Genomic DNA, 69,613 nt, shown 5'->3' with positions numbered 1-69,613 from the left:
CCCTTGGGTCTATCAGGGCAGCACAAGTTTGAGATGGGGACAAATTCGGTGTGGGCTCCATCCTTCGATATAAGGATTTTTTGAAGTCAGGGCCAGGGGCCCCTGGGCACATCCTTTTTCCATTTTCCCTGGGAAAGAAAACTCAGCAGTCCAGGTTCCTGATGTCACTTTGTAGGGCTCCCTTGGGTCTATGAGGGCAGCACAAGTTTGAGGTGGGGACAACTTCGGTGTGGGGTCCATCCTTCGATATAAGGATTTTTTGCAGTCAGGGCTAGGGGCCCCTGGGCACATCCTTTGGCCATTTTCCCTGGGAAAGAAAACTCAGCAGTCCAGGTTCCTGATGTCAGTTTGTAGGGCTCCCTTGGGTCTATCAGGGCAGCACAAGTTTGAGGTGGGGACAACTTCGGTGTGGGCTCCATCCTTCGATATAAGGATTTTTTGCAGTGAGGCCCCAGCCCAGGGCGCGGGGCCCCTGGGCACATCCTTTGGCCATTTTCCGTGGGTAAGAAAACTCAGCAGTCCAGGTTCCTGATGTCAGTTTGTAGGGCTCCCTTGGGTCTATCAGGGCAGCACAAGTTTGAGGTGGGGACAACTTCGGTGTGGGCTCCATCCTTCGATATAAGGATATTTTGCAGTCAGGGCCAGGGGCCCCTGGGCACATCCTTTTTCCATTTTCCATGGGAAAGAAAACTCAGCAGTCCAGGTTCCTGATGTCAGTTTGTAGGGCTCCCTTGGGTCTATCAGGGCAGCACAAGTTTGAGGTGGGGACAACTTCGGTGTGGGATCCATCCTTCGATATAAGGATTTTTTGTAGTGAGCCCCAGGCCAGGTCCAGGGGCCCCTGGGCACATCCTTTTTCCATTTTCCCTGGGAAAGAAAACTCAGCAGTCCAGGTTCCTGATGTCAGTTTGTAGGGCTCCCTTGGGTCTATCAGGGCAGCACAAGTTTGAGGTGGGGACAACTTCGGTGTGGGGTCCACCCTTCGATATAAGGATTCTTTGCAGTCAGGGCCAGGGGCCCCTGGGCATATCCTTTTTCCATTTTCCCTGGGAAAGAAAACTCAGCAGTCCAGGTTCCTGATGTCTGTTTGTAGGGCTGCCTTGGGTGTATCAGGGCAGCACAAGTTTGAGGTGGGGACAACTTCGGTGTGGGCTCCATCCTTCGATATAAGGATTTTTTGCAGTCAGGGCTAGGGGCCCCTGGGCACATCCTTTGGCCATTTTCCCTGGGAAAGAAAACTCAGCAGTCCAGGTTCCTGATGTCAGTTTGTAGGGCTCCCTTGGGTCTATCAGGGCAGCACAAGTTTGAGGTGGGGACAACTTCGGTGTGGGGTCCATCCTTCGATATAAGGATTTTTTACAGTCAAGGCCAGGGGCCCCTGGGCACATCCTTTTTCCATTTTCCCTGGGAAAGAAAACTCAGCAGTCCAGGTTCCTGATGTCAGTTTGTAGGGCTCCCTTGGGTCTATCAGGGCAGCACAAATTTGAGGAGGGGACAACTTCGGTGTGGGGTCGACCCTTCGATATAAGGATTTTTTGTAGTGAGGCCACAGCCCAGGGCCAGGGGCCCCTGGGCACATCCTTTTTCCATTTTCCCTGGGAAAGAAAACTCAGCAGTCCAGGTTCCTGATGTCAGTTTGTCGGGCTCCCTTGGGTCTATCAGGGCAGCACAAGTTTGAGGTGGGGACAACTTCGGTGTGGGGTCCATCCTTCGATATAAGGATTTTTTGCATTCAGGGCCAGGGGCCCCTGGGAACATCCTTTTTCCATTTTCCCTGGGAAAGAAAACTCAGCAGTCCAGGTTCCTGATGTCACTTTGTAGGGCTCCCTTGGGTCTATGAGGGCAGCACAAGTTTGAGGTGGGGACAACTTCGGTGTGGGGTCCATCCTTCGATATAAGGATATTTTGCAGTCAGGGCCAGGGGCCCCTGGGCACATCCTTTTTCCATTTTCCCTGGGAAAGAAAACTCAGCAGTCCAGGTTCCTGATGTCAGTTTGTAGGGCTCCCTTGGGTCTATCAGGGCAGCACAAGTTTGAGGTGGGGACAACTTCGGTGTGGGATCCATCCTTCGATATAAGGATTTTTTGTAGTGAGCCCCAGGCCAGGTCCAGGGGCCCCTGGGCACATCCTTTTTCCATTTTCCCTGGGAAAGAAAACTCAGCAGTCCAGGTTCCTGATGTCAGTTTGTAGGGCTCCCTTGGGTCTATGAGGGCAGCACAAGTTTGAGGTGGGGACAACTTCGGTGTGGGGTCCATCCTTCGATATAAGGATTCTTTGCAGTGTGGCCCCAGCCCATGGCCAGGGGCCCCTGGGCACATCTTTTTTCCATTTTCCCTGGGAAAGAAAACTCAGCAGTCCAGGTTCCTGATGTCAGTTTGTAGGGCTCCCTTGGGTCTATCAGGGCAGCACAAGTTTGAGGTGGGGACAATTTCAGTGTGGGCTCCATCCTTCGATATAAGGATTTTTTGCAGTCAGGGCCAGGGGCCCCTGGGCACATCCGTTGGCCATTTTCCCTGTGAAAGAAAACTCAGCAGTCCAGGTTGCTGATGTCAGTTTGTAGGGCTCCCTTGGGTCTATCAGGGCAGCACAAGTTTGAGGTGGGGACAACTTCGGTGTGGGCTCCATCCTTCGATATAAGGATTTTTTGCAGAGAGGCCCCACCCCAGGGCCAGGGGTCCCTGGGCACATCCTTTTTCCATTTTCCCTGGGAAAGAAAACTCAGCAGTCCAGGTTCCTGATGTCAGTTTGTAGGGCTCCCTTGGGTCTATCAGGGCAGCACAAGTTTGAGGTGGGGACAACTTCGGTGTGGGGTCCACCCTTCGATATAAGGATTTTTTGCAGTCAGGGCCAGGGGCCCCTGGGCATATCCTTTTTCCATTTTCCCTGGGAAAGAAAACTCAGCAGTCCAGGTTCCTGATGTCTGTTTGTAGGGCTGCCTTGGGTGTATCAGGGCAGCACAAGTTTGAGGTGGGGACAAATTCGGTGTGGGCTCCATCCTTCGATATAAGGATTTTTTGCAGTCAGGGCTAGGGGCCCCTGGGCATATCCTTTGGCCATTTTCCCTGGGAAAGAAAACTCAGCAGTCCAGGTTCCTGATGTCAGTTTGTAGGGCTCCCTTGGGTCTATCAGGGCAGCACAAGTTTGAGATGGGGACAGCTTCGGTGTGGGCTCCATCCTTCGATATAAGGATTTTTTGTAGTGAGGTCTCTGCCCAGGGCCAGGGGCCCCTGGGCACAGCCTTTTTCCATTTTCCCTGGAAAAGAAAACTCAGCAGTCCAGGTTGCTGATGTCAGTTTGTAGGGCTCCCTTGGGTCTATCAGGGCAGCACAAGATTGAGGTGGGGACAACTTCGGTGTGGGATCCATCCTTCGATATAAGGATTTCTTGTAGTGAGGCCCCAGCCCAGGGCCAGGGGCCCCTGGGCACATCCTTTTTCCATTTTCCCTGGGAAAGAAAACTCAGCAGTCCAGGTTCCTGATGTCAGTTTGTAGGGCTCCCTTGGGTCTATCAAGGCAGCACAAGTTTGAGGTGGGGACAACTTCGGTGTGGGGTCCATCCTTCGATATAAGGATTTTTTACAGTCAGGGCCTGGGGCCCCTGGGCACATCCTTTTTCCATTTTCCCTGGGAAAGAAAACTCAGCAGTCCAGGTTCCTGATGTCAGTTTGTAGGGCTCCCTTGGGTCTATCAGGGCAGCACAAGTTTGAGATGGGGACAGCTTCGGTGTGGGCTCCATCCTTCGATATAAGGATTTTTTGTAGTGAGGTCTCTGCCCAGGGCCAGGGGCTCCTGGGCACAGCCTTTTTCCATTTTCCCTGGAAAAGAAAACTCAGCAGTCCAGGTTCCTGATGTCAGTTTGTAGGGCTCCCTTGGGTCTATCAGGGCAGCACAAGTTTGAGGTGGGGACAACTTTGGTGTGGGCTCCATCCTTCGATATAAGGAATTTTTGCAGTGAGGCCCCAGCCCAAGGCCGGGGGCCCCTGGGCACATCCTTTGGCCATTTTCCCTGGGAAAGAAAACTCAGCAGTCCAGGTTCCTGATGTCAGTTTGTAGGGCTCCCTTGGGTCTATCAGGGCAGCACAAGTTTGAGGTGGGGACAACTTCGGTGTGGGGTTCATCTTTCGATATAAGGATTTTTTACAGTCAGGGCCAGGGGCCCCTGGGCACATCCTTTTTCCATTTTCCCTGGGAAAGAAAACTCAGCAGTCCAGGTTCCTGATGTCACTTTGTAGGGCTCCCTTGGGTCTATCAGGGCAGCACAAATTTGAGGAGGGCACAACTTCGGTGTGGGGTCCACCCTTCGATATAAGGATTTTTTGTAGTGAGGCCACAGCCCAGGGCCAGGGTCCCCTGGGCACATCCTTTTTCCATTTTCCCTGGGAAAGAAAACTCAGCAGTCCAGGTTCATGATGTCAGTTTGTAGGGCTCCCTTGGGTCTATCAGGGCAGCACAAGTTTGAGATGGGGACAAATTCGGTGTGGGCTCCATCCTTCGATATAAGGATTTTTTGAAGTCAGGGCCAGGGGCCCCTGGGCACATCCTTTTTCCATTTTCCCTGGGAAAGAAAACTCAGCAGTCCAGGTTCCTGATGTCAGTTTGTAGGGCTCCCTTGGGTCTATCAGGGCAGCACAAGTTTGAGGTGGGGACAACTTCGGTGTGGGCTCCATCCTTCGATATAAGGAATTTTTGCAGTGAGGCCCGAGCCCAGGGCCGGGGGCCCCTGGGCACATCCTTTGGCCATTTTCCCTGGGAAAGAAAACTCAGCAGTCCAGGTTCCTGATGTCAGTTTGTAGGGCTCCCTTGGGTCTATCAGGGCAGCACAAGTTTGAGGTGGGGACAACTTCGGTGTGGGGTCCATCCTTCGATATAAGGATTCTTTGCAGTGAGGCCACAGCCCAGGGCCAGGGTCCCCTGGGCACAACCTTTTTCCATTTTCCCTGGGAAAGAAAACTCAGCAGTCCAGGTTCATGATGTCAGTTTGTCGGGCTCCCTTGGGTCTATCAGGGCAGCACAAGTTTGAGATGGGGACAAATTCGGTGTGGGCTCCATCCTTCGATATAAGGATTTTTTGAAGTCAGGGCCAGGGGCCCCTGGGCACATCCTTTTTCCATTTTCCCTGGGAAAGAAAACTCAGCAGTCCAGGTTCCTGATGTCACTTTGTAGGGCTCCCTTGGGTCTATGAGGGCAGCACAAGTTTGAGGTGGGGACAACTTCGGTGTGGGGTCCATCCTTCGATATAAGGATTTTTTGCAGTCAGGGCTAGGGGCCCCTGGGCACATCCTTTGGCCATTTTCCCTGGGAAAGAAAACTCAGCAGTCCAGGTTCCTGATGTCAGTTTGTAGGGCTCCCTTGGGTCTATCAGGGCAGCACAAGTTTGAGGTGGGGACAACTTCGGTGTGGGCTCCATCCTTCGATATAAGGATTTTTTGCAGTGAGGCCCCAGCCCAGGGCGCGGGGCCCCTGGGCACATCCTTTGGCCATTTTCCGTGGGAAAGAAAACTCAGCAGTCCAGGTTCCTGATGTCAGTTTGTAGGGCTCCCTTGGGTCTATCAGGGCAGCACAAGTTTGAGGTGGGGACAACTTCGGTGTGGGGTCCATCCTTCGATATAAGGATATTTTGCAGTCAGGGCTAGGGGCCCCTGGGCACATCCTTTTTCCATTTTCCCTGGGAAAGAAAACTCAGCAGTCCAGGTTCCTGATGTCAGTTTGTAGGGCTCCCTTGGGTCTATCAGGGCAGCACAAGTTTGAGGTGGGGACAACTTCGATGTGGGATCCATCCTTCGATATAAGGATTTTTTGTAGTGAGCCCCAGGCCAGGTCCAGGGGCCCCTGGGCACATCCTTTTTCCATTTTCCCTGGGAAAGAAAACTCAGCAGTCCAGGTTCCTGATGTCAGTTTGTAGGGCTCCCTTGGGTCTATCAGGGCAGCACAAGTTTGAGGTGGGGACAACTTCGGTGTGGGCTCCATCCTTCGATATAAGGAATTTTTGCAGTGAGGCCCGAGCCCAGGGCCGGGGGCCCCTGGGCACATCCTTTGGCCATTTTCCCTGGGAAAGAAAACTCAGCAGTCCAGGTTCCTGATGTCAGTTTGTAGGGCTCCCTTGGGTCTATCAGGGCAGCACAAGTTTGAGGTGGGGACAAATTCGGTGTGGGGTCCATCCTTCGATATAAGGATTCTTTGCAGTGTGGCCCCAGCCCATGTCCAGGGGCCCCTGGGCACATCTTTTTTCCATTTTCCCTGGGAAAGAAAACTCAGCAGTCCAGGTTCCTGATGTCAGTTTGTAGGGCTCCCTTGGGTCTATCAGGGCAGCACAAGTTTGAGGTGGGGACAAATTCAGTGTGGGCTCCATCCTTCGATATAAGGATTTTTTGCAGTCAGGGCCAGGGGCCCCTGGGCACATCCTTTGGCCATTTTCCCTGTGAAAGAAAACTCAGCAGTCCAGGTTGCTGATGTCAGTTTGTAGGGCTCCCTTGGGTCTATCAGGGCAGCACAAGTTTGAGGTGGGGACAACTTCGGTGTGGGCTCCATCCTTCGATATAAGGATTTTTTGCCGTGAGGCCCCACCCCAGCGCCAGGGGCCCCTGGGCACATCCTTTTTCCATTTTCCCTGGGAAAGAAAACTCAGCAGTCCAGGTTCCTGATGTCAGTTTGTAGGGCTCCCTTGGGTCTATCAGGGCAGCACAAGTTTGAGGTGGGGAACACTTTGGTGTGGGGTCCATCCTTCGATATAAGTATTCTTTGCAGTCAGGGCCAGGGGCCCCTGGGCACATCCTTTTTCCATTTTCCCTGGGAAAGAAAACTCAGCAGTCCAGGTTCCTGATGTCAGTTTGTAGGGCTCCCTTGGGTCTATCAGGGCAGCACAAGTTTGAGGTGGGGACAACTTCGGTGTGGGGTCCACCCTTCGATATAAGGATTTTTTGCAGTCAGGGTCAGGGGCCCCTGGGCATATCTTTTTCCATTTTCCCTGGGAAAGAAAACTCAGCAGTCCAGGTTCCTGATGTCAGTTTGTAGGGCTCCCTTGGGTCTATCAGGGCAGCACAAGTTTGAGGTGGGGACAACTTTGGTGTGGGGTCCATCCTTCGATATAAGTATTCTTTGCAGTCAGGGCCAGGGGCCCCTGGGCACAATCTTTTTCCATTTTCCCTGGGAAAGAAAACTCAGCAGTCCAGGTTCCTGATGTCAGTTTGTAGGGCTCCCTTGGGTCTATCAGGGCAGCACAAGTTTGAGGTGGGGACAACTTCGGTGTGGGGTCCACCCTTCGATATAAGGATTTTTTGCAGTCAGGGCCAGGGGCCCCTGGGCATATCCTTTTTCCATTTTCCCTGGGAAAGAAAACTCAGCAGTCCAGGTTCCTGATGTCTGTTTGTAGGGCTCCCTTGGGTCTATCAGGGCAGCACAAGTTTGAGATGGGGACAGCTTCGGTGTGGGCTCCATCCTTCGATATAAGGATTTTTTGTAGTGAGGTCTCCGCCCAGGGCCAGGGGCCCCTGGGCACAGCCTTTTTCCATTTTCCCTGGAAAAGAAAACTCAGCAGTCCAGGTTGCTGATGTCAGTTTGTAGGGCTCCCTTGGGTCTATCAGGGCAGCACAAGATTGAGGTGGGGACAACTTCGGTGTGGGATCCATCCTTCGATATAAGGATTTCTTGTAGTGAGGCCCCAGCCCAGGGCCAGGGGCCCCTGGGCACATCCTTTTTCCATTTTCCCTGGGAAAGAAAACTCAGCAGTCCAGGTTCCTGATGTCAGTTTGTAGGGCTCCCTTGGGTCTATCAAGGCAGCACAAGTTTGAGGTGGGGACAACTTCGGTGTGGGGTCCATCCTTCGATATAAGGATTTTTTACAGTCAGGGCCAGGGGCCCCTGGGCACATCCTTTTTCCATTTTCCCTGGGAAAGAAAACTCAGCAGTCCAGGTTCCTGATGTCAGTTTGTAGGGCTCCCTTGGGTCTATCAGGGCAGCACAAGTTTGAGGTGGGGACAACTTCGGTGTGGGCTCCATCCTTCGATATAAGGAATTTTTGCAGTGAGGCCCGAGCCCAGGGCCGGGGGCCCCTGGGCACATCCTTTGGCCATTTTCCCTGGGAAAGAAAACTCAGCAGTCCAGGTTCCTGATGTCAGTTTGTAGGGCTCCCTTGGGTCTATCAGGGCAGCACAAGTTTGAGGTGGGGACAACTTCGGTGTGGGGTCCATCCTTCGATATAAGGATTCTTTGCAGTGAGGCCACAGCCCAGGGCCAGGGTCCCCTGGGCACATCCTTTTTCCATTTTCCCTGGGAAAGAAAACTCAGCAGTCCAGGTTCATGATGTCAGTTTGTCGGGCTCCCTTGGGTCTATCAGGGCAGCACAAGTTTGAGATGGGGACAAATTCGGTGTGGGCTCCATCCTTCGATATAAGGATTTTTTGAAGTCAGGGCCAGGGGCCCCTGGGCACATCCTTTTTCCATTTTCCCTGGGAAAGAAAACTCAGCAGTCCAGGTTCCTGATGTCACTTTGTAGGGCTCCCTTGGGTCTATGAGGGCAGCACAAGTTTGAGGTGGGGACAACTTCGGTGTGGGGTCCATCCTTCGATATAAGGATTTTTTGCAGTCAGGGCTAGGGGCCCCTGGGCACATCCTTTGGCCATTTTCCCTGGGAAAGAAAACTCAGCAGTCCAGGTTCCTGATGTCAGTTTGTAGGGCTCCCTTGGGTCTATCAGGGCAGCACAAGTTTGAGGTGGGGACAACTTCGGTGTGGGCTCCATCCTTCGATATAAGGTTTTTTTGCAGTGAGGCCCCAGCCCAGGGCGCGGGGCCCCTGGGCACATCCTTTGGCCATTTTCCCTGGGAAAGAAAACTCAGCAGTCCAGGTTCCTGATGTCAGTTTGTAGGGCTCCCTTGGGTCTATCAGGGCAGCACAAGTTTGAGGTGGGGACAACTTCGGTGTGGGGTCCATCCTTCGATATAAGGATATTTTGCAGTCAGGGCTAGGGGCCCCTGGGCACATCCTTTTTCCATTTTCCCTGGGAAAGAAAACTCAGCAGTCCAGGTTCCTGATGTCAGTTTGTAGGGCTCCCTTGGGTCTATCAGGGCAGCACAAGTTTGAGGTGGGGACAACTTCGATGTGGGATCCATCCTTCGATATAAGGATTTTTTGTAGTGAGCCCCAGGCCAGGTCCAGGGGCCCCTGGGCACATCCTTTTTCCATTTTCCCTGGGAAAGAAAACTCAGCAGTCCAGGTTCCTGATGTCAGTTTGTAGGGCTCCCTTGGGTCTATCAGGGCAGCACAAGTTTGAGGTGGGGACAACTTCGGTGTGGGCTCCATCCTTCGATATAAGGAATTTTTGCAGTGAGGCCCGAGCCCAGGGCCGGGGGCCCCTGGGCACATCCTTTGGCCATTTTCCCTGGGAAAGAAAACTCAGCAGTCCAGGTTCCTGATGTCAGTTTGTAGGGCTCCCTTGGGTCTATCAGGGCAGCACAAGTTTGAGGTGGGGACAAATTCGGTGTGGGGTCCATCCTTCGATATAAGGATTCTTTGCAGTGTGGCCCCAGCCCATGTCCAGGGGCCCCTGGGCACATCTTTTTTCCATTTTCCCTGGGAAAGAAAACTCAGCAGTCCAGGTTCCTGATGTCAGTTTGTAGGGCTCCCTTGGGTCTATCAGGGCAGCACAAGTTTGAGGTGGGGACAAATTCAGTGTGGGCTCCATCCTTCGATATAAGGATTTTTTGCAGTCAGGGCCAGGGGCCCCTGGGCACATCCTTTGGCCATTTTCCCTGTGAAAGAAAACTCAGCAGTCCAGGTTGCTGATGTCAGTTTGTAGGGCTCCCTTGGGTCTATCAGGGCAGCACAAGTTTGAGGTGGGGACAACTTCGGTGTGGGCTCCATCCTTCGATATAAGGATTTTTTGCCGTGAGGCCCCACCCCAGCGCCAGGGGCCCCTGGGCACATCCTTTTTCCATTTTCCCTGGGAAAGAAAACTCAGCAGTCCAGGTTCCTGATGTCAGTTTGTAGGGCTCCCTTGGGTCTATCAGGGCAGCACAAGTTTGAGGTGGGGAACACTTTGGTGTGGGGTCCATCCTTCGATATAAGTATTCTTTGCAGTCAGGGCCAGGGGCCCCTGGGCACATCCTTTTTCCATTTTCCCTGGGAAAGAAAACTCAGCAGTCCAGGTTCCTGATGTCAGTTTGTAGGGCTCCCTTGGGTCTATCAGGGCAGCACAAGTTTGAGGTGGGGACAACTTCGGTGTGGGGTCCACCCTTCGATATAAGGATTTTTTGCAGTCAGGGTCAGGGGCCCCTGGGCATATCTTTTTCCATTTTCCCTGGGAAAGAAAACTCAGCAGTCCAGGTTCCTGATGTCAGTTTGTAGGGCTCCCTTGGGTCTATCAGGGCAGCACAAGTTTGAGGTGGGGACAACTTTGGTGTGGGGTCCATCCTTCGATATAAGTATTCTTTGCAGTCAGGGCCAGGGGCCCCTGGGCACAATCTTTTTCCATTTTCCCTGGGAAAGAAAACTCAGCAGTCCAGGTTCCTGATGTCAGTTTGTAGGGCTCCCTTGGGTCTATCAGGGCAGCACAAGTTTGAGGTGGGGACAACTTCGGTGTGGGGTCCACCCTTCGATATAAGGATTTTTTGCAGTCAGGGCCAGGGGCCCCTGGGCATATCCTTTTTCCATTTTCCCTGGGAAAGAAAACTCAGCAGTCCAGGTTCCTGATGTCAGTTTGTAGGGCTCCCTTGGGTCTATCAGGGCAGCACAAGTTTGAGATGGGGACAGCTTCGGTTTGGGCTCCATCCTTCGATATAAGGATTTTTTGTAGTGAGGTCTCTGCCCAGGGCCAGGGGCCCCTGGGCACAGCCTTTTTCCATTTTCCCTGGAAAAGAAAACTCAGCAGTCCAGGTTGCTGATGTCAGTTTGTAGGGCTCCCTTGGGTCTATCAGGGCAGCACAAGATTGAGGTGGGGACAACTTCGGTGTGGGATCCATCCTTCGATATAAGGATTTCTTGTAGTGAGGCCCCAGCCCAGGGCCAGGGGCCCCTGGGCACATCCTTTGGCCATTTTCCGTGGGAAAGAAAACTCAGCAGTCCAGGTTCCTGATGTCAGTTTGTAGGGCTCCCTTGGGTCTATCAGGGCAGCACAAGTTTGAGGTGGGGACAACTTCGGTGTGGGGTCCATCCTTCGATATAAGGATATTTTGCAGTCAGGGCTAGGGGCCCCTGGGCACATCCTTTTTCCATTTTCCCTGGGAAAGAAAACTCAGCAGTCCAGGTTCCTGATGTCAGTTTGTAGGGCTCCCTTGGGTCTATCAGGGCAGCACAAGTTTGAGGTGGGGACAACTTCGATGTGGGATCCATCCTTCGATATAAGGATTTTTTGTAGTGAGCCCCAGGCCAGGTCCAGGGGCCCCTGGGCACATCCTTTTTCCATTTTCCCTGGGAAAGAAAACTCAGCAGTCCAGGTTCCTGATGTCAGTTTGTAGGGCTCCCTTGGGTCTATCAGGGCAGCACAAGTTTGAGGTGGGGACAACTTCGGTGTGGGCTCCATCCTTCGATATAAGGAATTTTTGCAGTGAGGCCCGAGCCCAGGGCCGGGGGCCCCTGGGCACATCCTTTGGCCATTTTCCCTGGGAAAGAAAACTCAGCAGTCCAGGTTCCTGATGTCAGTTTGTAGGGCTCCCTTGGGTCTATCAGGGCAGCACAAGTTTGAGGTGGGGACAAATTCGGTGTGGGGTCCATCCTTCGATATAAGGATTCTTTGCAGTGTGGCCCCAGCCCATGTCCAGGGGCCCCTGGGCACATCTTTTTTCCATTTTCCCTGGGAAAGAAAACTCAGCAGTCCAGGTTCCTGATGTCAGTTTGTAGGGCTCCCTTGGGTCTATCAGGGCAGCACAAGTTTGAGGTGGGGACAAATTCAGTGTGGGCTCCATCCTTCGATATAAGGATTTTTTGCAGTCAGGGCCAGGGGCCCCTGGGCACATCCTTTGGCCATTTTCCCTGTGAAAGAAAACTCAGCAGTCCAGGTTGCTGATGTCAGTTTGTAGGGCTCCCTTGGGTCTATCAGGGCAGCACAAGTTTGAGGTGGGGACAACTTCGGTGTGGGCTCCATCCTTCGATATAAGGATTTTTTGCCGTGAGGCCCCACCCCAGCGCCAGGGGCCCCTGGGCACATCCTTTTTCCATTTTCCCTGGGAAAGAAAACTCAGCAGTCCAGGTTCCTGATGTCAGTTTGTAGGGCTCCCTTGGGTCTATCAGGGCAGCACAAGTTTGAGGTGGGGAACACTTTGGTGTGGGGTCCATCCTTCGATATAAGTATTCTTTGCAGTCAGGGCCAGGGGCCCCTGGGCACATCCTTTTTCCATTTTCCCTGGGAAAGAAAACTCAGCAGTCCAGGTTCCTGATGTCAGTTTGTAGGGCTCCCTTGGGTCTATCAGGGCAGCACAAGTTTGAGGTGGGGACAACTTCGGTGTGGGGTCCACCCTTCGATATAAGGATTTTTTGCAGTCAGGGTCAGGGGCCCCTGGGCATATCTTTTTCCATTTTCCCTGGGAAAGAAAACTCAGCAGTCCAGGTTCCTGATGTCAGTTTGTAGGGCTCCCTTGGGTCTATCAGGGCAGCACAAGTTTGAGGTGGGGACAACTTTGGTGTGGGGTCCATCCTTCGATATAAGTATTCTTTGCAGTCAGGGCCAGGGGCCCCTGGGCACAATCTTTTTCCATTTTCCCTGGGAAAGAAAACTCAGCAGTCCAGGTTCCTGATGTCAGTTTGTAGGGCTCCCTTGGGTCTATCAGGGCAGCACAAGTTTGAGGTGGGGACAACTTCGGTGTGGGGTCCACCCTTCGATATAAGGATTTTTTGCAGTCAGGGCCAGGGGCCCCTGGGCATATCCTTTTTCCATTTTCCCTGGGAAAGAAAACTCAGCAGTCCAGGTTCCTGATGTCAGTTTGTAGGGCTCCCTTGGGTCTATCAGGGCAGCACAAGTTTGAGATGGGGACAGCTTCGGTTTGGGCTCCATCCTTCGATATAAGGATTTTTTGTAGTGAGGTCTCTGCCCAGGGCCAGGGGCCCCTGGGCACAGCCTTTTTCCATTTTCCCTGGAAAAGAAAACTCAGCAGTCCAGGTTGCTGATGTCAGTTTGTAGGGCTCCCTTGGGTCTATCAGGGCAGCACAAGATTGAGGTGGGGACAACTTCGGTGTGGGATCCATCCTTCGATATAAGGATTTCTTGTAGTGAGGCCCCAGCCCAGGGCCAGGGGCCCCTGGGCACATCCTTTTTCCATTTTCCCTGGGAAAGAAAACTCAGCAGTCCAGGTTCCTGATGTCAGTTTGTAGGGCTCCCTTGGGTCTATCAAGGCAGCACAAGTTTGAGGTGGGGACAACTTCGGTGTGGGGTCCATCCTTCGATATAAGGATTTTTTACAGTCAGGGCCTGGGGCCCCTGGGCACATCCTTTTTCCATTTTCCCTGGGAAAGAAAACTCAGCAGTCCAGGTTCCTGATGTCAGTTTGTAGGGCTCCCTTGGGTCTATCAGGGCAGCACAAGTTTGAGATGGGGACAGCTTCGGTGTGGGCTCCATCCTTCGATATAAGGATTTTTTGTAGTGAGGTCTCTGCCCAGGGCCAGGGGCTCCTGGGCACAGCCTTTTTCCATTTTCCCTGGAAAAGAAAACTCAGCAGTCCAGGTTCCTGATGTCAGTTTGTAGGGCTCCCTTGGGTCTATCAGGGCAGCACAAGTTTGAGGTGGGGACAACTTTGGTGTGGGCTCCATCCTTCGATATAAGGAATTTTTGCAGTGAGGCCCCAGCCCAAGGCCGGGGGCCCCTGGGCACATCCTTTGGCCATTTTCCCTGGGAAAGAAAACTCAGCAGTCCAGGTTCCTGATGTCAGTTTGTAGGGCTCCCTTGGGTCTATCAGGGCAGCACAAGTTTGAGGTGGGGACAACTTCGGTGTGGGGTTCATCTTTCGATATAAGGATTTTTTGCAGTCAGGGCCAGGGGCCCCTGGGCACATCCTTTTTCCATTTTCCCTGGGAAAGAAAACTCAGCAGTCCAGGTTCCTGATGTCACTTTGTAGGGCTCCCTTGGGTCTATCAGGGCAGCACAAATTTGAGGAGGGCACAACTTCGGTGTGGGGTCCACCCTTCGATATAAGGATTTTTTGTAGTGAGGCCACAGCCCAGGGCCAGGGTCCCCTGGGCACATCCTTTTTCCATTTTCCCTGGGAAAGAAAACTCAGCAGTCCAGGTTCATGATGTCAGTTTGTAGGGCTCCCTTGGGTCTATCAGGGCAGCACAAGTTTGAGATGGGGACAAATTCGGTGTGGGCTCCATCCTTCGATATAAGGATTTTTTGAAGTCAGGGCCAGGGGCCCCTGGGCACATCCTTTTTCCATTTTCCCTGGGAAAGAAAACTCAGCAGTCCAGGTTCCTGATGTCACTTTGTAGGGCTCCCTTGGGTCTATGAGGGCAGCACAAGTTTGAGGTGGGGACAACTTCGGTGTGGGGTCCATCCTTCGATATAAGGATTTTTTGCAGTCAGGGCTAGGGGCCCCTGGGCACATCCTTTGGCCATTTTCCCTGGGAAAGAAAACTCAGCAGTCCAGGTTCCTGATGTCAGTTTGTAGGGCTCCCTTGGGTCTATCAGGGCAGCACAAGTTTGAGGTGGGGACAACTTCGGTGTGGGCTCCATCCTTCGATATAAGGATTTTTTGCAGTGAGGCCCCAGCCCAGGGCGCGGGGCCCCTGGGCACATCCTTTGGCCATTTTCCGTGGGAAAGAAAACTCAGCAGTCCAGGTTCCTGATGTCAGTTTGTAGGGCTCCCTTGGGTCTATCAGGGCAGCACAAGTTTGAGGTGGGGACAACTTCGGTGTGGGGTCCATCCTTCGATATAAGGATATTTTGCAGTCAGGGCTAGGGGCCCCTGGGCACATCCTTTTTCCATTTTCCCTGGGAAAGAAAACTCAGCAGTCCAGGTTCCTGATGTCAGTTTGTAGGGCTCCCTTGGGTCTATCAGGGCAGCACAAGTTTGAGGTGGGGACAACTTCGATGTGGGATCCATCCTTCGATATAAGGATTTTTTGTAGTGAGCCCCAGGCCAGGTCCAGGGGCCCCTGGGCACATCCTTTTTCCATTTTCCCTGGGAAAGAAAACTCAGCAGTCCAGGTTCCTGATGTCAGTTTGTAGGGCTCCCTTGGGTCTATCAGGGCAGCACAAGTTTGAGGTGGGGACAACTTCGGTGTGGGCTCCATCCTTCGATATAAGGAATTTTTGCAGTGAGGCCCGAGCCCAGGGCCGGGGGCCCCTGGGCACATCCTTTGGCCATTTTCCCTGGGAAAGAAAACTCAGCAGTCCAGGTTCCTGATGTCAGTTTGTAGGGCTCCCTTGGGTCTATCAGGGCAGCACAAGTTTGAGGTGGGGACAAATTCGGTGTGGGGTCCATCCTTCGATATAAGGATTCTTTGCAGTGTGGCCCCAGCCCATGTCCAGGGGCCCCTGGGCACATCTTTTTTCCATTTTCCCTGGGAAAGAAAACTCAGCAGTCCAGGTTCCTGATGTCAGTTTGTAGGGCTCCCTTGGGTCTATCAGGGCAGCACAAGTTTGAGGTGGGGACAAATTCAGTGTGGGCTCCATCCTTCGATATAAGGATTTTTTGCAGTCAGGGCCAGGGGCCCCTGGGCACATCCTTTGGCCATTTTCCCTGTGAAAGAAAACTCAGCAGTCCAGGTTGCTGATGTCAGTTTGTAGGGCTCCCTTGGGTCTATCAGGGCAGCACAAGTTTGAGGTGGGGACAACTTCGGTGTGGGCTCCATCCTTCGATATAAGGATTTTTTGCCGTGAGGCCCCACCCCAGCGCCAGGGGCCCCTGGGCACATCCTTTTTCCATTTTCCCTGGGAAAGAAAACTCAGCAGTCCAGGTTCCTGATGTCAGTTTGTAGGGCTCCCTTGGGTCTATCAGGGCAGCACAAGTTTGAGGTGGGGAACACTTTGGTGTGGGGTCCATCCTTCGATATAAGTATTCTTTGCAGTCAGGGCCAGGGGCCCCTGGGCACATCCTTTTTCCATTTTCCCTGGGAAAGAAAACTCAGCAGTCCAGGTTCCTGATGTCAGTTTGTAGGGCTCCCTTGGGTCTATCAGGGCAGCACAAGTTTGAGGTGGGGACAACTTCGGTGTGGGGTCCACCCTTCGATATAAGGATTTTTTGCAGTCAGGGTCAGGGGCCCCTGGGCATATCTTTTTCCATTTTCCCTGGGAAAGAAAACTCAGCAGTCCAGGTTCCTGATGTCAGTTTGTAGGGCTCCCTTGGGTCTATCAGGGCAGCACAAGTTTGAGGTGGGGACAACTTTGGTGTGGGGTCCATCCTTCGATATAAGTATTCTTTGCAGTCAGGGCCAGGGGCCCCTGGGCACAATCTTTTTCCATTTTCCCTGGGAAAGAAAACTCAGCAGTCCAGGTTCCTGATGTCAGTTTGTAGGGCTCCCTTGGGTCTATCAGGGCAGCACAAGTTTGAGGTGGGGACAACTTCGGTGTGGGGTCCACCCTTCGATATAAGGATTTTTTGCAGTCAGGGCCAGGGGCCCCTGGGCATATCCTTTTTCCATTTTCCCTGGGAAAGAAAACTCAGCAGTCCAGGTTCCTGATGTCTGTTTGTAGGGCTCCCTTGGGTCTATCAGGGCAGCACAAGTTTGAGATGGGGACAGCTTCGGTGTGGGCTCCATCCTTCGATATAAGGATTTTTTGTAGTGAGGTCTCCGCCCAGGGCCAGGGGCCCCTGGGCACAGCCTTTTTCCATTTTCCCTGGAAAAGAAAACTCAGCAGTCCAGGTTGCTGATGTCAGTTTGTAGGGCTCCCTTGGGTCTATCAGGGCAGCACAAGATTGAGGTGGGGACAACTTCGGTGTGGGATCCATCCTTCGATATAAGGATTTCTTGTAGTGAGGCCCCAGCCCAGGGCCAGGGGCCCCTGGGCACATCCTTTTTCCATTTTCCCTGGGAAAGAAAACTCAGCAGTCCAGGTTCCTGATGTCAGTTTGTAGGGCTCCCTTGGGTCTATCAAGGCAGCACAAGTTTGAGGTGGGGACAACTTCGGTGTGGGGTCCATCCTTCGATATAAGGATTTTTTACAGTCAGGGCCAGGGGCCCCTGGGCACATCCTTTTTCCATTTTCCCTGGGAAAGAAAACTCAGCAGTCCAGGTTCCTGATGTCAGTTTGTAGGGCTCCCTTGGGTCTATCAGGGCAGCACAAGTTTGAGGTGGGGACAACTTCGGTGTGGGCTCCATCCTTCGATATAAGGAATTTTTGCAGTGAGGCCCGAGCCCAGGGCCGGGGGCCCCTGGGCACATCCTTTGGCCATTTTCCCTGGGAAAGAAAACTCAGCAGTCCAGGTTCCTGATGTCAGTTTGTAGGGCTCCCTTGGGTCTATCAGGGCAGCACAAGTTTGAGGTGGGGACAACTTCGGTGTGGGGTCCATCCTTCGATATAAGGATTCTTTGCAGTGAGGCCACAGCCCAGGGCCAGGGTCCCCTGGGCACATCCTTTTTCCATTTTCCCTGGGAAAGAAAACTCAGCAGTCCAGGTTCATGATGTCAGTTTGTCGGGCTCCCTTGGGTCTATCAGGGCAGCACAAGTTTGAGATGGGGACAAATTCGGTGTGGGCTCCATCCTTCGATATAAGGATTTTTTGAAGTCAGGGCCAGGGGCCCCTGGGCACATCCTTTTTCCATTTTCCCTGGGAAAGAAAACTCAGCAGTCCAGGTTCCTGATGTCACTTTGTAGGGCTCCCTTGGGTCTATGAGGGCAGCACAAGTTTGAGGTGGGGACAACTTCGGTGTGGGGTCCATCCTTCGATATAAGGATTTTTTGCAGTCAGGGCTAGGGGCCCCTGGGCACATCCTTTGGCCATTTTCCCTGGGAAAGAAAACTCAGCAGTCCAGGTTCCTGATGTCAGTTTGTAGGGCTCCCTTGGGTCTATCAGGGCAGCACAAGTTTGAGGTGGGGACAACTTCGGTGTGGGCTCCATCCTTCGATATAAGGTTTTTTTGCAGTGAGGCCCCAGCCCAGGGCGCGGGGCCCCTGGGCACATCCTTTGGCCATTTTCCCTGGGAAAGAAAACTCAGCAGTCCAGGTTCCTGATGTCAGTTTGTAGGGCTCCCTTGGGTCTATCAGGGCAGCACAAGTTTGAGGTGGGGACAACTTCGGTGTGGGGTCCATCCTTCGATATAAGGATATTTTGCAGTCAGGGCTAGGGGCCCCTGGGCACATCCTTTTTCCATTTTCCCTGGGAAAGAAAACTCAGCAGTCCAGGTTCCTGATGTCAGTTTGTAGGGCTCCCTTGGGTCTATCAGGGCAGCACAAGTTTGAGGTGGGGACAACTTCGGTGTGGGCTCCATCCTTCGATATAAGGAATTTTTGCAGTGAGGCCCGAGCCCAGGGCCGGGGGCCCCTGGGCACATCCTTTGGCCATTTTCCCTGGGAAAGAAAACTCAGCAGTCCAGGTTCCTGATGTCAGTTTGTAGGGCTCCCTTGGGTCTATCAGGGCAGCACAAGTTTGAGGTGGGGACAAATTCGGTGTGGGGTCCATCCTTCGATATAAGGATTCTTTGCAGTGTGGCCCCAGCCCATGTCCAGGGGCCCCTGGGCACATCTTTTTTCCATTTTCCCTGGGAAAGAAAACTCAGCAGTCCAGGTTCCTGATGTCAGTTTGTAGGGCTCCCTTGGGTCTATCAGGGCAGCACAAGTTTGAGGTGGGGACAAATTCAGTGTGGGCTCCATCCTTCGATATAAGGATTTTTTGCAGTCAGGGCCAGGGGCCCCTGGGCACATCCTTTGGCCATTTTCCCTGTGAAAGAAAACTCAGCAGTCCAGGTTGCTGATGTCAGTTTGTAGGGCTCCCTTGGGTCTATCAGGGCAGCACAAGATTGAGGTGGGGACAACTTCGGTGTGGGCTCCATCCTTCGATATAAGGATTTTTTGCCGTGAGGCCCCACCCCAGCGCCAGGGGCCCCTGGGCACATCCTTTTTCCATTTTCCCTGGGAAAGAAAACTCAGCAGTCCAGGTTCCTGATGTCAGTTTGTAGGGCTCCCTTGGGTCTATCAGGGCAGCACAAGTTTGAGGTGGGGAACACTTTGGTGTGGGGTCCATCCTTCGATATAAGTATTCTTTGCAGTCAGGGCCAGGGGCCCCTGGGCACATCCTTTTTCCATTTTCCCTGGGAAAGAAAACTCAGCAGTCCAGGTTCCTGATGTCAGTTTGTAGGGCTCCCTTGGGTCTATCAGGGCAGCACAAGTTTGAGGTGGGGACAACTTCGGTGTGGGGTCCACCCTTCGATATAAGGATTTTTTGCAGTCAGGGTCAGGGGCCCCTGGGCATATCTTTTTCCATTTTCCCTGGGAAAGAAAACTCAGCAGTCCAGGTTCCTGATGTCAGTTTGTAGGGCTCCCTTGGGTCTATCAGGGCAGCACAAGTTTGAGGTGGGGACAACTTTGGTGTGGGGTCCATCCTTCGATATAAGTATTCTTTGCAGTCAGGGCCAGGGGCCCCTGGGCACAATCTTTTTCCATTTTCCCTGGGAAAGAAAACTCAGCAGTCCAGGTTCCTGATGTCAGTTTGTAGGGCTCCCTTGGGTCTATCAGGGCAGCACAAGTTTGAGGTGGGGACAACTTCGGTGTGGGGTCCACCCTTCGATATAAGGATTTTTTGCAGTCAGGGCCAGGGGCCCCTGGGCATATCCTTTTTCCATTTTCCCTGGGAAAGAAAACTCAGCAGTCCAGGTTCCTGATGTCTGTTTGTAGGGCTCCCTTGGGTCTATCAGGGCAGCACAAGTTTGAGATGGGGACAGCTTCGGTGTGGGCTCCATCCTTCGATATAAGGATTTTTTGTAGTGAGGTCTCTGCCCAGGGCCAGGGGCCCCTGGGCACAGCCTTTTTCCATTTTCCCTGGAAAAGAAAACTCAGCAGTCCAGGTTGCTGATGTCAGTTTGTAGGGCTCCCTTGGGTCTATCAGGGCAGCACAAGATTGAGGTGGGGACAACTTCGGTGTGGGATCCATCCTTCGATATAAGGATTTCTTGTAGTGAGGCCCCAGCCCAGGGCCAGGGGCCCCTGGGCACATCCTTTTTCCATTTTCCCTGGGAAAGAAAACTCAGCAGTCCAGGTTCCTGATGTCAGTTTGTAGGGCTCCCTTGGGTCTATCAGGGCAGCACAAGTTTGAGGTGGGGACAACTTCGGTGTGGGGTCCATCCTTCGATATAAGGATTTTTTACAGTCAGGGCCAGGGGCCCCTGGGCACATCCTTTTTCCATTTTCCCTGGGAAAGAAAACTCAGCAGTCCAGGTTCCTGATGTCAGTTTGTAGGGCTCCCTTGGGTCTATCAGGGCAGCACAAGTTTGAGGTGGGGACAACTTCGGTGTGGGATCCATCCTTCGATATAAGGATTTCTTGTAGTGAGGCCCCAGCCCAGGGCCAGGGGCCCCTGGGCACATCCTTTTTCCATTTTCCCTGGGAAAGAAAACTCAGCAGTCCAGGTTCCTGATGTCAGTTTGTAGGGCTCCCTTGGGTCTATCAGGGCAGCACAAGTTTGAGGTGGGGGCAAATTCGGTGTGGGCTCCATCCTTCGATATAAGGATTTTTTGCAGTCAGGGCCAGGGGCCCCTGGGCACAACCTTTTTCCATTTTCCCTGGGAAAGAAAACTCAGCAGTCCAGGTTCCTGATGTCAGTTTGTAGGGCTCCCTTGGGTCTATCAGGGCAGCACAAGTTTGAGGTGGGGACAACTTTGGTGTGGGCTCCATCCTTCGATATAAGGAATTTTTGCAGTGAGGCCCCAGCCCAAGGCCGGGGGCCCCTGGGCACATCCTTTGGCCATTTTCCCTGGGAAAGAAAACTCAGCAGTCCAGGTTCCTGATGTCAGTTTGTAGGGCTCCCTTGGGTCTATCAGGGCAGCACAAGTTTGAGGTGGGGACAACTTCGGTGTGGGGTTCATCTTTCGATATAAGGATTTTTTGCAGTCAGGGCCAGGGGCCCCTGGGCACATCCTTTTTCCATTTTCCCTGGGAAAGAAAACTCAGCAGTCCAGGTTCCTGATGTCAGTTTGTAGGGCTCCCTTGGGTCTATCAGGGCAGCACAAGTTTGAGGTGGGGACAACTTTGTTGTGGGGTCCATCCTTCGATATAAGGATTCTTTGCAGTGTGGCCCCAGCCCATGGCCAGGGGCCCCTGGGCACATCTTTTTTCCATTTTCCCTGGGAAAGAAAACTCAGCAGTCCAGGTTCCTGATGTCAGTTTGTAGGGCTCCCTTGGGTCTATCAGGGCAGCACAAGTTTGAGGTGGGGACAACTTTGATGTGGGGTCCATCCTTCGATATAAGGATTTTTTGCAGTCAGGGCCAGGGGCCCCTGGGCACATCCTTTTTCCATTTTGCCTGGGAAAAAAAACTCAGCAGTCCAGGTTGCTGATGTCAGTTTGTAGGGCTCCCTTGGGTCTATCAGGGCAGCACAAGTTTGAGGTGGGGACAAATTCAGTGTGGGCTCCATCCTTCGATATAAGGATTTTTTGCAGTCAGGGCCAGGGGCCCCTGGGCACATCCTTTTTCCATTTTCCCTGGGAAAGAAAACTCAGCAGTCCAGGTTCCTGATGTCAGTTTGTAGTGCTCCCTTGGGTCTATCAGGGCAGCACAAGTTTGAGGTGGGGACAACTTCGGTGTGGGGTCCATCCTTCGATATAAGGATTTTTTGCAGTCAGGGCCAGGGGCCCCTGGGCACATCTTTTTTCCATTTTCCCTGGGAAAGAAAACTCAGCAGTCCAGGTTCCTGATGTCAGTTTGTAGGGCTCCCTTGGGTCTATCAGGGCAGCACAAGTTTGAGTTGAGGACAATTTCGGTCTGGACTCCATCCTTCGATATAAGGACTCTTTGAAGTCAGGCCCAAGCCCAGGGCCAGGGGCCCCTGGGCACATCCTTTTTCCATTTTCCCTGGGAAAGAAAACTCAGCAGTCCAGGTTCCTGATGTCAGTTTGTAGGGCTCCCTTGGGTCTATCAGGGCAGCACAAGTTTGAGGTGGGGACAACTTCGGTGTGGGGTCCATCCTTCGATATAAGGATTTTTTGCAGTCAGGGCTAGGGGCTCCGGGGCACACCCTTTGGCCATTTTCCCTGGGAAAGAAAACTCAGCAGTCCAGGTTCCTGATGTCAGTTTGTAGGGCTCCCTTGGGTCTATCAGGGCAGCACAAGTTTGAGGTGGGGACAACTTCGGTGTGGGGTCCATCCTTCGATATAAGGATTCTTTGCAGTCAGGGCCTGGGCCCCCTGGGCACAACCTTTTTCCATTTTCCCTGGGAAAGAAAACTCAGCAGTCCAGGTTCCTGATGTCAGTTTGTAGGGTTCCCTTGGGTCTATCAGGGCAGCACAACTTTGTGGTGGGGACAACTTCGGTGTGGGGTCCATCCTTCGATATAAGGATTTTTTACAGTTAGGGCCAGGGGCCCCTGGGCACATCCTTTTTCCATTTTCCCTGGGAAAGAAAACTCAGCAGTCCAGGTTCCTGATGTCAGTTTGTAGGGCTCCCTTGGGTCTATCAGGGCAGCACAAGTTTGAGGTGGGGACAACTTCGGTGTGGGCTCCATCCTTCGATATAAGGAATTTTTGCAGTGAGGCCCCAGCCCAAGGCCGGGGGCCCCTGGGCACACCCTTTGGCCATTTTCCCTGGGAAAGAAAACTCAGCAGTCCAGGTTCCTGATGTCAGTTTGTAGGGCTCCCTTGGGTCTATCAGGGCAGCACAAGTTTGAGGTGGGGACAACTTCGGTGTGGGGTCCATCCTTCGATATAAGGATTTTTTGCAGTCAGGGCCAGGGGCCCCTGGGCACATCCTTTTTCCATTTTCCCTGTGAAAGAAAACTCAGCAGTCCAGGTTCCTGATGTCACTTTGTAGGGCTCCCTTGGGTCTATCAGGGCAGCACAAGTTTGAGGTGGGGACAACTTTGGTGTGGGGTCCATCCTTCGATATAAGGATTCTTTGCAGTGTGGCCCCAACCCATGGCCAGGGGCCCCTGGGCACATCTTTTTACCATTTTCCCTGGGAAAGAAAACTCAGCAGTCCAGGTTCCTGATGTCAGTTTGTAGGGCTCCCTTGGGTCTATCAGGGCAGCACAAGTTTGAGGTGGGGACAACTTCGGTGTGGGGTCCATCCTTCGATATAAGGATTTTTTGCATTCAGGGCCAGGGGCCCCTGGGCACATCCTTTTTCCATTTTCCCTGGGAAAGAAAACTCAGCAGTCCAGGTTCCTGATGTCAGTTTGTAGGGCTCCCTTGGGTCTATCAGGGCAGCACAAGTTTGAGGTGGGGACAACTTCGGTGTGGGGTCCATCCTTCGATATAAGGATTCTTTGCAGTGCGGCCCCAGTCCAGGGCCAGGGGCCCCTGGGCACATCCTTTTTCCATTTTCCCTGGGAAAGAAAACTCAGCAGTCCAGGTTCCTGATGTCAGTTTGTCGGGCTCCCTTGGGTCTATCAGGGCAGCACAAGTTTGAGATGGGGACAAATTCGGTGTGGGCTCCATCCTTCGATATAAGGATTTTTTGAAGTCAGGGCCAGGGGCCCCTGGGCACATCCTTTTTCCATTTTCCCTGGGAAAGAAAACTCAGCAGTCCAGGTTCCTGATGTCAGTTTGTCGGGCTCCCTTGGGTCTATGAGGGCAGCACAAGTTTGAGGTGGGGACAACTTCGGTGTGGGGTCCATCCTTCGATATAAGGATTTTTTGCAGTCAGGGCTAGGGGCCCCTGGGCACATCCTTTGGCCATTTTCCCTGGGAAAGAAAACTCAGCAGTCCAGGTTCCTGATGTCAGTTTGTAGGGCTCCCTTGGGTCTATCAGGGCAGCACAAGTTTGAGATGGGGACAATTCGGTGTGGGGTCCATCCTTCGATATAAGGATTCTTTGCAGTGTGGCCCCAGCCCATGGCCAGGGGCCCCTGGGCACATCCTTTTTCCATTTTCCCTGGGAAAGAAAACTCAGCAGTCCAGGTTCCTGATGTCAGTTTGTAGGGCTCCCTTGGGTCTATCAGGGCAGCACAAGTTTGAGGTGGGGACAACTTTGATGTGGGGTCCATCCTTCGATATAAGGATTTTTTGCAGTCAGGGCCAGGGGCCCCTGGGCACATCCTTTTTCCATTTTCCCTGGGAAAGAAAACTCAGCAGTCCAGGTTCCTGATGTCAGTTTGTAGGGTTCCCTTGGGTCTATCAGGGCAGCACAAGTTTGAGGTGGGGACAAATTCAGTGTGGGCTCCATACTTCGATATAAGGATTTTTTGCAGTCAGGGCCAGGGGCCCCTGGGCACATCCTTTTTCCATTTTCCCTGGGAAAGAAAACTCAGCAGTCCAGGTTCCTGATGTCAGTTTGTAGGGCTCCCTTGGGTCTATCAGGGCAGCACAAGTTTGAGGTGGGGACAACTTTGGTGTGGGGTCCATCCTTCGATATAAGGATTCTTTGCAGTGTGGCCCCAACCCATGGCCAGGGGCCCCTGGGCACATCTTTTTACCATTTTCCCTGGGAAAGAAAACTCAGCAGTCCAGGTTCCTGATGTCAGTTTGTAGGGCTCCCTTGGGTCTATCAGGGCAGCACAAGTTTGAGGTGGGGACAACTTCGGTGTGGGGTCCATCCTTCGATATAAGGATTTTTTGTATTCAGGGCCAGGGGCCCCTGGGAACATCCTTTTTCCATTTTCCCTGGGAAAGAAAACTCAGCAGTCCAGGTTCCTGATGTCAGTTTGTAGGGCTCCCTTGGGTCTATCAGGGCAGCACAAGTTTGAGGTGGGGACAACTTCGGTGTGGGGTCCATCCTTCGATATAAGGATTCTTTGCAGTGCGGCCCCAGCCCAGGGCCAGGGGCCCCTGGGCACATCCTTTTTCCATTTTCCCTGGGAAAGAAAACTCAGCAGTCCAGGTTCCTGATGTCAGTTTGTCGGGCTCCCTTGGGTCTATCAGGGCAGCACAAGTTTGAGATGGGGACAAATTCGGTGTGGGCTCCATCCTTCGATATAAGGATTTTTTGAAGTCAGGGCCAGGGGCCCCTGGGCACATCCTTTTTCCATTTTCCCTGGGAAAGAAAACTCAGCAGTCCAGGTTCCTGATGTCAGTTTGTCGGGCTCCCTTGGGTCTATGAGGGCAGCACAAGTTTGAGGTGGGGACAACTTCGGTGTGGGGTCCATCCTTCGATATAAGGATTTTTTGCAGTCAGGGCTAGGGGCCCCTGGGCACATCCTTTGGCCATTTTCCCTGGGAAAGAAAACTCAGCAGTCCAGGTTCCTGATGTCAGTTTGTAGGGCTCCCTTGGGTCTATCAGGGCAGCACAAGTTTGAGATGGGGACAATTCGGTGTGGGGTCCATCCTTCGATATAAGGATTCTTTGCAGTGTGGCCCCAGCCCATGGCCAGGGGCCCCTGGGCACATCTTTTTTCCATTTTCCCTGGGAAAGAAAACTCAGCAGTCCAGGTTCCTGATGTCAGTTTGTAGGGCTCCCTTGGGTCTATCAGGGCAGCACAAGTTTGAGGTGGGGACAACTTTGATGTGGGGTCCATCCTTCGATATAAGGATTTTTTGCAGTCAGGGCCAGGGGCCCCTGGGCACATCCTTTTTCCATTTTCCCTGGGAAAGAAAACTCAGCAGTCCAGGTTCCTGATGTCAGTTTGTAGGGTTCCCTTGGGTCTATCAGGGCAGCACAAGTTTGAGGTGGGGACAAATTCAGTGTGGGCTCCATACTTCGATATAAGGATTTTTTGCAGTCAGGGCCAGGGGCCCCTGGGCACATCCTTTTTCCATTTTCCCTGGGAAAGAAAACTCAGCAGTCCAGGTTCCTGATGTCAGTTTGTAGGGCTCCCTTGGGTCTATCAGGGCAGCACAAGTTTGAGGTGGGGACAACTTCGGTGTGGGGTCCATCCTTCGATATAAGGATTCTTTGCAGTGAGGCCCCACCCCAGGGCCAGGGGCCCCTGGGCACATCCTTTTTCCATTTTCCCTGGGAAAGAAAACTCAGCAGTCCAGGTTCCTGATGTCAGTTAGTAGGGCTCCCTTGGGTCTATCAGGGCAGCGCAAGTTTGAGGTGGGGAACACTTTGGTGTGGGGTCCATCCTTCGATATAAGGATTTTTTGCATTCAGGGCCAGGGGCCCCTGGGCACATCCTTTTTCCATTTTCCCTGGGAAAGAAAACTCAGCAGTCCAGGTTCCTGATGTCAGTTTGTAGGGCTCCCTTGGGTCTATCAGGGCAGCACAAGTTTGAGGTGGGGACAACTTCGGTGTGGGGTCCATCCTTCGATATAAGGATTTTTTACAGTCAAGGCCAGGGGCCCCTGGGCACATCCTTTTTCCATTTTCCCTGGGAAAGAAAACTCAGCAGTCCAGGTTCCTGATGTCAGTTTGTCGGGCTCCCTTGGGTGTATCAGGGCAGCACAAGTTTGAGATGGGGACATATTCGGTGTGGGCTCCATCCTTCGATATAAGGATTTTTTGAAGTCAGGGCCAGGGGCCCCTGGGCACATCCTTTTTCCATTTTCCCTGGGAAAGAAAACTCAGCAGTCCAGGTTCCTGATGTCAGTTTGTAGGGCTCCCTTGGGTCTATCAGGGCAGCACAAGTTTGAGGTGGGGACAACTTCGGTGTGGGGTCCATCCTTCGATATAAGGATTTTTTGCAGTCAGGGCTAGGGGCCCCTGGGCACATCCTTTTTCCATTTTCCCTGGGAAAGAAAACTCAGCAGTCCAGGTTCCTGATGTCAGTTTGTAGGGCTCCCTTGGGTCTATCAGGGCAGCACAAGTTTGAGGTGGGGACAACTTCGGTGTGGGATCCATCCTTCGATATAAGGATTTTTTGTAGTGAGCCCCAGCCCAGGGCCAGGGGCCCCTGGGCACATCCTTTTTCCATTTTCCCTGGGAAAGAAAACTCAGCAGTCCAGGTTCCTGATGTCAGTTTGTAGGGCTCCCTTGGGTCTATCAGGGCAGCACAAGTTTGAGGTGGGGACAACTTCGGTGTGGGGTCCATCCTTCGATATAAGGATTTTTTGCAGTCAGGGCTAGGGGCCCCGGGGCACACCCTTTGGCCATTTTCCCTGGGAAAGAAAACTCAGCAGTCCAGGTTCCTGATGTCAGTTTGTAGGGCTCCCTTGGGTCTATCAGGGCAGCACAAGTTTGAGGTGGGGACAACTTCGGTGTGGGGTCCATCCTTCGATATAAGGATTTTTTACAGTCAGGGCCAGGGGCCCCTGGGCACATCCTTTTTCCATTTTCCCTGGGAAAGAAAACTCAGCAGTCCAGGTTCCTGATGTCAGTTTGTAGGGCTCCCTTGGGTCTATCAGGGCAGCACAAGTTTGAGGTGGGGACAACTTCGGTGTGGGGTCCATCCTTCGATATAAGGATTTTTTGCAGTCAGGGCCAGGGGCCCCTGGGCACATCCTTTTTCCATTTTCCCTGGGAAAGAAAACTCAGCAGTCCAGGTTCCTGATGTCACTTTGTAGGGCTCCCTTGGGTCTATCAGGGCAGCACAAGTTTGAGGTGGGGACAACTTTGGTGTGGGGTCCATCCTTCGATATAAGGATTCTTTGCAGTGTGGCCCCAGCCCATGGCCAGGGGCCCCTGGGCACATCTTTTTTCCATTTTCCCTGGGAAAGAAAACTCAGCAGTCCAGGTTCCTGATGTCAGTTTGTAGGGCTCCCTTGGGTCTATCAGGGCAGCACAAGTTTGAGGTGGGGACAACTTTGATGTGGGGTCCATCCTTCGATATAAGGATTTTTTGCAGTCAGGGCCAGGGGCCCCTGGGCACATCCTTTTTCCATTTTCCCTGGGAAAAAAAACTCAGCAGTCCAGGTTCCTGATGTCAGTTTGTAGAGTTCCCTTGGGTCTATCAGGGCAGCACAAGTTTGAGGAGGGGACAAATTCAGTGTGGGCTCCATCCTTCGATATAAGGATTTTTTGCAGTCAGGGCCAGGGGCCCCTGGGCACAACCTTTTTCCATTTTCCCTGGGAAAGAAAACTCAGCAGTCCAGGTTCCTGATGTCAGTTTGTAGGGCTCTCTTGGGTCTATCAGGGCAGCACAAGTTTGAGGTGGGGACAACTTCGGTGTGGGGTCCATCCTTCGATATAAGGATTTTTTGCATTCAGGGCCAGGGGCCCCTGGGCACATCCTTTTTCCATTTTCCCTGGGAAAGAAAACTCAGCAGTCCAGGTTCCTGATGTCAGTTTGTAGGGCTCCCTTGGGTCTATCAGGGCAGCACAAGTTTGAGGTGGGGACAACTTCGGTGTGGGGTCCATCCTTCGATATAAGGATTCTTTGCAGTGCGGCCCCAGCCCAGGGCCAGGGGCCCCTGGGCACATCCTTTTTCCATTTTCCCTGGGAAAGAAAACTCAGCAGTCCAGGTTCCTGATGTCAGTTTGTAGGGCTCCCTTGGGTCTATCAGGGCAGCACAAGTTTGAGGTGGGGACAACTTTGATGTGGGGTCCATCCTTCGATATAAGGATTTTTTGCAGTCAGGGCCAGGGGCCCCGGGGCACATCCTTTTTCCATTTTCCCTGGGAAAAAAAACTCAGCAGTCCAGGTTCCTGATGTCAGTTTGTAGGGTTCCCTTGGGTCTATCAGGGCAGCACAAGTTTGAGGTGGGGACAAATTCAGTGTGGGCTCCATACTTCGATATAAGGATTTTTTGCAGTCAGGGCCAGGGGCCCCTGGGCACAACCTTTTTCCATTTTCCCTGGGAAAGAAAACTCAGCAGTCCAGGTTCCTGATGTCAGTTTGTAGGGCTCCCTTGGGTCTATCAGGGCAGCACAAGTTTGAGGTGGGGACAACTTTGGTGTGGGCTCCATCCTTCGATATAAGGAATTTTTGCAGTGAGGCCCCAGCCCAAGGCCGGGGGCCCCTGGGCACATCCTTTGGCCATTTTCCCTGGGAAAGAAAACTCAGCAGTCCAGGTTCCTGATGTCAGTTTGTACGGCTCCCTTGGGTCTATCAGGGCAGCACAAGTTTGAGGTGGGGACAACTTCGGTGTGGGGTTCATCCTTCGATATAAGGATTTTTTGCAGTCAAGGCCAGGGGCCCCTGGGCACATCCTTTTTCCATTTTCCCTGGGAAAGAAAACTCAGCAGTCCAGGCTCCTGATGTCACTTTGTAGGGCTCCCTTGGGTCTATCAGGGCAGCACAAGTTTGAGGTGGGGACAACTTTGTTGTGGGGTCCATCCTTTGATATAAGGATTCTTTGCAGTGTGGCCCCAGCCCATGGCCAGGTGCCCCTGGGCACATCCTTTTTCCATTTTCCCTGGGAAAGAAAACTCAGCAGTCCAGGTTCCTGATGTCAGTTTGTAGGGCTCCCTTGGGTCTATCAGGGCAGCACAAGTTTGAGGTGGGGACAACTTTGATGTGGGGTCCATCCTTCGATATAAGGATTTTTTGCAGTCAGGGCCAGGGGCCCCGGGGCACATCCTTTTTCCATTTTCCCTGGGAAAAAAAACTCAGCAGTCCAGGTTCCTGATGTCAGTTTGTAGGGTTCCCTTGGGTCTATCAGGGCAGCACAAGTTTGAGGTGGGGACAAATTCAGTGTGGGCTCCATCCTTCGATATAAGGATTTTTTGCAGTCAGGGCCAGGGGCCCCTGGGCACATCCTTTTTCCATTTTCCCTGGGAAAGAAAACTCAGCAGTCCAGGTTCCTGATGTCAGTTTGTAGTGCTCACTTGGGTCTATCAGGGCAGCACAAGTTTGAGTTGAGGACAATTTTGGTCTGGGCTCCATCCTTCGATATAAGGACTCTTTGAAGTCAGGCCCCAGCCCAGGGCCAGGGGCCCCTGGGCACATCCTTTTTCCATTTTCCCTGGGAAAGAAAACTCAGCAGTCCAGGTTCCTGATGTCAGTTTGTAGGGCTCTCTTGGGTCTATCAGGGCAGCACAAGTTTGAGGTGGGGACAACTTCGGTGTGGGCTCCATCCTTCGATATAAGGATTCTTTGCAGTGAGGCCCCACCCCAGGGCCAGGGGCCCCTGGGCACATCCTTTTTCCATTTTCCCTGGGAAAGAAAACTCAGCAGTCCAGGTTCCTGATGTCAGTTTGTAGGGCTCCCTTGGGTCTATCAGGGCAGCACAAGTTTGAGGTGGGGACAACTTCGGTGTGGGGTCCATCCTTCGATATAAGGATTCTTTGCAGTGCGGCCCCAGCCCAGGGCCAGGGGCCCCTGGGCACATCCTTTTTCCATTTTCCCTGGGAAAGAAAACTCAGCAGTCCAGGTTCCTGATGTCAGTTTGTAGGGCTCCCTTGGGTCTATCAGGGCAGCACAAGTTTGAGGTGGGGACAACTTCGGTGTGGGGTCCATCCTTCGATATAAGGATTTTTTACAGTCAAGGCCAGGGGCCCCTGGGCACATCCTTTTTCCATTTTCCCTGGGAAAGAAAACTCAGCAGTCCAGGTTCCTGATGTCAGTTTGTAGGGCTCCCTTGGGTCTATCAGGGCAGCACAACTTTGTGGTGGGGACAACTTCGGTGTGGGGTCCATCCTTCGATATAAGGATTTTTTACAGTCAGGGCCAGGGGCCCCTGGGCACATCCTTTTTCCATTTTCCCTGGGAAAGAAAACTCAGCAGTCCAGGTTCCTGATGTCAGTTTGTAGGGCTCCCTTGGGTCTATCAGGGCAGCACAAGTTTGAGGTGGGGACAACTTCGGTGTGGGGTCCATCCTTCGATATAAGGATTTTTTGCAGTCAGGGCCTGGGCCCCCTGGGCACAACCTTTTTCCATTTTCCCTGGGAAAGAAAACTCAGCAGTCCAGGTTCCTGATGTCAGTTTGTAGGGCTCACTTGGGTCTATCAGGGCAGCACAACTTTGTGGTGGGGACAACTTCGGTGTGGGGTCCATCCTTCGATATAAGGATTTTTTACAGTCAGGGCCAGGGGCCCCTGGGCACATCCTTTTTCCATTTTCCCTGGGAAAGAAAACTCAGCAGTCCAGGTTCCTGATGTCAGTTTGTAGGGCTCCCTTGGGTCTATCAGGGCAGCACAAGTTTGAGGTGGGGACAACTTTGGTGTGGGGTCCATCCTTCGATATAAGGATTCTTTGCAGTGTGGCCCCGGCCCATGGCCAGGGGCCCCTGGGCACATCTTTTTTCCATTTTCCCTGGGAAAGAAAACTCAGCAGTCCAGGTTCCTGATGTCAGTTTGTAGGGCTCCCTTGGGTCTATCAGGGCAGCACAAGTTTGAGGTGGGGACAACTTTGATGTGGGGTCCATCCTTCGATATAAGGATTTTTTGCAGTCAGGGCCAGGGGCCCCTGGGCACATCCTTTTTCCATTTTCCCTGGGAAAAAAAAATCAGCAGTCCAGGTTCCTGATGTCAGTTTGTAGGGTTCCCTTGGGTCTATCAGGGCAGCACAAGTTTGAGGTGGGGACAAATTCAGTGTGGGCTCCATCCTTCGATATAAGGATTTTTTGCAGTCAGGGCCAGGGGCCCCTGGGCACAACCTTTTTCCATTTTCCCTGGGAAAGAAAACTCAGCAGTCCAGGTTCCTGATGTCAGTTTGTAGGGCTCCCTTGGGTCTATCAGGGCAGCACAAGTTTGAGGTGGGGACAACTTCGGTGTGGGCTCCATCCTTCGATATAAGGATTCTTTGCAGTGAGGCCCCACCCCAGGGCCAGGGGCCCCTGGGCACATCCTTTTTCCATTTTCCCTGGGAAAGAAAACTCAGCAGTCCAGGTTCCTGATGTCAGTTTGTAGGGCTCCCTTGGGTCTATCAGGGCAGCACAAGTTTGAGGTGGGGAACACTTTGGTGTGGGGTCCATCCTTCGATATAAGGATTCTTTGCAGTCAGGGCCAGGGGCCCCTGGGCACATCCTTTTTCCATTTTCCCTGGGAAAGAAAACTCAGCAATCCAGGTTCCTGATGTCAGTTTGTAGGGCTCCCTTGGGTCTATCAGGGCAGCACAAGTTTGAGGTGGGGACAACTTCGGTGTGGGGTCCACCCTTCGATATAAGGATTTTTTGCAGTCAGGGTCAGGGGCCCCTGGGCATATCCTTTTTCCATTTTCCCTGGGAAAGAAAACTCAGCAGTCCAGGTTCCTGATGTCAGTTTGTAGGGCTCCCTTGGGTCTATCAGGGCAGCACAAATTTGAGGTGGGGACAACTTCGGTGTGGGGTCCATCCTTCGATATAAGGATTTTTTGCATTCAGGGCCAGGGGCCCCTGGGCACATCCTTTTTCCATTTTCCCTGGGAAAGAAAACTCAGCAGTCCAGGTTCCTGATGTCAGTTTGTAGGGCTCCCTTGGGTCTATCAGGGCAGCACAAGTTTGAGGTGGGGACAACTTCCGTGTGGGGTCCATCCTTCGATATAAGGATTCTTTGCAGTCAGGGGCAGGGGCCCCTGGGCACATCCTTTTTCCATTTTCCCTGGGAAAGAAAACTCAGCAGTCCAGGTTCCTGATGTCAGTTTGTAGGGCTCCCTTGGGTCTATCAGGGCAGCACAAGTTTGAGGTGGGGACAACTTCGGTGTGGGGTCCATCCTTCGATATAAGGATTTTTTGCAGTCAGGGCCAGGGGCCCCGGGGCACATCCTTTTTCCATTTTCCCTGGGAAAAAAAACTCAGCAGTCCAGGTTCCTGATGTCAGTTTGTAGGGTTCCCTTGGGTCTATCAGGGCAGCACAAGTTTGAGGTGGGGACAAATTCAGTGTGGGCTCCATCCTTCGATATAAGGATTTTTTGCACTCAGGGCCAGGGGCCCCTGGGCACATCCTTTTTCCATTTTCCCTGGGAAGGAAAACTCAGCAGTCCAGGTTCCTGATGTCAGTTTGTAGTGCTCCCTTGGGTCTATCAGGGCAGCACAAGTTTGAGGTGGGGACAACTTCGGTGTGGGGTCCATCCTTCGATATAAGGATTTTTTGCAGTCAGGGCCAGGGGCCCCTGGGCACATCCTTTGGCCATTTTCCCTGGGAAAGAAAACTCAGCAGTCCAGGTTCCTGATGTCAGTTTGTAGTGCTCCCTTGGGTCTATCAGGGCAGCACAAGTTTGAGTTGAGGACAATTTTGGTCTGGGCTCCATCCTTCGATATAAGGACTCTTTGAAGTCAGGCCCCAGCCCAGGGCCAGGGGCCCCTGGGCACATCCTTTTTCCATTTTCCCTGGGAAAGAAAACTCAGCAGTCCAGGTTCCTGATGTCAGTTTGTAGGGCTCTCTTGGGTCTATCAGGGCAGCACAAGTTTGAGGTGGGGACAACTTCGGTGTGGGCTCCATCCTTCGATATAAGGATTCTTTGCAGTGCGGCCCCAGCCCAGGGCCAGGGGCCCCTGGGCACATCCTTTTTCCATTTTCCCTGGGAAAGAAAACTCAGCAGTCCAGGTTCCTGATGTCAGTTTGTAGGGCTCCCTTGGGTCTATCAGGGCAGCACAAGTTTGAGGTGGGGACAACTTCGGTGTGGGGTCCATCCTTCGATATAAGGATTCTTTGCAGTGCGGCCCCAGCCCAGGGCCAGGGGCCCCTGGGCACATCCTTTTTCCATTTTCCCTGGGAAAGAAAACTCAGCAGTCCAGGTTCCTGATGTCAGTTTGTAGGGCTCCCTTGGGTCTATCAGGGCAGCACAAGTTTGAGGTGGGGACAACTTCGGTGTGGGGTCCATCCTTCGATATAAGGATTTTTTACAGTCAAGGCCAGGGGCCCCTGGGCACATCCTTTTTCCATTTTCCCTGGGAAAGAAAACTCAGCAGTCCAGGTTCCTGATGTCAGTTTGTAGGGCTCCCTTGGGTCTATCAGGGCAGCACAACTTTGTGGTGGGGACAACTTCGGTGTGGGGTCCATCCTTCGATATAAGGATTTTTTACAGTCAGGGCCAGGGGCCCCTGGGCACATCCTTTTTCCATTTTCCCTGGGAAAGAAAACTCAGCAGTCCAGGTTCCTGATGTCAGTTTGTAGGGCTCCCTTGGGTCTATCAGGGCAGCACAAGTTTGAGGTGGGGACAACTTCGGTGTGGGGTCCATCCTTCGATATAAGGATTCTTTGCAGTCAGGGCCTGGGCCCCCTGGGCACAACCTTTTTCCATTTTCCCTGGGAAAGAAAACTCAGCAGTCCAGGTTCCTGATGTCAGTTTGTAGGGCTCCCTTGGGTCTATCAGGGCAGCACAAATTTGTGGTGGGGACAACTTCGGTGTGGGGTCCATCCTTCGATATAAGGATTTTTTACAGTCAGGGCCAGGGGCCCCTGGGCACATCCTTTTTCCATTTTCCCTGGGAAAGAAAACTCAGCAGTCCAGGTTCCTGATGTCAGTTTGTAGGGCTCCCTTGGGTCTATCAGGGCAGCACAAGTTTGAGGTGGGGACAACTTCGGTGTGGGGTCCATCCTTCGATATAAGGATTTTTTGCAGTCAGGGCCAGGGGCCCCTGGGCACATCCTTTTTCCATTTTCCCTGGGAAAGAAAACTCAGCAGTCCAGGTTCCTGATGTCACTTTGTAGGGCTCCCTTGGGTCTATCAGGGCAGCACAAGTTTGAGGTGGGGACAACTTTGGTGTGGGGTCCATCCTTCGATATAAGGATTCTTTGCAGTGTGGCCCCAGCCCATGGCCAGGGGCCCCTGGGCACATCTTTTTTCCATTTTCCCTGGGAAAGAAAACTCAGCAGTCCAGGTTCCTGATGTCAGTTTGTAGGGCTCCCTTGGGTCTATCAGGGCAGCACAAGTTTGAGGTGGGGACAACTTTGATGTGGGGTCCATCCTTCGATATAAGGATTTTTTGCAGTCAGGGCCAGGGGCCCCTGGGCACATCCTTTTTCCATTTTCCCTGGGAAAAAAAAATCAGCAGTCCAGGTTCCTGATGTCAGTTTGTAGGGTTCCCTTGGGTCTATCAGGGCAGCACAAGTTTGAGGTGGGGACAAATTCAGTGTGGGCTCCATCCTTCGATATAAGGATTTTTTGCAGTCAGGGCCAGGGGCCCCTGGGCACAACCTTTTTCCATTTTCCCTGGGAAAGAAAACTCAGCAGTCCAGGTTCCTGATGTCAGTTTGTAGGGCTCCCTTGGGTCTATCAGGGCAGCACAAGTTTGAGGTGGGGACAACTTCGGTGTGGGCTCCATCCTTCGATATAAGGATTCTTTGCAGTGAGGCCCCAGCCCAGGGCCAGGGGCCCCTGGGCACATCCTTTTTCCATTTTCCCTGGGAAAGAAAACTCAGCAGTCCAGGTTCCTGATGTCAGTTTGTAGGGCTCCCTTGGGTCTATCAGGGCAGCACAAGTTTGAGGTGGGGACAACTTCGGTGTGGGGTCCATCCTTCGATATAAGGATTCTTTGCAGTCAGGGCCAGGGGCCCCGGGGCACATCCTTTTTCCATTTTCCCTGGGAAAGAAAACTCAGCAATCCAGGTTCCTGATGTCAGTTTGTAGGGCTCCCTTGGGTCTATCAGGGCAGCACAAGTTTGAGGTGGGGACAACTTCGGTGTGGGGTCCACCCTTCGATATAAGGATTTTTTGCAGTCAGGGTCAGGGGCCCCTGGGCATATCCTTTTTCCATTTTCCCTGGGAAAGAAAACTCAGCAGTCCAGGTTCCTGATGTCAGTTTGTAGGGCTCCCTTGGGTCTATCAGGGCAGCACAAATTTGAGGTGGGGACAACTTCGGTGTGGGGTCCATCCTTCGATATAAGGATTTTTTGCATTCAGGGCCAGGGGCCCCTGGGCACATCCTTTTTCCATTTTCCCTGGGAAAGAAAACTCAGCAGTCCAGGTTCCTGATGTCAGTTTGTAGGGCTCCCTTGGGTCTATCAGGGCAGCACAAGTTTGAGGTGGGGACAACTTCGGTGTGGGGTCCATCCTTCGATATAAGGATTCTTTGCAGTGCGGCCCCAGCCCAGGGCCAGGGGCCCCTGGGCACATCCTTTTTCCATTTTCCCTGGGAAAGAAAACTCAGCAGTCCAGGTTCCTGATGTCAGTTTGTAGGGCTCCCTTGGGTCTATCAGGGCAGCACAAGTTTGAGGTGGGGACAACTTCGGTGTGGGGTCCATCCTTCGATATAAGGATTTTTTACAGTCAAGGCCAGGGGCCCCTGGGCACATCCTTTTTCCATTTTCCCTGGGAAAGAAAACTCAGCAGTCCAGGTTCCTGATGTCAGTTTGTAGGGCTCCCTTGGGTCTATCAGGGCAGCACAAATTTGAGGAGGGGACAACTTCGGTGTGGGGTCCACCCTTCGATATAAGGATTTTTTGTAGTGAGGCCCCCGCCCAGGGCCAGGGGTACTTGGGCACATCCTTTTTCCATTTTCCCTGGGAAAGAAAACTCAGCAGTCCAGGTTCCTGATGTCAGTTTGTAGGGCTCCCTTGGGTCTATGAGGGCAGCACAAGTTTGAGGTGGGGACAACTTCGGTGTGGGGTCCATCCTTCGATATAAGGATTCTTTGCAGTCAGGGCCAGGGACACCTGGGCGCAACCTTTGGCCATTTTCCCTGGGAAAGAAAACTCAGCAGTCCAGGTTCCTGATGTCAGTTTGTAGGGCTCCCTTGGGTCTATCAGGGCAGCACAACTTTGTGGTGGGGACAACTTCGGTGTGGGGTCCATCCTTCGATATAAGGATTTTTTACAGTCAGGGCCAGGGGCCCCTGGGCACATCCTTTTTCCATTTTCCCTGGGAAAGAAAACTCAGCAGTCCAGGTTCCTGATGTCAGTTTGTAGGGTTCCCTTGGGTCTATCAGGGCAGCACAAGTTTGAGGTGGGGACAACTTCGGTGTGGGCTCCATCCTTCGATATAAGGATTTTTTGCAGTCAGGGCCAGGGGCCCCTGGGCACATCCTTTTTCCATTTTCCCTGTGAAAGAAAACTCAGCAGTCCAGGTTCCTGATGTCACTTTGTAGGGCTCCCTTGGGTCTATCAGGGCAGCACAAGTTTGAGGTGGGGACAACTTTGGTGTGGGGTCCATCCTTCGATATAAGGATTCTTTGCAGTGTGGCCCCAGCCCATGGCCAGGGGCCCCTGGGCACATCTTTTTTCCATTTTCCCTGGGAAAGAAAACTCAGCAGTCCAGGTTCCTGATGTCAGTTTGTAGGGCTCCCTTGGGTCTATCAGGGCAGCACAAGTTTGAGGTGGGGACAACTTCGGTGTGGGGTCCATCCTTCGATATAAGGATTTTTTGCATTCAGGGCCAGGGGCCCCTGGGAACATCCTTTTTCCATTTTCCCTGGGAAAGAAAACTCAGCAGTCCAGGTTCCTGATGTCAGTTTGTAGGGCTCCCTTGGGTCTATCAGGGCAGCACAAGTTTGAGGTGGGGACAACTTCGGTGTGGGGTCCATCCTTCGATATAAGGATTTTTTACAGTCAAGGCCAGGGGCCCCTGGGCACATCCTTTTTCCATTTTCCCTGGGAAAGAAAACTCAGCAGTCCAGGTTCCTGATGTCAGTTTGTAGGGCTCCCTTGGGTCTATCAGGGCAGCACAAATTTGAGGAGGGGACAACTTCGGTGTGGGGTCCACCCTTCGATATAAGGATTTTTTGTAGTGAGGCCCCAGCCCAGGGCCAGGGGCCCCTGGGCACATCCTTTTTCCATTTTCCCTGGGAAAGAAAACTCAGCAGTCCAGGTTCCTGATGTCAGTTTGTCGGGCTCCCTTGGGTCTATCAGGGCAGCACAAGTTTGAGATGGGGACAAATTCGGTGTGGGCTCCATCCTTCGATATAAGGATTTTTTGAAGTCAGGGCCAGGGGCCCCTGGGCACATCCTTTTTCCATTTTCCCTGGGAAAGAAAACTCAGCAGTCCAGGTTCCTGATGTCAGTTTGTAGGGCTCCCTTGGGTCTATCAGGGCAGCACAAGTTTGAGGTGGGGACAACTTCGGTTTGGGGTCCATCCTTCGATATAAGGATTTTTTGCAGTCAGGGCTAGGGGCCCCTGGGCACATCCTTTGGCCATTTTCCCTGGGAAAGAAAACTCAGCAGTCCAGGTTCCTGATGTCAGTTTGTAGGGCTCCCTTGGGTCTATCAGGGCAGCACAAGTTTGAGGTGGGGATAACTTCGGTGTGGGATCCATCCTTCGATATAAGGATTTTTTGTAGTGAGCCCCAGGCCAGGGCCAGGGGCCCCTGGGCACATCCTTTTTCCATTTTCCCTGGGAAAGAAAACTCAGCAGTCCAGGTTCCTGATGTCAGTTTGTAGGGCTCCCTTGGGTCTATCAGGGCAGCACAAGTTTGAGGTGGGGACAACTTCGGTGTGGGCTCCATCCTTCGATATAAGGATTTTTTGCAGTGAGGCCCCAGCCCAGGGCGCGGGGCCCCTGGGCACATCCTTTGGCCATTTTCCGTGGGAAAGAAAACTCAGCAGTCCAGGTTCCTGATGTCAGTTTGTAGGGCTCCCTTGGGTCTATCAGGGCAGCACAAGTTTGAGGTGGGGACAACTTCGGTGTGGGGTCCATCCTTCGATATAAGGATTCTTTGCAGTCAGGGCCTGGGCCCCCTGGGCACAACCTTTTTCCATTTTCCCTGGGAAAGAAAACTCAGCAGTCCAGGTTCCTGATGTCAGTTTGTAGGGCTCCCTTGGGTCTATCAGGGCAGCACAACTTTGTGGTGGGGACAACTTCGGTGTGGGGTCCATCCTTCGATATAAGGATTTTTTACAGTCAGGGCCAGGGGCCCCTGGGCACATCCTTTTTCCATTTTCCCTGGGAAAGAAAACTCAGCAGTCCAGGTTCCTGATGTCAGTTTGTAGGGCTCCCTTGGGTCTATCAGGGCAGCACAAGTTTGAGGTGGGGACAACTTCGGTGTGGGCTCCATCCTTCGATATAAGGAATTTTTGCAGTGAGGCCCCAGCCCAAGGCCGGGGGCCCCTGGGCACATCCTTTTTCCATTTTCCCTGGGAAAGAAAACTCAGCAGTCCAGGTTCCTGATGTCAGTTTGTAGGGCTCCCTTGGGTCTATCAGGGCAGCACAAGTTTGAGGTGGGGACAACTTCGGTGTGGGGTCCATCCTTCGATATAAGGATTTTTTGCAGTCAGGGCCAGGGGCCCCTGGGCACATCCTTTTTCCATTTTCCCTGTGAAAGAAAACTCAGCAGTCCAGGTTCCTGATGTCACTTTGTAGGGCTCCCTTGGGTCTATCAGGGCAGCACAAGTTTGAGGTGGGGACAACTTTGGTGTGGGGTCCATCCTTCGATATAAGGATTCTTTGCAGTGTGGCCCCAGCCCATGGCCAGGGGCCCCTGGGCACATCTTTTTTCCATTTTCCCTGGGAAAGAAAACTCAGCAGTCCAGGTTCCTGATGTCAGTTTGTAGGGCTCCCTTGGGTCTATCAGGGCAGCACAAGTTTGAGGTGGGGACAACTTCGGTGTGGGGTCCATCCTTCGATATAAGGATTTTTTGCATTCAGGGCCAGGGGCCCCTGGGAACATCCTTTTTCCATTTTCCCTGGGAAAGAAAACTCAGCAGTCCAGGTTCCTGATGTCAGTTTGTAGGGCTCCCTTGGGTCTATCAGGGCAGCACAAGTTTGAGGTGGGGACAACTTCGGTGTGGGGTCCATCCTTCGATATAAGGATTTTTTACAGTCAAGGCCAGGGGCCCCTGGGCACATCCTTTTTCCATTTTCCCTGGGAAAGAAAACTCAGCAGTCCAGGTTCCTGATGTCAGTTTGTAGGGCTCCCTTGGGTCTATCAGGGCAGCACAAATTTGAGGAGGGGACAACTTCGGTGTGGGGTCCACCCTTCGATATAAGGATTTTTTGTAGTGAGGCCCCAGCCCAGGGCCAGGGGCCCCTGGGCACATCCTTTTTCCATTTTCCCTGGGAAAGAAAACTCAGCAGTCCAGGTTCCTGATGTCAGTTTGTCGGGCTCCCTTGGGTCTATCAGGGCAGCACAAGTTTGAGATGGGGACAAATTCGGTGTGGGCTCCATCCTTCGATATAAGGATTTTTTGAAGTCAGGGCCAGGGGCCCCTGGGCACATCCTTTTTCCATTTTCCCTGGGAAAGAAAACTCAGCAGTCCAGGTTCCTGATGTCAGTTTGTAGGGCTCCCTTGGGTCTATCAGGGCAGCACAAGTTTGAGGTGGGGACAACTTCGGTTTGGGGTCCATCCTTCGATATAAGGATTTTTTGCAGTCAGGGCTAGGGGCCCCTGGGCACATCCTTTGGCCCTTTTCCCTGGGAAAGAAAACTCAGCAGTCCAGGTTCCTGATGTCAGTTTGTAGGGCTCCCTTGGGTCTATCAGGGCAGCACAAGTTTGAGGTGGGGATAACTTCGGTGTGGGATCCATCCTTCGATATAAGGATTTTTTGTAGTGAGCCCCAGGCCAGGGCGCGGGGCCCCTGGGCACATCCTTTTTCCATTTTCCCTGGGAAAGAAAACTCAGCAGTCCAGGTTCCTGATGTCAGTTTGTAGGGCTCCCTTGGGTCTATGAGGGCAGCACAAGTTTGAGGTGGGGACAACTTCGGTGTGGGCTCCATCCTTCGATATAAGGAATTTTTGCAGTGAGGCCCGAGCCCAGGGCCGGGGGCCCCTGGGCACATCCTTTGGCCATTTTCCCTGGGAAAGAAAACTCAGCAGTCCAGGTTCCTGATGTCAGTTTGTAGGGCTCCCTTGGGTCTATCAGGGCAGCACAAGTTTGAGGTGGGGACAACTTTGGTGTGGGGTCCATCCTTCGATATAAGGATTTTTTGCATTCAGGGCCAGGGGCCCCTGGGCACATCCTTTTTCCATTTTCCCTGGGAAAAAAAACTCAGCAGTCCAGGTTCCTGATGTCAGTTTGTAGGGTTCCCTTGGGTCTATCAGGGCAGCACAAGTTTGAGGTGGGGACAAATTCAGTGTGGGCTCCATCCTTCGATATAAGGATTTTTTGCAGTCAGGGCCAGGGGCCCCTGGGCACATCCTTTGGCCATTTTCCCTGTGAAAGAAAACTCAGCAGTCCAGGTTGCTGATGTCAGTTTGTAGGGCTCCCTTGGGTCTATCAGGGCAGCACAAGTTTGAGGTGGGGACAACTTCGGTGTGGGCTCCATCCTTCGATATAAGGATTTTTTGCAGTGAGGCCCCACCCCAGGGCCAGGGGCCCCTGGGCACATCCTTTTTCCATTTTCCCTGGGAAAGAAAACTCAGCAGTCCAGGTTCCTGATGTCTGTTTGTAGGGCTGCCTTGGGTGTATCAGGGCAGCACAAGTTTGAGGTGGGGACAAATTCGGTGTGGGCTCCATCCTTCGATATAAGGATTTTTTGCAGTCAGGGCTAGAGGCCCCTGGGCACATCCTTTGGCCATTTTCCCTGGGAAAGAAAACTCAGCAGTCCAGGTTCCTGATGTCAGTTTGTAGGGCTCCCTTGGGTCTATCAGGGCAGCACAAGTTTGAGATGGGGACAGCTTCGGTGTGGGCTCCATCCTTCGATATAAGGATTTTTTGTAGTCAGGTCTCTGCCCAGGGCCAGGGGCCCCTGGGCACAGCCTTTTTCCATTTTCCCTGGGAAAGAAAACTCAGCAGTCCAGGTTGCTGATGTCAGTTTGTAGGGCTCCCTTGGGTCTATCAGGGCAGCACAAGATTGAGGTGGGGACAACTTCGGTGTGGGATCCATCCTTCGATATAAGGATTTCTTGTAGTGAGGCCCCAGCCCAGGGCCAGGGGCCCCTGGGCACATCCTTTTTCCATTTTCCCTGGGAAAGAAAACTCAGCAGTCCAGGTTCCTGATGTCAGTTTGTAGGGCTCCCTTGGGTCTATCAGGGCAGCACAAGTTTGAGGTGGGGACAACTTCGGTGTGGGGTCCATCCTTCGATATAAGGATTTTTTACAGTCAGGGCCAGGGGCCCCTGGGCACATCCTTTTTCCATTTTCCCTGGGAAAGAAAACTCAGCAGTCCAGGTTGCTGATGTCAGTTTGTAGGGCTCCCTTGGGTCTATCAGGGCAGCACAAGTTTGAGGTGGGGACAACTTCGGTGTGGGATCCATCCTTCGATATAAGGATTTTTTGTAGTGAGGCCCCAGCCCAGGGCCAGGGGCCCCTGGGCACATCCTTTTTCCATTTTCCCTGGGAAAGAAAACTCAGCAGTCCAGGTTCCTGATGTCAGTTTGTAGGGCTCCCTTGGGTCTATCAGGGCAGCACAAGTTTGAGGTGGGGACAAATTCGGTGTGGGCTCCATCCTTCGATATAAGGATTTTTTGCAGTCAGGGCCAGGGGCCCCTGGGCACATCCTTTTTCCATTTTCCCTGGGAAAAAAAACTCAGCAGTCCAGGTTCCTGATGTCAGTTTGTAGGGTTCCCTTGGGTCTATCAGGGCAGCACAAGTTTGAGGTGGGGACAAATTCAGTGTGGGCTCCATCCTTCGATATAAGGATTTTTTGCAGTCAGGGCCAGGGGCCCCTGGGCACATCCTTTGGCCATTTTCCCTGTGAAAGAAAACTCAGCAGTCCAGGTTGCTGATGTCAGTTTGTAGGGCTCCCTTGGGTCTATCAGGGCAGCACAAGTTTGAGGTGGGGACAACTTCGGTGTGGGCTCCATCCTTCGATATAAGGATTTTTTGCAGTGAGGCCCCACCCCAGGGCCAGGGGCCCCTGGGCACATCCTTTTTCCATTTTCCCTGGGAAAGAAAACTCAGCAGTCCAGGTTCCTGATGTCTGTTTGTAGGGCTGCCTTGGGTGTATCAGGGCAGCACAAGTTTGAGGTGGGGACAAATTCGGTGTGGGCTCCATCCTTCGATATAAGGATTTTTTGCAGTCAGGGCTAGAGGCCCCTGGGCACATCCTTTGGCCATTTTCCCTGGGAAAGAAAACTCAGCAGTCCAGGTTCCTGATGTCAGTTTGTAGGGCTCCCTTGGGTCTATCAGGGCAGCACAAGTTTGAGATGGGGACAGCTTCGGTGTGGGCTCCATCCTTCGATATAAGGATTTTTTGTAGTGAGGTCTCTGCCCAGGGCCAGGGGCCCCTGGGCACAGCCTTTTTCCATTTTCCCTGGGAAAGAAAACTCAGCAGTCCAGGTTGCTGATGTCAGTTTGTAGGGCTCCCTTGGGTCTATCAGGGCAGCACAAGATTGAGGTGGGGACAACTTCGGTGTGGGATCCATCCTTCGATATAAGGATTTCTTGTAGTGAGGCCCCAGCCCAGGGCCAGGGGCCCCTGGGCACATCCTTTTTCCATTTTCCCTGGGAAAGAAAACTCAGCAGTCCAGGTTCCTGATGTCAGTTTGTAGGGCTCCCTTGGGTCTATCAGGGCAGCACAAGTTTGAGGTGGGGACAACTTCGGTGTGGGGTCCATCCTTCGATATAAGGATTTTTTACAGTCAGGGCCAGGGGCCCCTGGGCACATCCTTTTTCCATTTTCCCTGGGAAAGAAAACTCAGCAGTCCAGGTTGCTGATGTCAGTTTGTAGGGCTCCCTTGGGTCTATCAGGGCAGCACAAGTTTGAGGTGGGGACAACTTCGGTGTGGGATCCATCCTTCGATATAAGGATTTTTTGTAGTGAGGCCCCAGCCCAGGGCCAGGGGCCCCTGGGCACATCCTTTTTCCATTTTCCCTGGGAAAGAAAACTCAGCAGTCCAGGTTCCTGATGTCAGTTTGTAGGGCTCCCTTGGGTCTATCAGGGCAGCACAAGTTTGAGGTGGGGACAAATTCGGTGTGGGCTCCATCCTTCGATATAAGGATTTTTTGCAGTCAGGGCCAGGGGCCCCTGGGCACATCCTTTTTCCATTTTCCCTGGGAAAGAAAACTCAGCAGTCCAGGTTCCTGATGTCAGTTTGTAGGGCTCCCTTGGGTCTATCAGGGCAGCACAAGTTTGAGGTGGGGACAATTTTGATGTGGGGTCCATCCTTCGATATAAGGATTTTTTGCAGTCAGGGCCAGGGGCCCCGGGGCACATCCTTTTTCCATTTTCCCTGGGAAAAAAAACTCAGCAGTCCAGGTTCCTGATGTCAGTTTGTAGGGTTCCCTTGGGTCTATCAGGGCAGCACAAGTTTGAGGTGGGGACAAATTCAGTGTGGGCTCCATCCTTCGATATAAGGATTTTTTGCAGTCAGGGACAGGGGCCCCTGGGCACATCCTTTTTCCATTTTCCCTGGGAAAGAAAACTCAGCAGTCCAGGTTCCTGATGTCAGTTTGTAGGGTTCCCTTGGGTCTATCAGGGCAGCACAAGTTTGAGGTGGGGACAAATTCAGTGTGGGGTCCATCCTTCGATATAAGGATTTTTTGCAGTCAGGGCCAGGGGCCCCTGGGCACATCCTTTTTCCATTTTCCCTGGGAAAGAAAACTCAGCAGTCCAGGTTCCTGATGTCAGTTTGTAGTGCTCCCTTGGGTCTATCAGGGCAGCACAAGTTTGAGGTGGGGACAACTTCGGTGTGGGGTCCATCCTTCGATATAAGGATTTTTTGCAGTCAGGGCCAGGGGCCCCTGGGCACATCCTTTGGCCATTTTCCCTGGGAAAGAAAACTCAGCAGTCCAGGTTCCTGATGTCAGTTTGTAGTGCTCCCTTGGGTCTATCAGGGCAGCACAAGTTTGAGTTGAGGACAATTTTGGTCTGGGCTCCATCCTTCGATATAAGGATTTTTTGCAGTGAGGCCCCAGCCCAGGGCGCGGGGCCCCTGGGCACATCCTTTTTCCATTTTCCCTGGGAAAGAAAACTCAGCAGTCCAGGTTCCTGATGTCAGTTTGTAGGGCTCCCTTGGGTCTATCAGGGCAGCACAAGTTTGAGGTGGGGACAACTTCGGTGTGGGGTCCATCCTTCGATATAAGGATTTTTTGCAGTCAGGGCTAGGGGCCCCGGGGCACAACCTTTGGCCATTTTCCCTGGGAAAGAAAACTCAGCAGTCCAGGTTGCTGATGTCAGTTTGTAGTGCTCCCTTGGGTCTATCAGGGCAGCACAACTTTGTGGTGGGGACAACTTCGGTGTGGGGTCCATCCTTCGATATAAGGATTTTTTACAGTCAGGGCCAGGGGCCCCTGGGCACATCCTTTTTCCATTTTCCCTGGGAAAGAAAACTCAGCAGTCCAGGTTCCTGATGTCAGTTTGTAGGGCTCCCTTGGGTCTATCAGGGCAGCACAAGTTTGAGGTGGGGACAACTTCGGTGTGGGCTCCATGCTTCGATATAAAGAATTTTTGCAGTGAGGACCCAGCCCAAGGCCGGGGGCCCCTGGGCACAACCTTTTTCCATTTTCCCTGGGAAAGAAAACTCAGCAGTCCAGGTTCCTGATGTCAGTTTGTAGGGCTCCCTTGGGTCTATCAGGGCAGCACAAGTTTGAGGTGGGGACAACTTCGGTGTGGGCTCCATCCTTCGATATAAGGATTCTTTGCAGTGAGGCCCCACCCCAGGGCCAGGGGCCCCTGGGCACATCCTTTTTCCATTTTCCCTGGGAAAGAAAACTCAGCAGTCCAGGTTCCTGATGTCAGTTTGTAGGGCTCCCTTGGGTCTATCAGGGCAGCACAAGTTTGAGGTGGGGAACATTTTGGTGTGGGGTCCATCCTTCGATATAAGGATTCTTTGCAGTCAGGGCCAGGGGCCCCTGGGCACATCCTTTTTCCATTTTCCCTGGGAAAGAAAACTCAGCAATCCAGGTTCCTGATGTCAGTTTGTAGGGCTCCCTTGGGTCTATCAGGGCAGCACAAGTTTGAGGTGGGGACAACTTCGGTGTGGGCTCCATCCTTCGATATAAGGATTTTTTGCATTCAGGGCCAGGGGCCCCTGGGCACATCCTTTTTCCATTTTCCCTGGGAAAGAAAACTCAGCAGTCCAGGTTCCTGATGTCAGTTTGTAGGGCTCCCTTGGGTCTATCAGGGCAGCACAAGTTTGAGGTGGGGACAACTTCGGTGTGGGGTCCATCCTTCGATATAAGGATTCTTTGCAGTGCGGCCCCAGCCCAGGGCCAGGGGCCCCTGGGCACATCCTTTTTCCATTTTCCCTGGGAAAGAAAACTCAGCAGTCCAGGTTCCTGATGTCAGTTTGTAGGGCTCCCTTGGGTCTATCAGGGCAGCACAAGTTTGAGGTGGGGACAACTTTGATGTGGGGTCCATCCTTCGATATAAGGATTTTTTGCAGTCAGGGCCAGGGGCCCCGGGGCACACCCTTTTTCCATTTTCCCTGGGAAAAAAAACTCAGCAGTCCAGGTTCCTGATGTCAGTTTGTAGGGTTCCCTTGGGTCTATCAGGGCAGCACAAGTTTGAGGTGGGGACAAATTCAGTGTGGGCTCCATCCTTCGATATAAGGATTTTTTGCAGTCAGGGCCAGGGGCCCCTGGGCACATCCTTTTTCCATTTTCCCTGGGAAAGAAAACTCAGCAGTCCAGGTTCCTGATGTCAGTTTGTAGGGCTCCCTTGGGTCTATCAGGGCAGCACAAGTTTGAGGTGGGGACAACTTCGGTGTGGGCTCCATCCTTCGATATAAGGAATTTTTGCAGTGAGGCCCCAGCCCAAGGCCTGGGGCCCCTGGGCACATCCTTTTTCCATTTTCCCTGGGAAAGAAAACTCAGCAGTCCAGGTTCCTGATGTCAGTTTGTAGGGCTCCCTTGGGTCTATCAGGGCAGCACAAGTTTGAGGTGGGGACAACTTCGGTGTGGGGTCCATCCTTCGATATAAGGATTTTTTGCAGTCAGGGCCAGGGGCCCCTGGGCACATCCTTTTTCCATTTTCCCTGGGAAAGAAAACTCAGCAGTCCAGGTTCCTGATGTCAGTTTGTAGGGCTCCCTTGGGTCTATCAGGGCAGCACAAGTTTGAGGTGGGGACAACTTTGGTGTGGGGTCCATCCTTCGATATAAGGATTCTTTGCAGTGTGGCCCCAGCCCATGGCCAGGGGCCCCTGGGCACATCTTTTTTCCATTTTCCCTGGGAAAGAAAACTCAGCAGTCCAGGTTCCTGATGTCAGTTTGTAGGGCTCCCTTGGGTCTATCAGGGCAGCACAAGTTTGAGGTGGGGACAACTTTGATGTGGGGTCCATCCTTCGATATAAGGATTTTTTGCAGTCAGGGCCAGGGGCCCCTGGGCACATCCTTTTTCCATTTTCCCTGGGAAAAAAAACTCAGCAGTCCAGGTTCCTGATGTCAGTTTGTAGGGTTCCCTTGGGTCTATCAGGGCAGCACAAGTTTGAGGTGGGGACAAATTCAGTGTGGGCTCCATCCTTCGATATAAGGATTTTTTGCAGTCAGGGCCAGGGGCCCCTGGGCACATCCTTTTTCCATTTTCCCTGGGAAAGAAAACTCAGCAGTCCAGGTTCCTGATGTCAGTTTGTAGGGCTCCCTTGGGTCTATCAGGGCAGCACAAGTTTGAGGTGGGGACAACTTCGGTGTGGGCTCCATCCTTCGATATAAGGATTCTTTGCAGTGAGGCCCCACCCCAGGGCCAGGGGCCCCTGGGCACATCCTTTTTCCATTTTCCCTGGGAAAGAAAACTCAGCAGTCCAGGTTCCTGATGTCAGTTTGTAGGGCTCCCTTGGGTCTATCAGGGCAGCACAAGTTTGAGGTGGGGAACACTTTGGTGTGGGGTCCATCCTTCGATATAAGGATTCTTTGCAGTCAGGGCCAGGGGCCCCTGGGCACATCCTTTTTCCATTTTCCCTGGGAAAGAAAACTCAGCAATCCAGGTTCCTGATGTCAGTTTGTAGGGCTCCCTTGGGTCTATCAGGGCAGCACAAGTTTGAGGTGGGGACAACTTCGGTGTGGGGTCCACCCTTCGATATAAGGATTTTTTGCAGTCAGGGCCAGGGGCCCCTGGGCATATCCTTTTTCCATTTTCCCTGGGAAAGAAAACTCAGCAGTCCAGGTTCCTGATGTCAGTTTGTAGGGCTCCCTTGGGTCTATCAGGGCAGCACAAGTTTGAGGTGGGGACAACTTCGGTGTGGGCTCCATCCTTCGATATAAGGATTTTTTGCATTCAGGGCCAGGGGCCCCTGGGCACATCCTTTTTCCATTTTCCCTGGGAAAGAAAACTCAGCAGTCCAGGTTCCTGATGTCAGTTTGTAGGGCTCCCTTGGGTCTATCAGGGCAGCACAAGTTTGAGGTGGGGACAACTTCGGTGTGGGGTCCATCCTTCGATATAAGGATTCTTTGCAGTGCGGCCCCAGCCCAGGGCCAGGGGCCCCTGGGCACATCCTTTTTCCATTTTCCCTGGGAAAGAAAACTCAGCAGTCCAGGTTCCTGATGTCAGTTTGTAGGGCTCCCTTGGGTCTATCAGGGCAGCACAAGTTTGAGGTGGGGACAACTTTGATGTGGGGTCCATCCTTCGATATAAGGATTTTTTGCAGTCAGGGCCAGGGGCCCCGGGGCACATCCTTTTTCCATTTTCCCTGGGAAAAAAAACTCAGCAGTCCAGGTTCCTGATGTCAGTTTGTAGGGTTCCCTTGGGTCTATCAGGGCAGCACAAGTTTGAGGTGGGGACAAATTCAGTGTGGGCTCCATCCTTCGATATAAGGATTTTTTGCAGTCAGGGCCAGGGGCCCCTGGGCACATCCTTTTTCCATTTTCCCTGGGAAAGAAAACTCAGCAGTCCAGGTTCCTGATGTCAGTTTGTAGGGTTCCCTTGGGTCTATCAGGGCAGCACAAGTTTGAGTTGGGGACAAATTCAGTGTGGGCTCCATCCTTCGATATAAGGATTTTTTGCAGTCAGGGCCAGGGGCCCCTGGGCACATCCTTTTTCCATTTTCCCTGGGAAAGAAAACTCAGCAGTCCAGGTTCCTGATGTCAGTTTGTAGTGCTCCCTTGGGTCTATCAGGGCAGCACAAGTTTGAGGTGGGGACAACTTCGGTGTGGGGTCCATCCTTCGATATAAGGATTTTTTGCAGTCAGGGCCAGGGGCCCCTGGGCACATCCTTTGGCCATTTTCCCTGGGAAAGAAAACTCAGCAGTCCAGGTTCCTGATGTCAGTTTGTAGTGCTCCCTTGGGTCTATCAGGGCAGCACAAGTTTGAGTTGAGGACAATTTTGGTCTGGGCTCCATCCTTCGATATAAGGACTCTTTGAAGTCAGGCCCAAGCCCAGGGCCAGGGGCCCCTGGGCACATCCTTTTTCCATTTTCCCTGGGAAAGAAAACTCAGCAGTCCAGGTTCCTGATGTCACTTTGTAGGGCTCCCTTGGGTCTATCAGGGCAGCACAAGTTTGAGGTGGGGACAACTTTGGTGTGGGGTCCATCCTTCGATATAAGGATTCTTTGCAGTGTGGCCCCAGCCCATGGCCAGGGGCCCCTGGGCACATCTTTTTTCCATTTTCCGTGGGAAAGAAAACTCAGCAGTCCAGGTTCCTGATGTCAGTTTGTAGGGCTCCCTTGGGTCTATCAGGGCAGCACAAGTTTGAGGTGGGGACAACTTTGATGTGGGGTCCATCCTTCGATATAAGGATTTTTTGCAGTCAGGGCCAGGGGCCCCTGGGCACATCCTTTTTCCATTTTCCCTGGGAAAAAAAACTCAGCAGTCCAGGTTCCTGATGTCAGTTTGTAGGGTTCCCTTGGGTCTATCAGGGCAGCACAAGTTTGAGGTGGGGACAAATTCAGTGTGGGCTCCATCCTTCGATATAAGGATTTTTTGCAGTCAGGGCCAGGGGCCCCTGGGCACAACCTTTTTCCATTTTCCCTGGGAAAGAAAACTCAGCAGTCCAGGTTCCTGATGTCAGTTTGTAGGGCTCCCTTGGGTCTATCAGGGCAGCACAAGTTTGAGGTGGGGACAACTTCGGTGTGGGCTCCATCCTTCGATATAAGGATTTTTTGCATTCAGGGCCAGGGGCCCCTGGGCACATCCTTTTTCCATTTTCCCTGGGAAAGAAAACTCAGCAGTCCAGGTTCCTGATGTCAGTTTGTAGGGCTCCCTTGGGTCTATCAGGGCAGCACAAGTTTGAGGTGGGGACAACTTCGGTGTGGGGTCCATCCTTCGATATAAGGATTCTTTGCAGTGCGGCCCCAGCCCAGGGCCAGGGGCCCCTGGGCACATCCTTTTTCCATTTTCCCTGGGAAAGAAAACTCAGCAGTCCAGGTTCCTGATGTCAGTTTGTAGGGCTCCCTTGGGTCTATCAGGGCAGCACAAGTTTGAGGTGGGGACAACTTTGATGTGGGGTCCATCCTTCGATATAAGGATTTTTTGCAGTCAGGGCCAGGGGCCCCGGGGCACATCCTTTTTCCATTTTCCCTGGGAAAAAAAACTCAGCAGTCCAGGTTCCTGATGTCAGTTTGTAGGGTTCCCTTGGGTCTATCAGGGCAGCACAAGTTTGAGGTGGGGACAAATTCAGTGTGGGCTCCATCCTTCGATATAAGGATTTTTTGCAGTCAGGGCCAGGGGCCCCTGGGCACATCCTTTTTCCATTTTCCCTGGGAAAGAAAACTCAGCAGTCCAGGTTCCTGATGTCAGTTTGTAGGGTTCCCTTGGGTCTATCAGGGCAGCACAAGTTTGAGTTGGGGACAAATTCAGTGTGGGCTCCATCCTTCGATATAAGGATTTTTTGCAGTCAGGGCCAGGGGCCCCTGGGCACATCCTTTTTCCATTTTCCCTGGGAAAGAAAACTCAGCAGTCCAGGTTCCTGATGTCAGTTTGTAGTGCTCCCTTGGGTCTATCAGGGCAGCACAAGTTTGAGGTGGGGACAACTTCGGTGTGGGGTCCATCCTTCGATATAAGGATTTTTTGCAGTCAGGGCCAGGGGCCCCTGGGCACATCCTTTGGCCATTTTCCCTGGGAAAGAAAACTCAGCAGTCCAGGTTCCTGATGTCAGTTTGTAGTGCTCCCTTGGGTCTATCAGGGCAGCACAAGTTTGAGTTGAGGACAATTTTGGTCTGGGCTCCATCCTTCGATATAAGGACTCTTTGAAGTCAGGCCCAAGCCCAGGGCCAGGGGCCCCTGGGCACATCCTTTTTCCATTTTCCCTGGGAAAGAAAACTCAGCAGTCCAGGTTCCTGATGTCACTTTGTAGGGCTCCCTTGGGTCTATCAGGGCAGCACAAGTTTGAGGTGGGGACAACTTTGGTGTGGGGTCCATCCTTCGATATAAGGATTCTTTGCAGTGTGGCCCCAGCCCATGGCCAGGGGCCCCTGGGCACATCTTTTTTCCATTTTCCGTGGGAAAGAAAACTCAGCAGTCCAGGTTCCTGATGTCAGTTTGTAGGGCTCCCTTGGGTCTATCAGGGCAGCACAAGTTTGAGGTGGGGACAACTTTGATGTGGGGTCCATCCTTCGATATAAGGATTTTTTGCAGTCAGGGCCAGGGGCCCCTGGGCACATCCTTTTTCCATTTTCCCTGGGAAAAAAAACTCAGCAGTCCAGGTTCCTGATGTCAGTTTGTAGGGTTCCCTTGGGTCTATCAGGGCAGCACAAGTTTGAGGTGGGGACAAATTCAGTGTGGGCTCCATCCTTCGATATAAGGATTTTTTGCAGTCAGGGCCAGGGGCCCCTGGGCACAACCTTTTTCCATTTTCCCTGGGAAAGAAAACTCAGCAGTCCAGGTTCCTGATGTCAGTTTGTAGGGCTCCCTTGGGTCTATCAGGGCAGCACAAGTTTGAGGTGGGGAACACTTTGGTGTGGGGTCCATCCTTCGATATAAGGATTCTTTGCAGTCAGGGCCAGGGGCCCCTGGGCACATCCTTTTTCCATTTTCCCTGGGAAAGAAAACTCAGCAATCCAGGTTCCTGATGTCAGTTTGTAGGGCTCCCTTGGGTCTATCAGGGCAGCACAAGTTTGAGGTGGGGACAACTTCGGTGTGGGGTCCACCCTTCGATATAAGGATTTTTTGCAGTCAGGGCCAGGGGCCCCTGGGCATATCCTTTTTCCATTTTCCCTGGGAAAGAAAACTCAGCAGTCCAGGTTCCTGATGTCAGTTTGTAGGGCTCCCTTGGGTCTATCAGGGCAGCACAAATTTGAGGTGGGGACAACTTCGGTGTGGGGTCCATCCTTCGATATAAGGATTTTTTGCACTCAGGGCCTGGGGCCCCTGGACACATCCTTTGGCCATTTTCCCTGGGAAAGAAAACTCAGCAGTCCAGGTTCCTGATGTCAGTTTGTAGTGCTCCCTTGGGTCTATCAGGGCAGCACAAGTTTGAGTTGAGGACAATTTTGGTCTGGGCTCCATCCTTCGATATAAGGACTCTTTGAAGTCAGGCCCAAGCCCAGGGCCAGGGGCCCCTGGGCACATCCTTTTTCCATTTTCCCTGGGAAAGAAAACTCAGCAGTCCAGGTTCCTGATGTCAGTTTGTAGGGCTCCCTTGGGTCTATCAGGGCAGCACAAGTTTGAGGTGGGGCAACTTCGGTGTGGGGTCCATCCTTCGATATAAGGATTCTTTGCAGTCAGGGCCTGGGCCCCCTGGGCACAACCTTTTTCCATTTTCCCTGGGAAAGAAAACTCAGCAGTCCAGGTTCCTGATGTCAGTTTGTAGGGCTCCCTTGGGTCTATCAGGGCAGCACAACTTTGTGGTGGGGACAACTTCGGTGTGGGGTCCATCCTTCGATATAAGGATTTTTTACAGTCAGGGCCAGGGGCCCCTGGGCACATCCTTTTTCCATTTTCCCTGGGAAAGAAAACTCAGCAGTCCAGGTTCCTGATGTCAGTTTGTAGGGCTCCCTTGGGTCTATCAGGGCAGCACAAGTTTGAGGTGGGGACAACTTCGGTGTGGGCTCCATCCTTCGATATAAGGAATTTTTGCAGTGAGGCCCCAACCCAAGGCCGGGGGCCCCTGGGCACATCCTTTGGCCATTTTCCGTGGGAAAGAAAACTCAGCAGTCCAGGTTCCTGATGTCAGTTTGTAGGGCTCCCTTGGGTCTATCAGGGCAGCACAAGTTTGAGGTGGGGACAACTTTGATGTGGGGTCCATCCTTCGATATAAGGATTTTTTGCAGTCAGGGCCAGGGGCCCCTGGGCACATCCTTTTTCCATTTTCCCTGGGAAAAAAAACTCAGCAGTCCAGGTTCCTGATGTCAGTTTGTAGGGTTCCCTTGGGTCTATCAGGGCAGCACAAGTTTGAGGTGGGGAACACTTTGGTGTGGGGTCCATCCTTCGATATAAGGATTCTTTGCAGTCAGGGCCAGGGGCCCCTGGGCACATCCTTTTTCCATTTTCCCTGGGAAAGAAAACTCAGCAATCCAGGTTCCTGATGTCAGTTTGTAGGGCTCCCTTGGGTCTATCAGGGCAGCACAAGTTTGAGGTGGGGACAACTTCGGTGTGGGGTCCACCCTTCGATATAAGGATTTTTTGCAGTCAGGGTCAGGGGCCCCTGGGCATATCCTTTTTCCATTTTCCCTGGGAAAGAAAACGCAGCAGTCCAGGTTCCTGATGTCAGTTTGTAGGGCTCCCTTGGGTCTATCAGGGCAGCACAAATTTGAGGTGGGGACAACTTCGGTGTGGGGTCCATCCTTCGATATAAGGATTTTTTGCATTCAGGGCCAGGGGCCCCTGGGCACATCCTTTTTCCATTTTCCCTGGGAAAGAAAACTCAGCAGTCCAGGTTCCTGATGTCAGTTTGTAGGGCTCCCTTGGGTCTATCAGGGCAGCACAAGTTTGAGGTGGGGACAACTTCGGTGTGGGGTCCATCCTTCGATATAAGGATTTTTTACAGTCAAGGCCAGGGGCCCCTGGGCACATCCTTTGGCCATTTTCCCTGGGAAAGAAAACTCAGCAGTCCAGGTTCCTGATGTCAGTTTGTAGGGCTCCCTTGGGTCTATCAGGGCAGCACAAGTTTGAGGTGGGGACAACTTCGGTGTGGGCTCCATCCTTCGATATAAGGATTTTTTGCAGTGAGGCCCCAGCCCAGGGCGCGGGGCCCCTGGGCACATCCTTTGGCCATTTTCCGTGGGAAAGAAAACTCAGCAGTCCAGGTTCCTGATGTCAGTTTGTAGGGCTCCCTTGGGTCTATCAGGGCAGCACAAGTTTGAGGTGGGGACAACTTCGGTGTGGGGTCCATCCTTCGATATAAGGATTTTTTGCAGTCAGGGCTAGGGGCCCCTGGGCACATCCTTTTTCCATTTTCCCTGGGAAAGAAAACTCAGCAGTCCAGGTTCCTGATGTCAGTTTGTAGGGCTCCCTTGGGTCTATCAGGGCAGCACAAGTTTGAGGTGGGGACAACTTCGGTGTGGGATCCATCCTTCGATATAAGGATTTTTTGTAGTGAGGCCCCAGCCCAGGGCCAGGGGCCCCTGGGCACATCCTTTTTCCATTTTCCCTGGGAAAGAAAACTCAGCATTCCAGGTTCCTGATGTCAGTTTGTAGGGCTCCCTTGGGTCTATCAGGGCAGCACAAGTTTGAGGTGGGGACAAATTCGGTGTGGGCTCCATCCTTCGATATAAGGATTTTTTGTAGTGAGGACCCAGCCCAGGGTCAGGGGCCCCTGGGCACATCCTTTTTCCATTTTCCCTGGGAAAGAAAACTCAGCAGTCCAGGTTCCTGATGTCAGTTTGTAGGGCTCCCTTGGGTCTATCAGGGCAGCACAAGTTTGAGGTGGGGACAAATTCGGTGTGGGCTCCATCCTTCGATATAAGGATTTTTTGCAGTCAGGGCCAGGGGCCCCTGGGCACATCCTTTGGCCATTTTCCCTGGGAAAGAAAACTCAGCAGTCCAGGTTCCTGATGTCAGTTTGTAGGGCTCCCTTGGGTCTATCAGGGCAGCACAAGTTTGAGGTGGGGACAACTTCGGTGTGGGGTCCATCCTTCGATATAAGGATTCTTTGCAGTGAGGCCCCAGCCCAGGGCCAGGGGCCCCTGGGCACATCCTTTTTCCATTTTCCCTGGGAAAGAAAACTCAGCAGTCCAGGTTCCTGATGTCAGTTTGTAGGGCTCCCTTGGGTCTATCAGGGCAGCACAAGTTTGAGATGGGGACAAATATGGTGTGGGGTCCATCCTTCGATATAAGGATTTTTTGCAGTCAGGGCCAGGGGCCCCTGGGCACATCCTTTTTCCATTTTCCCTGGGAAAGAAAACTCAGCAGTCCAGGTTCCTGATGTCAGTTTGTAGGGCTCCCTTGGGTCTATCAGGGCAGCACAAGTTTGAGGTGGGGACAACTTCGGTGTGGGGTCCATCCTTCGATATAAGGATTTTTTGCAGTGAGGCCCCACCCCAGGGCCAGGGACCCCTGGGCACAACCTTTTTCCATTTTCCCTGGGAAAGAAAACTCAGCAGTCCAGGTTCCTGATGTCACTTTGTAGGGCTCCCTTGGGTCTATCAGGGCAGCACAAGTTTGAGGTGGGGAACACTTTGGTGTGGGGTCCATCCTTCGATATAAGGATTTTTTGCAGTCAGGGCCAGGGGCCCCTGGGCACATCCTTTTTCCATTTTCCCTGGGAAAGAAAACTCAGCAGTCCAGGTTCCTGATGTCAGTTTGTAGGGCTCCCTTGGGTCTATCAGGGCAGCACAAGTTTGAGGTGGGGACAACTTCGGTGTGGGGTCCATCCTTCGATATAAGGATTTTTTGCAGTCAGGGCTAGGGGCCCCTGGGCACATCCTTTGGGCATTTTCCCTGGGAAAGAAAACTCAGCAGTCCAGGTTCCTGATGTCAGTTTGTAGGGCTCCCTTGGGTCTATCAGGGCAGCACAAGTTTGAGGTGGGGACAACTTCGGTGTGGGGTCCATCCTTCGATATAAGGATTTTTTGCTGTGAGGCCCCAGCCCAGGGCGCGGGGCCGCTGGGCACATCCTTTGGCCATTTTCCGTGGGAAAGAAAACTCAGCAGTCCAGGTTCCTGATGTCACTTTGTAGGGCTCCCTTGGGTCTATCAGGGCAGCACAAGTTTGAGGTGGGGACAACTTCGGTGTGGGCTCCATCCTTCGATATAAGGATTCTTTGCAGTGAGGCCCCACCCCAGGGCCAGGGGCCCCTGGGCACATCCTTTTTCCATTTTCCCTGGGAAAGAAAACTCAGCAGTCCAGGTTCCTGATGTCAGTTTGTAGGGCTCCCTTGGGTCTATCAGGGCAGCACAAGTTTGAGGTGGGGACAACTTCGGTGTGGGGTCCATCCTTCGATATAAGGATTTTTTGCAGTGCGGCCCCAGCCCAGGGCCTGGGGCCCCTGGGCACATCCTTTTTCCATTTTCCCTGGGAAAGAAAACTCAGCAGTCCAGGTTCCTGATGTCAGTTTGTAGGGCTCCCTTGGGTCTATCAGGGCAGCACAAGTTTGAGGTGGGGACAACTTTGATGTGGGGTCCATCCTTCGATATAAGGATTTTTTGCAGTCAGGGCCAGGGGCCCCGGGGCACATCCTTTTTCCATTTTCCCTGGGAAAGAAAACTCAGCAGTCCAGGTTCCTGATGTCAGTTTGTAGGGTTCCCTTGGGTCTATCAGGGCAGCACAAGTTTGAGGTGGGGACAAATTCAGTGTGGGCTCCATCCTTCGATATAAGGATTTTTTGCAGTCAGGGCCAGGGGCCCCTGGGCACATCCTTTTTCCATTTTCCCTGGGAAAGAAAACTCAGCAGTCCAGGTTCCTGATGTCAGTTTGTAGGGTTCCCTTGGGTCTATCAGGGCAGCACAAGTTTGAGGTGGGGACAAATTCAGTGTGGGCTCCATCCTTCGATATAAGGATTTTTTGCAGTCAGGGCCAGGGTCCCCTGGGCACATCCTTTTTCCATTTTCCCTGGGAAAGAAAACTCAGCAGTCCAGGTTCCTGATGTCAGTTTGTAGTGCTCCCTTGGGTCTATCAGGGCAGCACAAGTTTGAGGTGGGGACAACTTCGGTGTGGGGTCCATCCTTCGATATAAGGATTTTTTGCAGTCAGGGCCAGGGGCCCCTGGGCACATCCTTTGGCCATTTTCCCTGGGAAAGAAAACTCAGCAGTCCAGGTTCCTGATGTCAGTTTGTAGTGCTCCCTTGGGTCTATCAGGGCAGCACAAGTTTGAGTTGAGGACAATTTTGGTCTGGGCTCCATCCTTCGATATAAGGACTCTTTGAAGTCAGGCCCAAGCCCAGGGCCAGGGGCCCCTGGGCACATCCTTTTTCCATTTTCCCTGGGAAAGAAAACTCAGCAGTCCAGGTTCCTGATGTCAGTTTGTAGGGCTCCCTTGGGTCTATCAGGGCAGCACAAGTTTGAGGTGGGGCAACTTCGGTGTGGGGTCCATCCTTCGATATAAGGATTCTTTGCAGTCAGGGCCTGGGCCCCCTGGGCACAACCTTTTTCCATTTTCCCTGGGAAAGAAAACTCAGCAGTCCAGGTTCCTGATGTCAGTTTGTAGGGCTCCCTTGGGTCTATCAGGGCAGCACAACTTTGTGGTGGGGACAACTTCGGTGTGGGGTCCATCCTTCGATATAAGGATTTTTTACAGTCAGGGCCAGGGGCCCCTGGGCACATCCTTTTTCCATTTTCCCTGGGAAAGAAAACTCAGCAGTCCAGGTTCCTGATGTCAGTTTGTAGGGCTCCCTTGGGTCTATCAGGGCAGCACAAGTTTGAGGTGGGGACAACTTCGGTGTGGGCTCCATCCTTCGATATAAGGAATTTTTGCAGTGAGGCCCCAACCCAAGGCCAGGGGCCCCTGGGCACATCCTTTGGCCATTTTCCGTGGGAAAGAAAACTCAGCAGTCCAGGTTCCTGATGTCAGTTTGTAGGGCTCCCTTGGGTCTATCAGGGCAGCACAAGTTTGAGGTGGGGACAACTTTGATGTGGGGTCCATCCTTCGATATAAGGATTTTTTGCAGTCAGGGCCAGGGGCCCCTGGGCACATCCTTTTTCCATTTTCCCTGGGAAAAAAAACTCAGCAGTCCAGGTTCCTGATGTCAGTTTGTAGGGTTCCCTTGGGTCTATCAGGGCAGCACAAGTTTGAGGTGGGGAACACTTTGGTGTGGGGTCCATCCTTCGATATAAGGATTCTTTGCAGTCAGGGCCAGGGGCCCCTGGGCACATCCTTTTTCCATTTTCCCTGGGAAAGAAAACTCAGCAATCCAGGTTCCTGATGTCAGTTTGTAGGGCTCCCTTGGGTCTATCAGGGCAGCACAAGTTTGAGGTGGGGACAACTTCGGTGTGGAGTCCACCCTTCGATATAAGGATTTTTTGCAGTCAGGGTCAGGGGCCCCTGGGCACATCCTTTTTCCATTTTCCCTGGGAAAGAAAACTCAGCAGTCCAGGTTCCTGATGTCAGTTTGTAGGGCTCCCTTGGGTCTATCAGGGCAGCACAAATTTGAGGTGGGGACAACTTCGGTGTGGGGTCCATCCTTCGATATAAGGATTTTTTGCATTCAGGGCCAGGGGCCCCTGGGCACATCCTTTTTCCATTTTCCCTGGGAAAGAAAACTCAGCAGTCCAGGTTCCTGATGTCAGTTTGTAGGGCTCCCTTGGGTCTATCAGGGCAGCACAAGTTTGAGGTGGGGACAACTTCGGTGTGGGCTCCATCCTTCGATATAAGGATTTTTTACAGTCAAGGCCAGGGGCCCCTGGGCACATCCTTTGGCCATTTTCCCTGGGAAAGAAAACTCAGCAGTCCAGGTTCCTGATGTCAGTTTGTAGGGCTCCCTTGGGTCTATCAGGGCAGCACAAGTTTGAGGTGGGGACAACTTCGGTGTGGGGTCCATCCTTCGATATAAGGATTTTTTGCAGTGAGGCCCCAGCCCAGGGCGCGGGGCCCCTGGGCACATCCTTTGGCCATTTTCCGTGGGAAAGAAAACTCAGCAGTCCAGGTTCCTGATGTCAGTTTGTAGGGCTCCCTTGGGTCTATCAGGGCAGCACAAGTTTGAGGTGGGGACAACTTCGGTGTGGGGTCCATCCTTCGATATAAGGATTTTTTGCAGTCAGGGCTAGGGGCCCCTGGGCACATCCTTTTTCCATTTTCCCTGGGAAAGAAAACTCAGCAGTCCAGGTTCCTGATGTCAGTTTGTAGGGCTCCCTTGGGTCTATCAGGGCAGAACAAGTTTGAGGTGGGGACAACTTCGGTGTGGGATCCATCCTTCGATATAAGGATTTTTTGTAGTGAGGCCCCAGCCCAGGGCCAGGGGCCCCTGGGCACATACTTTTTCCATTTTCCCTGGGAAAGAAAACTCAGCATTCCAGGTTCCTGATGTCAGTTTGTAGGGCTCCCTTGGGTCTATCAGGGCAGCACAAGTTTGAGGTGGGGACAAATTCGGTGTGGGCTCCATCCTTCGATATAAGGATTTTTTGTAGTGAGGACCCAGCCCAGGGTCAGGGGCCCCTGGGCACATCCTTTTTCCATTTTCCCTGGGAAAGAAAACTCAGCAGTCCAGGTTCCTGATGTCAGTTTGTAGGGCTCCCTTGGGTCTATCAGGGCAGCACAAGTTTGAGGTGGGGACAAATTCGGTGTGGGCTCCATCCTTCGATATAAGGATTTTTTGCAGTCAGGGCCAGGGGCCCCTGGGCACATCCTTTGGCCATTTTCCCTGGGAAAGAAAACTCAGCAGTCCAGGTTCCTGATGTCAGTTTGTAGGGCTCCCTTGGGTCTATCAGGGCAGCACAAGTTTGAGGTGGGGACAACTTCGGTGTGGGGTCCATCCTTCGATATAAGGATTTTTTGCACTCAGGGCCTGGGGCCCCTGGACACATCCTTTGGCCATTTTCCCTGGGAAAGAAAACTCAGCAGTCCAGGTTCCTGATGTCAGTTTGTAGTGCTCCCTTGGGTCTATCAGGGCAGCACAAGTTTGAGTTGAGGACAATTTTGGTCTGGGCTCCATCCTTCGATATAAGGACTCTTTGAAGTCAGGCCCAAGCCCAGGGCCAGGGGCCCCTGGGCACATCCTTTTTCCATTTTCCCTGGGAAAGAAAACTCAGCAGTCCAGGTTCCTGATGTCAGTTTGTAGGGCTCCCTTGGGTCTATCAGGGCAGCACAAGTTTGAGGTGGGGCAACTTCGGTGTGGGGTCCATCCTTCGATATAAGGATTCTTTGCAGTCAGGGCCTGGGCCCCCTGGGCACAACCTTTTTCCATTTTCCCTGGGAAAGAAAACTCAGCAGTCCAGGTTCCTGATGTCAGTTTGTAGGGCTCCCTTGGGTCTATCAGGGCAGCACAACTTTGTGGTGGGGACAACTTCGGTGTGGGGTCCATCCTTCGATATAAGGATTTTTTACAGTCAGGGCCAGGGGCCCCTGGGCACATCCTTTTTCCATTTTCCCTGGGAAAGAAAACTCAGCAGTCCAGGTTCCTGATGTCAGTTTGTAGGGCTCCCTTGGGTCTATCAGGGCAGCACAAGTTTGAGGTGGGGACAACTTCGGTGTGGGCTCCATCCTTCGATATAAGGAATTTTTGCAGTGAGGCCCCAACCCAAGGCCGGGGGCCCCTGGGCACATCCTTTGGCCAATTTCCGTGGGAAAGAAAACTCAGCAGTCCAGGTTCCTGATGTCAGTTTGTAGGGCTCCCTTGGGTCTATCAGGGCAGCACAAGTTTGAGGTGGGGACAAATTCGGTGTGGGCTCCATCCTTCGATATAAGGATTTTTTGCAGTCAGGGCCAGGGGCCCCTGGGCACATCCTTTTTCCATTTTCCCTGGGAAAAAAAACTCAGCAGTCCAGGTTCCTGATGTCAGTTTGTAGGGTTCCCTTGGGTCTATCAGGGCAGCACAAGTTTGAGGTGGGGAACACTTTGGTGTGGGGTCCATCCTTCGATATAAGGATTCTTTGCAGTCAGGGCCAGGGGCCCCTGGGCACATCCTTTTTCCATTTTCCCTGGGAAAGAAAACTCAGCAATCCAGGTTCCTGATGTCAGTTTGTAGGGCTCCCTTGGGTCTATCAGGGCAGCACAGGTTTGAGGTGGGGACAACTTCGGTGTGGGGTCCACCCTTCGATATAAGGATTTTTTGCAGTCAGGGTCAGGGGCCCCTGGGCATATCCTTTTTCCATTTTCCCTGGGAAAGAAAACGCAGCAGTCCAGGTTCCTGATGTCAGTTTGTAGGGCTCCCTTGGGTCTATCAGGGCAGCACAAATTTGAGGTGGGGACAACTTCGGTGTGGGGTCCATCCTTCGATATAAGGATTTTTTGCATTCAGGGCCAGGGGCCCCTGGGCACATCCTTTTTCCATTTTCCCTGGGAAAGAAAACTCAGCAGTCCAGGTTCCTGATGTCAGTTTGTAGGGCTCCCTTGGGTCTATCAGGGCAGCACAAGTTTGAGGTGGGGACAACTTCGGTGTGGGGTCCATCCTTCGATATAAGGATTTTTTACAGTCAAGGCCAGGGGCCCCTGGGCACATCCTTTGGCCATTTTCCCTGGGAAAGAAAACTCAGCAGTCCAGGTTCCTGATGTCAGTTTGTAGGGCTCCCTTGGGTCTATCAGGGCAGCACAAGTTTGAGGTGGGGACAACTTCGGTGTGGGCTCCATCCTTCGATATAAGGATTTTTTGCAGTGAGGCCCCAGCCCAGGGCGCGGGGCCCCTGGGCACATCCTTTGGCCATTTTCCGTGGGAAAGAAAACTCAGCAGTCCAGGTTCCTGATGTCAGTTTGTAGGGCTCCCTTGGGTCTATCAGGGCAGCACAAGTTTGAGGTGGGGACAACTTCGGTGTGGGGTCCATCCTTCGATATAAGGATTTTTTGCAGTCAGGGCTAGGGGCCCCTGGGCACATCCTTTTTCCATTTTCCCTGGGAAAGAAAACTCAGCAGTCCAGGTTCCTGATGTCAGTTTGTAGGGCTCCCTTGGGTCTATCAGGGCAGCACAAGTTTGAGGTGGGGACAACTTCGGTGTGGGATCCATCCTTCGATATAAGGATTTTTTGTAGTGAGGCCCCAGCCCAGGGCCAGGGGCCCCTGGGCACATCCTTTTTCCATTTTCCCTGGGAAAGAAAACTCAGCATTCCAGGTTCCTGATGTCAGTTTGTAGGGCTCCCTTGGGTCTATCAGGGCAGCACAAGTTTGAGGTGGGGAACACTTTGGTGTGGGGTCCATCCTTCGATATAAGGATTTTTTGCAGTCAGGGCCAGGGGCCCCTGGGCACATCCTTTTTCCATTTTCCCTGGGAAAGAAAACTCAGCAGTCCAGGTTCCTGATGTCAGTTTGTAGGGCTCCCTTGGGTCTATCAGGGCAGCACAAGTTTGAGGTGGGGACAACTTCGGTGTGGGGTCCATCCTTCGATATAAGGATTTTTTGCAGTCAGGGCTAGGGGCCCCTGGGCACATCCTTTGGGCATTTTCCCTGGGAAAGAAAACTCAGCAGTCCAGGTTCCTGATGTCAGTTTGTAGGGCTCCCTTGGGTCTATCAGGGCAGCACAAGTTTGAGGTGGGGACAACTTCGGTGTGGGGTCCATCCTTCGATATAAGGATTTTTTGCTGTGAGGCCCCAGCCCAGGGCGCGGGGCCGCTGGGCACATCCTTTGGCCATTTTCCGTGGGAAAGAAAACTCAGCAGTCCAGGTTCCTGATGTCAGTTTGTAGGGCTCCCTTGGGTCTATCAGGGCAGCACAAGTTTGAGGTGGGGACAACTTCGGTGTGGGCTCCATCCTTCGATATAAGGATTCTTTGCAGTGAGGCCCCACCCCAGGGCCAGGGGCCCCTGGGCACATCCTTTTTCCATTTTCCCTGGGAAAGAAAACTCAGCAGTCCAGGTTCCTGATGTCAGTTTGTAGGGCTCCCTTGGGTCTATCAGGGCAGCACAAGTTTGAGGTGGGGACAACTTTGGTGTGGGGTCCATCCTTCGATATAAGGATTTTTTGCAGTGCGGCCCCAGCCCAGGGCCTGGGGCCCCTGGGCACATCCTTTTTCCATTTTCCCTGGGAAAGAAAACTCAGCAGTCCAGGTTCCTGATGTCACTTTGTAGGGCTCCCTTGGGTCTATCAGGGCAGCACAAGTTTGAGGTGGGGACAACTTTGATGTGGGGTCCATCCTTCGATATAAGGATTTTTTGCAGTCAGGGCCAGGGGCCCCGGGGCACATCCTTTTTCCATTTTCCCTGGGAAAGAAAACTCAGCAGTCCAGGTTCCTGATGTCAGTTTGTAGGGTTCCCTTGGGTCTATCAGGGCAGCACAAGTTTGAGGTGGGGACAAATTCAGTGTGGGCTCCATCCTTCGATATAAGGATTTTTTGCAGTCAGGGCCAGGGGCCCCTGGGCACATCCTTTTTCCATTTTCCCTGGGAAAGAAAACTCAGCAGTCCAGGTTCCTGATGTCAGTTTGTAGGGTTCCCTTGGGTCTATCAGGGCAGCACAAGTTTGAGGTGGGGACAAATTCAGTGTGGGCTCCATCCTTCGATATAAGGATTTTTTGCAGTCAGGGCCAGGGGCCCCTGGGCACATCCTTTTTCCATTTTCCCTGGGAAAGAAAACTCAGCAGTCCAGGTTCCTGATGTCAGTTTGTAGTGCTCCCTTGGGTCTATCAGGGCAGCACAAGTTTGAGGTGGGGACAACTTCGGTGTGGGGTCCATCCTTCGATATAAGGATTTTTTGCAGTCAGGGCCAGGGGCCCCTGGGCACATCCTTTGGCCATTTTCCCTGGGAAAGAAAACTCAGCAGTCCAGGTTCCTGATGTCAGTTTGTAGTGCTCCCTTGGGTCTATCAGGGCAGCACAAGTTTGAGTTGAGGACAATTTTGGTCTGGGCTCCATCCTTCGATATAAGGACTCTTTGAAGTCAGGCCCAAGCCCAGGGCCAGGGGCCCCTGGGCACATCCTTTTTCCATTTTCCCTGGGAAAGAAAACTCAGCAGTCCAGGTTCCTGATGTCAGTTTGTAGGGCTCCCTTGGGTCTATCAGGGCAGCACAAGTTTGAGGTGGGGCAACTTCGGTGTGGGGTCCATCCTTCGATATAAGGATTCTTTGCAGTCAGGGCCTGGGCCCCCTGGGCACAACCTTTTTCCATTTTCCCTGGGAAAGAAAACTCAGCAGTCCAGGTTCCTGATGTCAGTTTGTAGGGCTCCCTTGGGTCTATCAGGGCAGCACAACTTTGTGGTGGGGACAACTTCGGTGTGGGGTCCATCCTTCGATATAAGGATTTTTTACAGTCAGGGCCAGGGGCCCCTGGGCACATCCTTTTTCCATTTTCCCTGGGAAAGAAAACTCAGCAGTCCAGGTTCCTGATGTCAGTTTGTAGGGCTCCCTTGGGTCTATCAGGGCAGCACAAGTTTGAGGTGGGGACAACTTCGGTGTGGGCTCCATCCTTCGATATAAGGAATTTTTGCAGTGAGGCCCCAACCCAAGGCCAGGGGCCCCTGGGCACATCCTTTGGCCATTTTCCGTGGGAAAGAAAACTCAGCAGTCCAGGTTCCTGATGTCAGTTTGTAGGGCTCCCTTGGGTCTATCAGGGCAGCACAAGTTTGAGGTGGGGACAACTTTGATGTGGGGTCCATCCTTCGATATAAGGATTTTTTGCAGTCAGGGCCAGGGGCCCCTGGGCACATCCTTTTTCCATTTTCCCTGGGAAAAAAAACTCAGCAGTCCAGGTTCCTGATGTCAGTTTGTAGGGTTCCCTTGGGTCTATCAGGGCAGCACAAGTTTGAGGTGGGGAACACTTTGGTGTGGGGTCCATCCTTCGATATAAGGATTCTTTGCAGTCAGGGCCAGGGGCCCCTGGGCACATCCTTTTTCCATTTTCCCTGGGAAAGAAAACTCAGCAATCCAGGTTCCTGATGTCAGTTTGTAGGGCTCCCTTGGGTCTATCAGGGCAGCACAAGTTTGAGGTGGGGACAACTTCGGTGTGGAGTCCACCCTTCGATATAAGGATTTTTTGCAGTCAGGGTCAGGGGCCCCTGGGCATATCCTTTTTCCATTTTCCCTGGGAAAGAAAACTCAGCAGTCCAGGTTCCTGATGTCAGTTTGTAGGGCTCCCTTGGGTCTATCAGGGCAGCACAAATTTGAGGTGGGGACAACTTCGGTGTGGGGTCCATCCTTCGATATAAGGATTTTTTGCATTCAGGGCCAGGGGCCCCTGGGCACATCCTTTTTCCATTTTCCCTGGGAAAGAAAACTCAGCAGTCCAGGTTCCTGATGTCAGTTTGTAGGGCTCCCTTGGGTCTATCAGGGCAGCACAAGTTTGAGGTGGGGACAACTTCGGTGTGGGCTCCATCCTTCGATATAAGGATTTTTTGCAGTGAGGCCCCAGCCCAGGGCGCGGGGCCCCTGGGCACATCCTTTGGCCATTTTCCGTGGGAAAGAAAACTCAGCAGTCCAGGTTCCTGATGTCAGTTTGTAGGGCTCCCTTGGGTCTATCAGGGCAGCACAAGTTTGAGGTGGGGACAACTTCGGTGTGGGGTCCATCCTTCGATATAAGGATTTTTTGCAGTCAGGGCTAGGGGCCCCTGGGCACATCCTTTTTCCATTTTCCCTGGGAAAGAAAACTCAGCAGTCCAGGTTCCTGATGTCAGTTTGTAGGGCTCCCTTGGGTCTATCAGGGCAGAACAAGTTTGAGGTGGGGACAACTTCGGTGTGGGATCCATCCTTCGATATAAGGATTTTTTGTAGTGAGGCCCCAGCCCAGGGCCAGGGGCCCCTGGGCACATACTTTTTCCATTTTCCCTGGGAAAGAAAACTCAGCATTCCAGGTTCCTGATGTCAGTTTGTAGGGCTCCCTTGGGTCTATCAGGGCAGCACAAGTTTGAGGTGGGGACAAATTCGGTGTGGGCTCCATCCTTCGATATAAGGATTTTTTGTAGTGAGGACCCAGCCCAGGGTCAGGGGCCCCTGGGCACATCCTTTTTCCATTTTCCCTGGGAAAGAAAACTCAGCAGTCCAGGTTCCTGATGTCAGTTTGTAGGGCTCCCTTGGGTCTATCAGGGCAGCACAAGTTTGAGGTGGGGACAAATTCGGTGTGGGCTCCATCCTTCGATATAAGGATTTTTTGCAGTCAGGGCCAGGGGCCCCTGGGCACATCCTTTGGCCATTTTCCCTGGGAAAGAAAACTCAGCAGTCCAGGTTCCTGATGTCAGTTTGTAGGGCTCCCTTGGGTCTATCAGGGCAGCACAAGTTTGAGGTGGGGACAACTTCGGTGTGGGGTCCATCCTTCGATATAAGGATTTTTTGTAGTGAGGACCCAGCCCAGGGTCAGGGGCCCCTGGGCACATCCTTTTTCCATTTTCCCTGGGAAAGAAAACTCAGCAGTCCAGGTTCCTGATGTCAGTTTGTAGGGCTCCCTTGGGTCTATCAGGGCAGCACAAGTTTGAGGTGGGGACAAATTCGGTGTGGGCTCCATCCTTCGATATAAGGATTTTTTGCAGTCAGGGCCAGGGGCCCCTGGGCACATCCTTTGGCCATTTTCCCTGGGAAAGAAAACTCAGCAGTCCAGGTTCCTGATGTCAGTTTGTAGGGCTCCCTTGGGTCTATCAGGGCAGCACAAGTTTGAGGTGGGGACAACTTCGGTGTGGGGTCCATCCTTCGATATAAGGATTCTTTGCAGTGAGGCCCCAGCCCAGGGCCAGGGGCCCCTGGGCACATCCTTTTTCCATTTTCCCTGGGAAAGAAAACTCAGCAGTCCAGGTTCCTGATGTCAGTTTGTAGGGCTCCCTTGGGTCTATCAGGGCAGCACAAGTTTGAGATGGGGACAAATTCGGTGTGGGCTCCATCCTTCGATATAAGGATTTTTTGCAGTCAGGGCCAGGGGCCCCTGGGCACATCCTTTTTCCATTTTCCCTGGGAAAGAAAACTCAGCAGTCCAGGTTCCTGATGTCAGTTTGTAGGGCTCCCTTGGGTCTATCAGGGCAGCACAAGTTTGAGGTGGGGACAACTTCGGTGTGGGGTCCATCCTTCGATATAAGGATTTTTTGCAGTGAGGCCCCACCCCAGGGCCAGGGAACCCTGGGCACAACCTTTTTCCATTTTCCCTGGGAAAGAAAACTCAGCAGTCCAGGTTCCTGATGTCACTTTGTAGGGCTCCCTTGGGTCTATCAGGGCAGCACAAGTTTGAGGTGGGGAACACTTTGGTGTGGGGTCCATCCTTCGATATAAGGATTTTTTGCAGTCAGGGCCAGGGGCCCCTGGGCATATCCTTTTTCCATTTTCCCTGGGAAAGAAAACTCAGCAGTCCAGGTTCCTGATGTCAGTTTGTAGGGCTCCCTTGGGTCTATCAGGGCAGCACAAGTTTGAGGTGGGGACAAATTCGGTGTGGGCTCCATCCTTCGATATAAGGATTTTTTGCAGTCAGGGCTAGGGGCCCCTGGGCACATCCTTTGGGCATTTTCCCTGGGAAAGAAAACTCAGCAGTCCAGGTTCCTGATGTCAGTTTGTAGGGCTCCCTTGGGTCTATCAGGGCAGCACAAGTTTGAGGTGGGGACAACTTCGGTGTGGGGTCCATCCTTCGATATAAGGATTTTTTGCTGTGAGGCCCCAGCCCAGGGCGCGGGGCCGCTGGGCACATCCTTTGGCCATTTTCCGTGGGAAAGAAAACTCAGCAGTCCAGGTTCCTGATGTCACTTTGTAGGGCTCCCTTGGGTCTATCAGGGCAGCACAAGTTTGAGGTGGGGACAACTTCGGTGTGGGGTCCACCCTTCGATATAAGGATTTTTTGCAGTCAGGGTCAGGGGCCCCTGGGCATATCCTTTTTCCATTTTCCCTGGGAAAGAAAACTCAGCAGTCCAGGTTCCTGATGTCAGTTTGTAGGGCTCCCTTGGGTCTATCAGGGCAGCACAAATTTGAGGTGGGGACAACTTCGGTGTGGGGTCCATCCTTCGATATAAGGATTTTTTGCATTCAGGGCCACGGGCCCCTGGGCACATCCTTTTTCCATTTTCCCTGGGAAAGAAAACTCAGCAGTCCAGGTTCCTGATGTCAGTTTGTAGGGCTCCCTTGGGTCTATCAGGGCAGCACAAGTTTGAGTTGGGGACAACTTCGGTGTGGGGTCCATCCTTCGATATAAGGATTTTTTACAGTCAAGGCCAGGGGCCCCTGGGCACATCCTTTTTCCATTTTCCCTGGGAAAGAAAACTCAGCAGTCCAGGTTCCTGATGTCAGTTTGTCGGGCTCCCTTGGGTGTATCAGGGCAGCACAAGTTTGAGATGGGGACATATTCGGTGTGGGCTCCATCCTTCGATATAAGGATTTTTTGAAGTCAGGGCCAGGGGCCCCTGGGCACATCCTTTTTCCATTTTCCCTGGGAAAGAAAACTCAGCAGTCCAGGTTCCTGATGTCAGTTTGTAGGGCTCCCTTGGGTCTATCAGGGCAGCACAAGTTTGAGGTGGGGACAACTTCGGTGTGGGGTCCATCCTTCGATATAAGGATTTTTTGCAGTCAGGGCTAGGGGCCCCTGGGCACATCCTTTGGCCATTTTCCCTGGGAAAGAAAACTCAGCAGTCCAGGTTCCTGATGTCAGTTTGTAGGGCTCCCTTGGGTCTATCAGGGCAGCACAAGTTTGAGGTGGGGACAACTTCGGTGTGGGGTCCATCCTTCGATATAAGGAATTTTTGCAGTCAGGGCTAGGGGCCCCTGGGCACATCCTTTTTCCATTTTCCCTGGGAAAGAAAACTCAGCAGTCCAGGTTCCTGATGTCAGTTTGTAGGGCTCCCTTGGGTCTATCAGGGCAGCACAAGTTTGAGATGGGGACAAATTCGGTGTGGGCTCCATCCTTCGATATAAGGATTTTTTGCAGTCAGGGCCAGGGGCCCCTGGGCACATCCTTTTTCCATTTTCCCTGGGAAAGAAAACTCAGCAGTCCAGGTTCCTGATGTCAGTTTGTAGGGCTCCCTTGGGTCTATCAGGGCAGCACAAGTTTGAGGTGGGGACAACTTCGGTGTGGGGTCCATCCTTCGATATAAGGATTTTTTGCAGTGAGGCCCCACCCCAGGGCCAGGGACCCCTGGGCACAACCTTTTTCCATTTTCCCTGGGAAAGAAAACTCAGCAGTCCAGGTTCCTGATGTCACTTTGTAGGGCTCCCTTGGGTCTATCAGGGCAGCACAAGTTTGAGGTGGGGAACACTTTGGTGTGGGGTCCATCCTTCGATATAAGGATTTTTTGCAGTCAGGGCCAGGGGCCCCTGGGCATATCCTTTTTCCATTTTCCCTGGGAAAGAAAACTCAGCAGTCCAGGTTCCTGATGTCAGTTTGTAGGGCTCCCTTGGGTCTATCAGGGCAGCACAAGTTTGAGGTGGGGACAAATTCGGTGTGGGCTCCATCCTTCGATATAAGGATTTTTTGCAGTCAGGGCTAGGGGCCCCTGGGCACATCCTTTGGGCATTTTCCCTGGGAAAGAAAACTCAGCAGTCCAGGTTCCTGATGTCAGTTTGTAGGGCTCCCTTGGGTCTATCAGGGCAGCACAAGTTTGAGGTGGGGACAACTTCGGTGTGGGGTCCATCCTTCGATATAAGGATTTTTTGCTGTGAGGCCCCAGCCCAGGGCGCGGGGCCGCTGGGCACATCCTTTGGCCATTTTCCGTGGGAAAGAAAACTCAGCAGTCCAGGTTCCTGATGTCACTTTGTAGGGCTCCCTTGGGTCTATCAGGGCAGCACAAGTTTGAGGTGGGGACAACTTCGGTGTGGGGTCCACCCTTCGATATAAGGATTTTTTGCAGTCAGGGTCAGGGGCCCCTGGGCATATCCTTTTTCCATTTTCCCTGGGAAAGAAAACTCAGCAGTCCAGGTTCCTGATGTCAGTTTGTAGGGCTCCCTTGGGTCTATCAGGGCAGCACAAATTTGAGGTGGGGACAACTTCGGTGTGGGGTCCATCCTTCGATATAAGGATTTTTTGCATTCAGGGCCACGGGCCCCTGGGCACATCCTTTTTCCATTTTCCCTGGGAAAGAAAACTCAGCAGTCCAGGTTCCTGATGTCAGTTTGTAGGGCTCCCTTGGGTCTATCAGGGCAGCACAAGTTTGAGGTGGGGACAACTTCGGTGTGGGGTCCATCCTTCGATATAAGGATTTTTTACAGTCAAGGCCAGGGGCCCCTGGGCACATCCTTTTTCCATTTTCCCTGGGAAAGAAAACTCAGCAGTCCAGGTTCCTGATGTCAGTTTGTCGGGCTCCCTTGGGTGTATCAGGGCAGCACAAGTTTGAGATGGGGACATATTCGGTGT

This window comes from Lonchura striata, chromosome 30, assembly GCF_050655825.1.
Source record: "Lonchura striata isolate lonStrDom1 chromosome 30, ASM5065582v1, whole genome shotgun sequence".
In the NCBI taxonomy this organism is placed as follows: Eukaryota; Metazoa; Chordata; class Aves; order Passeriformes; family Estrildidae; genus Lonchura; species Lonchura striata.
Note: the sequence above shows the minus strand (reverse complement) of the source record.